The 60,948-nt window shown below is 37.9% G+C and overlaps 1 protein-coding gene across 2 annotated transcripts; it reads left to right on the top strand.

Moving 5' to 3' along the window:
- The first annotated feature begins 17,294 nt into the window (after window positions 1–17,294).
- UBXN2B (UBX domain protein 2B) lies at window positions 17,295–51,253 on the top strand. Of its 2 annotated transcripts, XM_037803024.1 has the most exons (8): window positions 17,295–17,399; window positions 24,267–24,370; window positions 25,606–25,756; window positions 28,015–28,098; window positions 28,910–29,019; window positions 35,625–35,762; window positions 45,413–45,574; window positions 46,713–51,253. In XM_037803024.1, exons 1-8 carry the CDS (start codon window positions 17,316–17,318, stop codon window positions 46,873–46,875), a joined length of 996 nt encoding a protein of 331 aa, XP_037658952.1. In that variant the 5' UTR covers window positions 17,295–17,315; the 3' UTR covers window positions 46,876–51,253. The 2 variants fall into 2 exon arrangements, with proteins under 2 accessions (XP_037658952.1, XP_037658953.1); XM_037803025.1 differs by lacking the exons at window positions 35,625–35,762; window positions 45,413–45,574; window positions 46,713–51,253 and adding an exon at window positions 30,214–30,271.
- Window positions 51,254–60,948: the final 9,695 nt, after the last annotated feature.

Consider the following 60,948-nt stretch of genomic DNA (forward strand, 5'->3'; position numbering starts at 1 on the left):
ACAGTTTCTGCATTATATTTATGCTAGATTGCACTTGAGTAAATGATAGAGTTTATAAATATATATAAATGACATAAAATATATTTTTACATGATTTTATATACAATATAATTTTATAAATACACATGATAAATAGTATGTATGTGATAAATCTATATACATATATAAATACATGCATTTGTTTTTGCCTAGAAATGTCTCTGAGGCAACATGTTATACTTTTTTTCAGGCTGTGACTCACACAGTAAAAAAAAATTGTCCAGCACTCAGGTAAACTGGAGGGGATTTGGGAACATTTATATGGAGCTTGGTTAAAAAGTTCATGATGTTTTCTTTATAATACACACTTATGATTAAATCATATAGAATTAAGGATGATGTTAAATACTAAATTTAAAATTCCAAAATTTATTTTGAAATATTCAATATATTTCTAAGTTTGCTGTCACTAATACAAATTTTTAATATGTGATTTTATGCTGGAAATGTCTATGCAATTCCTGATCAAGATTTTTAAAATAATGATTTAATCTAATTCTTGATAACCACCACTGAAGACAAATTTTATTTTCACTAGGATATAACAAAAAATGTAAATTACTTTACCACCATTCCAAAAAACAAACATAGCTGAACATCTGATTTTTCCTTTTAAGCATTGACAAATGCCATCTTAAAATTTCTTTGATGATGTGAATGGATTTCCAATTTCATCAAACTTTTCCCTGCCAAGTGTTGCACAATGCTCACCAGTCTCTAATTTGCAAAAGGCATATACATTGTTAGTGCATCCACCCTCAAAAGAGTTCAAATTCCTCTCAAAGTGACAAAAGCAGGCAGAGATACATGATATACATGAGGACAAAAATTGGAGGCTGCTGCACAGAACTGCCCAAGTCAAACCTTTGCCCACTTCTCTACTCTCTTAAGCTGCTCCATGTGCCATGCAACAGGCTCTTTGGACACCTGGAGAGCCTACTTCACTGCAGCTCCATGGCCAGCATCCCTACAGATTGAGTGGCCAGCCTGCAGAAGTAGGTACCCAAATGGAAGAGCCACTTGGTCAACCTCACCCCGATCATGCTGCCTCTCAAAAAGCTCCAGCCCAGAGGCCACAACCAGGGAAGTCCAGGTGCCCTGAAGGCTGCAGGGAGCAGGATTTTGTGGCACAACTGTAACTCAACTGCTCTAAGGATGCAAAGGAAATTGTTCCCAGCAGTCATCTCTAGGGTGTGGGTCTGATGTGTTCAGCAGAGGAGGAGGAGTTTTAAGTTCTACTTTATACACCCCCATTCCTATTGAATCATTTCCACCATCAGTATGTAGTACTTTTGTAGTTTAAAATGAAAATTAAACACAGGGTAAAAAAAAAAAGATAAAACAAATAGGAGAATATTTCACAGGTGGGGAGAACGTCTCCCTTTCCTCTTTATTCACGTGTCCCCAGTAGTTGGACTTCCCTGGATTTTCTGAGACCCTTCCCTGCACCCTCACCATTTCCTGCTCCTGGTCTCCTCTCATATGCACTCAGGATCACTGCCACTCCTGGAGAAGGGCAAGCTAATCTAGGGGACAGGTTGTATTAATGTAATAGCTTTATGGATTAGAGAAAATAAGTGTGTGCTTTAGCATCCAATAGACTTCTGGTCAACCTTGCCTCTTGCACCTAGCTAGCTGGACAAGTTTGGCCAAGTTAACTACTCTGAGCATTTCTCCTAATGTGTACATTTATACACGGGGATAGTGATGCCTGCTTTATAAAGTGGTTGTGAAAATTAAACAGCATGATAAATGCCAATGTGCCTGATGCAACAACAGAAATGTTTTATGTAGTTAACAGGACAGGAACTCGAAACTCAACTGTGCTAGTTTGAATCTGTTATGTACCCCAGAAAAGACCATGATTTTTAATCCATTCTTGAGGGATCAGACCTATTGTGGGTGGGACATTTTGGTTAGGCTATTTCAATTGAGATGTGATCCAGCTCATTCAAGGTGGGTCTTAATCACCTTGCTGGAGTCCTTTATGAGAGGATAAAAGAGAGAAGAAACTCAGAGAGCTCAAAGAAGCTAGGAGATGAAATCTGAAATTTGCCTTGGAGAAGCTAAAAGAGGAAAAGCCCCTGGGGAGAGCTGAGAGAGAAAGCCATTGAAACCAGAGCCCAGGAGAGAAGGACCAGCAGACACTATCATGGGCCTTCCCATGTGACAGAGGAACCCCAGATGCCAGCAGCCTTTCCTCCAAGAGGGTATCTTCCTGTTGATGTCTTAATCTGGACACTTTCATGGCCTTAGAACTGTAAAGTTGTAACCTAATAATCTTCATTGAAAAAGCCAACCCGTTTCTGGTATGTTGCATTCCAGCAGCTTTAGCAAACCAAAACACCAACAGATGTCAGAAACACTGAAGTGCTCTCACTTCACATCTGCTTTTCTTAGGAGGTTTTCTTCCTTTGTTTATTTATCTCTACACAGCAGTTCTTTGTGATTTTCTGTCTCCATGGCAGAAAAAGGCCGCCCCCATGTCTCAATTCCACAGATTCTGGCATGTCGAGATCCTAACTGCATGTGCCCAGAGAGAGAACCAGATTGTCCATTGACTATCACCAGTGCAGTTATCTGTGTTCAAGGGGCAGGGCCATACATGAGGCCACAATGAAACCTCTCTATGGATGGGTTCAATTGTCAACAAAGACAGGTTCATTGACTAGGAGACACTGAAAAACTTCAGTCTGTCACTAACTACTCTCTGGGGCTGTTGTAAACTTTCTCTTTTTCTCCACCTGTGAAATGAAAGAATTGAATTGCTAATGGTTCTTCCAATTCCAGAGTTCTATGATCCAATGATTCAAATAAAAGGAATTTTAGAAAACAGCTGATCAGTGCAGGCTGAGTGTCAGAAGAATTGAGATAGTCAAGACCCAGTATTGCTTGACTTACACACTAGCCACTCTATTCTATCAATGAATAAAGTTAGTTCTCTCTCTCTAAGAAAAACAAAACAAAGCCCATTTTTTTTAAGGACCCAAATAGTCTTAGGATGTAGGTAGTTTCAGATTCTCAAGGTCTTCAAGAGCTTCAGTGGCTGGGACTCAAGTATCAACCAATCTCATATCATGATGTGCTGATGTGTGCTTAGAACTGAGCTAGATACTAGTGGTTCAAAAGGAATGTACTGCTTATAATATAAAAATATTTACACGGTATTACATCTTTAACAACACTTATATTCCTAAAAACATACACAAATCAAGTTTTACAAATGCAATTCTTTATAAACTTTCTTTTTTGCATATTTGGATTTTGGTACTTAAGTATTGTTTAAAAAGAAGACACCTGAAAATTTGTTTTCTGGCATGAATTATTTACCCCTTATCTCTTTTGGTGATGTCTCATCATTGGCCAGTGATGCTATGTGAAAATCACTGACTTGTGTTTGAGCCAACAGCAATGTGTACTACCCATTACTGCCACTTAATTTAGCCCATAATACCTCCACTTACCTTTGGCCATATTTACTTAATTAAAATATGCATTCCCTAAACTTCTCAGTCTAAGGCTGTTACTCCCAGTGGGCAGATACTGTGTTGATATAATCGTGGTTTGCATTAAGGTACTCCTGGATGCTTTTGTTGATGGCAAACGAAGAATAATTGGACCTTGCAACCAAGTCTTTTCATCAAATTAATTCACATTCTCTGAAAAGGAGTGGAGACGAGAACTTAAAAGAGGAAATCAGCAAGAGCTTCCCCATGGGTTTCTTCACTATAAAATGCAAAGAAATATAGAATATTATTGAGGCATTTGACCTTGGACCTTGTCTTTTCTTGGCTGAAATGAGAGCCAAGTGGCAGCAGAACCAAATCAGTCTCTCCTAATTTCAAACAAAGGGCGGATATTTCTTTATATTCAAGAATACTATTGGAGCAATTATCTCATAACTCACTCCAAGTTGGCTTTTTTCTTTTTTTGAAATTAGTGCCTCATTGTGACAATGGAGAATATACTGCAGGGCTCTGTGAAATGTACAGTGCAGCTGTAAAACTCACTTCTCTAGGCAGGGAGTATCCCCTGATATTCATATTCGTTCTGAGGATGATGACAGCTTTGTATTTGATGCTGAGGAGGAGGGGTGAAAGGGTGGAAGTTGGGGAGAGTCTGGGGGAGTAGAGAAGGGAAAATGTCAGATGTTTATTAAATCTCCAGAGAGAGAGTGCTTCCCACAAGCACTCTTCTATTGCAGAATAGCATGGTGACATTTTCAATTAAATCAATTAACAAAATAAAAATTCTGTTATGCTAGATGCTTTAGAGTATGTTTTTAAATATTCTCAGGTGTTATGAAACGAATGAAAACAAAGGCTGCAAATCTCACATCAGCAGTTCATCTCTCTCCCTCTTTTTTTTGTTTACCAAATTCATCTTTATCTTTCTACATACAATAACAGCCATAGCAAGATAACTTAATCCTCTTAATGTGTTTGTATATTAATTATGTATTTTATGTAAATATTTAATGCATAAATACATAATATATATTTATGTAAATACAAAGTACATAGATGTTATATTTTTATATTATATAAATACAGAGTTAATTATATATTTTTATAATTATATAAAAAACTGCATTCCTGAGGGCTTCAACTTCTCATGTCTCATAAAGATTAGGAGAAATCTGGGACTGGAGTCTCGAGTAGTTTGAGAATACAACTGAAGTCGGTGTGCCTGCTGCTCCCTCTGGTGGACAGTTGCCACATTGCACACACATCTTTTTATTTCCTTATTTTTTGTTAATATGGGAGCGCTTCATTAACAGGCCCAGACACATCCCATTAGACCAAGAACAATCAGGAAGTAAATGCACAAGATCCCTGTATGATCAAAAAGACATGTATGTGATGCAGAAAAGCTGCTTTTGTTCACCAGAATTCCTCTCAGGGAATTTGTCAGAAAGAAATGGCTTAAATTATACAGAGTTTCTATTTAGAGTGATGGGAAAGTTTTGGTAATGGATGGTGGTGATGGTAGCACAACATTGTTAATTAACAACACTGAATTATTTACTTGAATGTGGTCAAAAGGGGATATTTTAGGTCATTGTATATGTTATATATGTTACTAGAATAAAAATTTTTAAAAAAGCAGCACAAACAGCAAACCCTAATTTAAATCATAGACTATAGTTACCAGTACAATTACAATAATATTCTTTCAACAATTGTAACAAATGAACCACACTAACACAAGGTGTTAATAGGATTCTCTGCATTATTTTTCTGTAAACCTTTGACTGCTCTAAAAAAACAAAAAGAAAAGAAGAGATGTAAAAGAAAAGAAAGGAGAAGCAAAGAAAAGAAATGACTTGATATCACCTTAGAGTAGAGAACAAAACCCCAAAGGACTTCTCACTAACAATTTTTTAAATGTTTGTCCTGATCGATAAAGGATGGTGTTTTGGTTTGCTAAAGCTGCCATTATGCAAAATACCAGAAATGGATTGGCTTTTATAAAGGGAGTTTATTTGGTTACAAAATTACCGTCTGAAGGCCATGAAAATGTCCAAATGCAGGCATCAACACAAGTTTACCTTCACCGAAGGAAGGCCAATGGCATCTGGAAAACCTCTGTTAGCTGGGAAGGCACATGGCTGCCGTCCGCTGATCCCAGGTTGTGTTTCAAAATGGTTTTCTCCAAGATGTCAGCATCAGCTTTCAATGGCCATCTTCAAAATGTGTCTCTCAGCCACAGCACTGAGTTCCTTCTGTCTGTGAGCTCTTTAATATGGCTCCAGTGATTTAATTAATTAATGAATGGGTGGGGTAACATCTCCATGGAAATTATCCAATTAAAGGTCTTGCCCATAGTTGATTGAGTCACTTCTCCAAGGAAACAGTTAATCCAAAGTTTCCAACCTAATCAATACTAATACATCTGCCTCCATAAGCTTTCCTTAAAGAACATGACTTTTTCTGGGGGGCATAGTACATCCAAACTGGCACAGATGGGGACGTTGAATTTGGGAATTGGAGAAGAAGAAATCCAACCCTCACCCTGAGGACAGTGTAGCATGGTAGAGCAGGGACCACAGAGAAAATACATGTTAAAAAAGAAGTGTTTGAGCAAAATCCTTTGTGCAATATGAGATGCTGGACCACTCCTGGGCCCCTTTGAATCTTTGGCAATGGGGATTTGTGAGTCTATTGTGGGAAGTGGTGAAGGGGCTGAGTTCTACATCCTGGATGTTTGGAGAGCTGAGGGGATCAGCTGACACTCAGATCCTGAGTCTTAAGGGACAGGTGAATGTCGAAGCCGAAGGTCACCATGGGTCCTTCCTTTGAGGGATATGTAAATCTGGGTTGACACTTCTGGAAGTGGCTGAGAAGAAGCAAAAGCAATGCTCTATCAATCTTCACAATAAGGAAATGCAGGAAATGATCACACGTGTAGAGCTGGCATTAGAGGTAACTGTTCAAGGACCTTGGGTTGCCTTGAACAGTATTTCTTGGGTTGCCTTGGGAAATCAATATTTTAGCACAACTACAGCCAAATCAAGGCACGCCAGTGGGAGATTCCTCTATAAGCAGATGTTTTAGTTTCCTGGGCTGCTTAAAGCAAGTATCATAAAATGAATTGGGTTTAAACAATGGTAATTAATGTGCTCACAGTTTTGAGGCTGAGTAACATGTCCAAATCAGGGCACCATCAAGCAATGCTTTCTTCCCCAAGACTGGCTGCAGCGATCCTTGGCTCTTCCAACACATGGCAAGGCACATGGTGGCATCTTTTGGTCTCTCCCTTCTCTTCCAGGTTTCGATGCTTTCAGCTTCTTGCTTTTGTGGCTTTCTCCCTCTCTCTCCATATTGATTCTGTTTACAAAGGCCTCCAGTAATAGGATTAAGACCCATCCTGATTGGGCTGGGCCACACTTTAACTGAAGAAGCCTTATCAAAAGGCCATACTTAACAAGATTCACACCCACAGGAATGGATTAGGTGTAAGAACTTGTTTTTCTGGGGTACACACAGCTCGAAACCACCACAGTAGACTGTATGTCGGTTGATGGCATGGCTGAAATTGGTCAATGGGAACAAAAGACCTTAAGACAGGGACAAGATCTCAGACCTGTACTTGGCTGTCACGTTTTCTAAAATTGATCTCTCTGTGTCATCACATCACATACTGGAATCTAGCTCTTGATTGAACTTTACCTGGTTGACTTCAGAAGGACTTCTAAATTCTCTGTGCATGTACTCAATGTCTATTTGGGGAAGAGGTGAATAGAAAGGAGCTGCTGCCATATGGGGGGCTGTTACTCTTTCTTTATTTTTATCCCTGCTGTGTCTGGTCGTTTTTCTCTATCTAAGCACTTTGCTGAAAGACACAGACAGTACACATTGCACAACTGAGAAATAGGAAGTAAGCAAAAAAAAAACAACAAAAAAAAACACGACTCTGAACCTCCTAATCAGACATTGCAAAGTTGACAAGTAAGATGGAAGTTATGTTTGCATAATGCTGAAATTGCAAACTAAGAATACTTCTAACTTATCTCACTACTGTGACAGAAGGAATTTCTCAGTAGTTTTAGAGGTAAAAAGGAGTTTTCTGGGACTCTTACAGTGCTTATTTCCCCAATGTCCTAAGTTCCTTTTTCTTAATTACATTTTCTAGTCCACTACATGGTATATTTGTCACAACACTAGAGTAAGATCAAGGGGATTGTTTACTCCTAGGACCAGTGTTTCAAGATCAAGTGCAGGGAAAACTTTTAATACTTCTCTGCTCTTTATTTGTGAATTACATCAAATTAGTCTTTAGAGCTACTCACTAAGAATACCAATTCTCCTCATTCAGAGCACATGGTAGGATTTCACTTCTCTGATTCCCTGATAGTTGGGCATGGCCAAAAGACTTGTTTTGTCCAGGAAACATGAATGGAAGTAACATATGCCACTTCTGGTAAAATGCTGTAAGTCCCACACATGATTTGCCAAATTTCCTTTTCCCTGCTGTGACAACAGAGGGGTGGTTCCAGAGGGTGAAGATGGTATCAACCTGTGTCTCTGATGAGGTTAACAGGGAGCAGAGGCTCCTCCCCCTGTGAACTCAAAATAATCTCTGTGGTTTATAAACCACAGAGATTTGTGTATTATTTGTTACCAATAGCATGGCCTTTCCTGACTGATACATACACAAACACAAAATTGCAATTATGTATCAATCTGGGTTTATCAAAAGTTAAATGCACCTATTTACCTTAGTCTTCTCTGAGGCTATCAATGATTGTTCTAAATCTTTAAAACCCCAAATTTCCCATAGGCAAAATTTCAATACAGATTATTTTACTTCTGTGTTCCTTTATGTCAATCCCCCCCAACACACACACACACACACAAATTTAGATTCCAGAATGTATAAACATCTAGTCATTCCTTTTGAAGACACTTTTTTGAAAACAATGCTAGACATTGGGAATAGGAAAGGGAAGTAAATCACATGACAGGAAAATAAAGGTTCTTACAATAAACCTAATGACATGTAAGAGATGTAATCCCAGAGCTTAGTTGTGGATACTTCTGACATTTTTGAGGCGTAAAAAGAGGGAAGTATAAGTAAAAATGAATGACAGCATTGGCTTTGACATAACATCATTGCATTATAGTGTGTAGAGAAAATGTTTGTGTGTTTTTGAAGAGTCAGAGCTTTCTGACTAAATTTTTCCCAACACTTTGGATCCTGGTCTAAGAACAAGCCTTGGGATACCTGCTTTACCATTTCTCCTCACCACTAAATACATGAGAATTCCAGTTTCTCCTTAGTCTCACCAACACTTGGTGTTGTCAGTTTTTTTAATTTTATCCATTCTAGTGGGTGTATAATAGTATTCATTGTTGTTTAACTTTGCATTTTCCTGTTGACTAATAACTTTAAACATATTTTCATGTGCTTATTGACAATTCATATATTTTCCTTTATGAATTGTCTTTCAAATCTTTTGCCTTTGTGAGACTTTTTCTTTTTATTACTGAGCTGGCAGTATACTGTGTTTTACATATATTTAATTATCACAACAATCCTTTCAGATAACAGTCATTTTCTCCATCTTGCATGAAAAACTCAAGCTTTGCAGATAAATCTGAAGCTTTAAAAGTTCAAAAAATTTGCTGAAGAACAAATAGTTACTAAGTTGCAGACTAGGATTTCAGATCTTCCTGAAATCTCTGCTCTTACTCCTGCTGCTACCTAAATGGATACAACAATTAAATGAATTGCTCAATTTATGAATTAGACAATGGGACACCCACTTCACTCTCAAGTTAAGGTGGGAGGGGTCACCACTTGGACTTGGGCCATAACCTAGCACTGGGTCATCAGCAGACTCAACCTGATAGGGGTGGGAGAAGAAGAGGGATTTGCAGCAAGACATTAATTCCAGGCAATAAAATTTGAATCAGGTGAGATATACCAGTGACCCCCCCCCCTCAAGGTGTTAGAGGAACCAGGCCTTCTTAAAAAAGAGCAAGCACTAAGTGGGATTTGACCAGGAGTCCTAATCTGAGGACACAGAATTAACTGGAAAGGACAAATGGATCACATGCACTGAGCCAGCACAACATATTGCACCAGCACAGGGATTCCCACCAGTACCCAGGATCTAGATCTTGAAGGCAGTGAAGGAGACTCGTGCTCTGTCTGCTCTTCCGTACGACCCGCTTCCAGGGAGTGTGTCCTCATTCTAAGCCTCTCAGAATGATTGGGGCTGAGGTTGGTACAAAGTCTACCTGCCTCATTCCATATTTATTCAGGAACTGGAGCAGAACTGAGCCTGACAGAGATGGGATTAGTGAAGACAGCCGTGAAGAGCTGGAAAAACAGAGCTGGAAGAGCTAGAAAATTAACTTCTGGGTATAACGCTGCACTGTGCCCCTGCCACCATTCTTTTTGTGGCCTCTTACTGTCCACCCAGATGATGCCTTGAAAAATTTAATGGGTGTCCCTCTGACTTCTAGTCTCATACTCCTCAATCCATCTACACATAGCAAGTGCTACTGCTAAAATACAGTTCAGGTAGTATCATCCTCTCATCAAAAAAATCTGATTCTTCCCAATAATTTCTAGAAATAAAAGGCAAAGTTTTTGGCACAGCATTTGTGATCCTTCCTGATCATTTCCAGTCCTCTTTGCCACCACACAGTCCCACCACTCAAGCTAGAGCTACTCACCATTGCCCAAACTGACCTCATGCTTTCCCCCTCTGAACCGTCACTCTTGTCCCTTCCATCTGGAATGCCCTTCATCTCCCAACTTGTTCATGGTCAGTTCAGATGCCACCCTCTCCCACTCCCCAAATCCTCGAGGTCAAAATTAATTTGGTCCTCTTTATTTCTGTAGCACTTTGTTTATGATAATAACTTTAAATTTATATGATTATTGGCATTATTTGCAGGCAATGAGATTCAAAACATAAGAACCAAAGCTAGATTATCTTTGAATCTCTATAGTACCTAAAACATTTCTTTAAGTTGATTGATAAAAAATTGTTAAAGGTATCAGACTTGACAAAATTTCACATCACTAAATGTGGACTCAAGCAGTGAGGCCCTAGCCTTTCTGATCCAAGTGTAAATCCTCTCTGGCTCCTTCTGTCCAGTAATTTGGGCAGAGAATAAAAATATATATGCAGGCCTCCCTGAGGAGCTGGGGGGAAATGCAGAAATGTTGGGATGTCCCCACCTAGGTCATTACTGATATTCTCACAAATGCTGAGGACTACCAATTTGGTATGCCAAGCCCTCAGTCTTGGGGCTTGTCCTCATGAAGCTTGTTACTTCAAAGGACAAGCTAAGCTTACTTATAATTGTGCCTAAGAAGCCTACTTATAATTGTACCTAAGAGTCTCCCCCTGAGTACCTCTTTGTTGCTCAGACGTGGCCCTCTCTCTCTAGCTAAGCCACCTCAGCAGATGAACTCATTGCCCTCCCCCCTACGTGGGACATGACTCCCAGGGGTATAAATCTTCCTGGCAACACAGGATATGACTCCCAGGGATGAGCCTGGACCCAGCTTCATGGGATTGAGAAAATCTTCTTGACCAAAAGGGGGATGTGAAATGAAACAAAATAAAGTCTCAGTGGCTGAGAGATTTCAAATGGAGTTGAGAGGTCACTCTGGAGGGCTTCTTATTGCACTATATAGATATCCATTTTTAGGTTTTAGTGTATTGGAATAGCTAGAAGTAAATACTTGAATCTATCAAAATGCAACCCAGTAGCCTTGATTCTTGAAGATGATTGTATAACTATGTAACTTACATGGGATGGCAGTGTGATTGTGAAAGCCTTGTAGATCACACTCCCTTTATCCAGTGTATGGGCAGATGAGTAGAAAAATGGGAACAAAAACTAAATTAAAAATAGAGTGGGATGGGGGGGATGATTTGGGTATTCTTTTTTACTTTTATTTTTTATTCTTATTTTTATCTTTCTGGTGTAAGGAAAATGTTCAAAAATTGATTGGGATGATGGATGCACAACTATATGATGGTACTGTGAACAGTTAATTCTACACCATGATGATTGCATGGTATGTGAATATATCTCAGTAAAACTGAATTGAAAAAAAAAAGTACTTATCATGCTCCAGGTTCTGTGTTAAGGAACTGGAGATAAAGACAAGATCTGTGGTGTCCATGATCTTATAGTCTAAAGGAAAGAAAAAACAAGTACAGCAAGACGTGAAAATTAAGTTCCCAGTTTAAGCACCCCAGGATGCAACACAAACTTATACACAGTGAGGGTGAGACAAACCATCCCGGAGGAGTCTTCATGGCAGAATAAATTCCATGATTCTTGAACTCTCTCATCTTATAAAGTAGAGAATGATGGGAAGTGAGGTATTTGTGCTCAGATTTCTTTGGAGAAGAATGAGTAGCAATACCATCTTTTTTATCACAAGCCGAAAGAGAGGAGATGTCCAAGGGACCACGTGAATGTTGGTTGATATTTTCGTTTCTGTTAGCAAGATGCAAGTGAAACAACAAAAACATGCATGAGACCTCAATGACTTAACAACTTTCCTGAATTGGCTAATAGTTTTCAAATATTGGAAGAATATTTCCTCTTTTTTTTTTTGCAATCTACATTATAACAATTACAAACACAGCACACTTTTTTTTATCTACTCTCTTCCATATTTTTTTATTTTATTTTATTTTGAAATAAATTCAGTTATAGGAACAGTTGCAAAAACAATACAAACCCCATACACAGAACTCCAGCATACCCTGACCCCCCTCCCATGATACCCCACTCCACCAACTTTAACATGCTGTCACACCACTATTTCTTTCCCTCCCTGCCTCCCTCCCTATCTATCATCCATCATCTATTGCTCTGTCTTCTGAACATGAGAGCTAGCTGCACACATCCTTGAACAAACACTATAATTCACATATACAATTCCCATGAACAAGAACTTTCTTTTATGCAATCCCATTAAATGTAGCTAAGAAGTACAAGAGATTCAACATTGATACAAAGCTTACATTCTATATATTTCCTTTTTTTTTTTTATGTCTCAACTGTGTCCCTTTGAGCCTCTTCTCCTCCATCCTCAGATCCCATCCAGGATCATCCTTGGCATTCAATTGTCATCTATTTAGACTGCCTTTTATCAATTGTGGAAACATATATACAGCCTATATCTTCCCATTCCACCCCCTCCCTAGCATTCCATTAGTGGGATTAATCACATTTAGAATGTTGTAATGCTCTTTCCCACCCTTCATTACTAGAAATTTCCCTTCACCTCAAACAGCAACCCTACACTCATTTCTTAACTCCCCATTGCCCCTTCCCCCATTTCTCTTAACCCATGCTCTACTTTTCATCTCTATGGTCCTATTCTCTGATAATTTCTTTGTGTTTACTGTGGGGCTTAAAATTAACCTCTTAAATCCATAACACTTGTTTTTCTTTGATACCAACTTAACTTCAATAGGACACATAAACTATGTTCCTATACTCCTCCATTCTCCCACCTTTATATAGTTCTTGTCAAAAATTACATATTTTACATTGAGTTCAAAACCACTGATTTCCTTAGAGTTTGTGTATTTTATATCATGTAGGAAGTAAATAGTGGGGTTACAATTAAAAAATTATTGACTTCTATTTGTATTCCATTGTGGTCAGGGAATGTGCTTTGAATATATTCAATTTTTTTTTTTTTTTTTTTACATTTATTGAGGCTTGTTTTATGTGTCAGCATATAGTCCATTCTGGGGAAAGATCCATGATCGCTAGAGAAAGATGAGTGTCCTGGTGATGTGGGATGTAAGGTTCTAGATATGTCTGTTAAAATTCTCTATATCTCTTTCTCCTTTCTTTGTTTCTCTGTTGGTAGGGCTCCCTTCAGAATCTGAAGTAGGGCAGGTCTTTTATTGGCAAAGTCTCTGAGCATTTGTTTGTCTGTGAAAAATTTAAGGTCTCCCTCAAATTTGAAGGAGAGTTTTGCTGGATAAAGTATTCTTGGTTGGAAATTTTTCTCTCTCAGAATTTTAAATATGTCATGCCACTGCCTTCTCGCCTCCATGGTTGCTGCTGAGTAGTCACTACTTAATCTTATGTGTTTCCTTTGTATGTGGTGAATTGCTTTTCTCTTGCTGCTTTCAGAACTTGCTCCTTCTCTTCAGCATTTGACAGTCTGATCAGAATATGTCTTGGAGTGGGTTTATTTGGATTTATTCTATCTGGAGTTCGCTGGGCATTTATGCTTTGTGTATTTATATTGTGTAGAAGGTTGGGGAAGTTTTCCCCAACAATTTCTTTGAATACTCTTTCTAGACCTTTACCCTTCTCTTCCCCTTCTGGGACACCAACGGGTCTTAAGTTTGGACGTTTTATTTTATCTATCATATCCCTGAGATCCATTTTTATTTGTTTTATTTTTTTCTCCATTCTTTCTTTTGTTCTTTCGTTTTCTGTTCTGTGGACTTCTAGGACACTGCGTCATTGTTCAACTTCCTCTAATCTTGTATTATGAGTATCCAGAGTCTTTTTAATTTGGTCAACAGTTTATTTCCATAAGATCTTCTATTTTTTTATTTACTCTTGCAATTTCTTCTTTATGCTCTTCTAGGGTCTTCTTTATGTCCCTTATATCCTGTGCCATGCTCTTCTTCATGTCCTTTATATCCTTTGCCATGTTTTCGTTCCTCGATTGTAGTTCTTTGATTAATTGTGCCAAGTACTATGTCTCTTCTGATCTTTTGAGTTGGGTGTTTGAAATTGGGTTCTCCATATCGTCTGGTTTTATCATATGCATTAAGATTTTCTGTTGTTTTTGGCCTCTTGGCATTTGCTATGCTTGATAGGGTTCTTTCAAGTTGTAAAAAAAATACCAATCTAATTTTTCAGAAATACAAGTTGGTGGCGAACACTTTCTCTAACTAACCAGCAGATGGTGTCTGAGAGTCACCTATACCCCTCAAGTCAGTTCTCCTCAACTTCATCCTTGTGGTGTGTGGGGAAATGATGCTTGTGGGGTTCAGTTGGTGAACTCAGTTTGGGTGTGTTGTTGGAGCTGTCTGCGCTGAATTCGGGTTGTGTGTCCAGGTGGCTAGGGAGGCAGGGCAGCTTTAATATTCAAAACCCCCAGGTGTTCCCGGAGATTCAAGGCCACTGCAAGAGTCTAAGCCTTCATTTCAGTTCTGCCCCAGACTCTCTCTGCTGCTGACCCACAAACCACCAGCATTGACTTGGCATCCCTGGGTTTTCCGAGCAGACCCCCCTTCTCAGCTGTGATCTTCCAGGACCTCTGCTGAGGGAATGCTGTGCTACGTCACAAGTGTGCGCCGTCCCTCAAGGGAAGCCCTGGGCCGCTGGGCCATGCAGGGACGCTCTCAGCCTGATGCAAAGATGGCTGAATGGGGCGTCTCAACCCCTCCCCCTTCCTCACACAGTTCCTCCTTCCCAGCTCCGGGACAACTGGCGTGGCTCTGGGCTGTGGGCATGGCCCCGGGCAGGATTGTCTCCTGTCCTCCAGGGAGCCAGCTGCAAGCAGCAGGGTTTCTTTCTCCGTCCGGCTCTGCCCTCCGCTCCCCTGGCCCTGAGGGAATCTGCAGCGGGCTATCCTCCATGCCAGACACCGAGAGGCCAGCTCAGCCCGCTCCTGCCATGTTCCCACCATTGCAACTGCAGCCGCTCCTGGGTTTTTCCCTTTTGTTTTTTTTTTAAAAAGAATCAGTCTGTCTCCAAACACCAACCCCTGGCTTCCCCACACCACAGCGCGACCACGGGTCTTGGGTCTTTCAGCCGGCTTACTCACTCGTTTCAGAATGCAGACTCCCGGTTTCACCAAGTGTACGGCCCCTGTGGTTCTAGCAGACCTTGTCCAGCCGGTGTATCGCTGAAACTGGTATTCTGGATCACCTTCTGGTTTTTATCTAGCATTTTTCACGGAGGTGTTTTTTTGCCCTGTCTCACCTAGCTGCCATCTTAGGTTCCCTCCTGTGCATTACGAGCATTTTCTCCACCATGTTCTTAAATCTAGACAATCAACAAAACAATAAATTAAGCCCTTATTTGTGGTGTTTTTCAACATCTGTGATGTAAAGACTTCCACCATGGTCAATTTCGAGCTACCAGTGTATTGTCACTGAATGCAGAGCTGGAAAGAGGTGAGTATAGGTGTACCACTATAGGATAAGCAAAATGTGGTATATACAGATGACGAAATATTATTCAACAGTAAAAAGGAATGGGGTTCTGATTCACGTAACAACATGGATGAACCTTGAAGACATCGTGAGTGAAATAAGCCAGATACAAAAGGACAAATATGATGTGTTCTCACTGATCTGAAATAATTATAATAAGCAAATTAATAGGGTCAGAAACTAGAATACACGTTGCCAGGGCTAGTTGGGGCAGGCATTGGGGAGTTAATCCTTAAGTGGACCAGAATTTCTGTTGGGGGTGATGGAAAAGTTTTGGTAATGGATGGTGGTGATGGTAGCACAACATTGTGAACATAATAAATAACAATAAATTATGTATTTGAAGGTAGTAAAAGGAAATTTTAGGTTGAATATATGTTACTAGAATCAAAATTGTTTAAAAAGGAGGACTGTACAGCACAGTGAACCCGAATGTAACCTATGGATGTTAAATAATAGTACAATTATAATAATATTCTTTCATCAATTGTAACAAAGTTACCACACTAATGCAAGTTGTCAGTAATGGTAGGGGGTGGTGTATATGAGAACTTTGGGTTCTCTGCATGTTTTTTCTGTAAACCTACAACTTCTGTAATTAAAAAAATTATATTAATTTTCTTTAAAAACAGTGCATCATTATACAGTATCTCAAGAGCATAGATGATAGTAAAATGTATTAAAATAATTAGGAAGGGATGAGTTGGGGGCATTTATTACTTTTGTTTTAAAAATAAATTTTATTAAGTTTATATAATTTAATTTTTAATAATGGCTGTGTTGAACAACTGGCTTGCAAAATTCCTGAAAATTTAATAGGCTCTCAGGAGCCCGTATAAAATACCTCCTGCATAAAACACCGGCACACTGACTTCAAATACACTGAAAAGGAAGCCTTGGCTGGTCTGTCGTTCCTCAACCTACTACCACCTGAAATTTCCATTCTACCTGTGAGAACTTAGGAGTGACCTTTGGGACAGCGATCTCCTGTTCCCTTACGTGTGTCTTCACCTCTCGGGTCTCCACTAGATTGAGAGTTGTATAATGACCGGTACTTTGTCTTTTTACCGTGGCATCCTCGGGGCATAACAGTACTGGGATAAGAGAGGAGTTCAGATAAACCTAAGCCGAATGAAGGGCCTGATCGTCTGTAGCTCTGAATGCAAAACGTTAGGGGTTCTGCATCCTCAGGACCAGCTCCCGCGATGCAGGCGATGCAGGCGATGCAGCACGCCACTCTCGGCAGGGAAGACGAGAGGAGCAGCCGAGGCTGCAAAGGTGAAATTGCAATCTGGATGTTTCCCCTTTGAGTTATTAAATAAGCCCGCGAGCGTAGGCTGCGCGCAGGAATCAGTAGCTGACCCACCAGAGAGGTAGGTACGCCGCGACTCAGCGTGCAATAGAGGGAAAAACTCTGGGCCCACTCACTGCCTTGAAGGAAAAAGAGGACAAAACTGGTGGCCGGACCCCGGCTGGGGCAGGTGAGGCGTGCCCGGGCTTCGCGTGGCCCCGCCCCCTACCCGCCGTTGCCCGGCAACCGGCCCGGAAGTCGCGAGGAAGCGCGTCGGCGGAAGCGTGGGGGACCGGACTGAAGATGGCGGAGGGCGGCGGCACTGAACCGGGCCAAGAAGAGCGGAGGTCGTCGGGGCCGCGGCCTCCGAGCGCCCGAGATCTGCAGGTGCGGCGGCGGGCGGGAGTGGGGAGCGCGGCACGGGTCAGAAGCCGCCCTTGGCCTTGGCTGAGCGCCGGGGTGGCTCCGGCGCCGCGGGTTTCCCAGTTTCCCAGGGCGGCGTGCAGAGCGCGCCGGGTTCATGGAAACAGGTGCCCGGGTTTCGTTTTCCCCATACGGTTCTTACTATTCGTTTAAACTCGGATGCCACTTAATTTAGAATGCCCCACAGAGGAAAGCTTTACCGTGGCCGTAGGAAGTCAGCAGGCACTTTACAGAGTAAAAACGTCTGTGCTGGTTTCTCCTTTCTTGTCTCGGATGCTGTTTCTGACTTGATTACTTATACATTTCTTTTTTAAAAAAGGTTTCTTTTTCATCAGGTAACTTTTCTGTTTCAGAGAGGTGAACTAAAGCGTTTCGTCCTTGCTGTAAAACCTAGTTTTAAAAGCTACGATCTAGAAAACATTGCATGTAAGCAACGGAGAAATAAAACTTTATAACGTTATAGGACACTGGCATTTAGTTAGCTCAATACAAGTGCACCAAATGTTGTTTTACTAGACACTGACGCTGTTTTGCTTATTTTAAGCTTTTTTCCCCCGTCTCCTTATAAGATCATTGATAAAATTCAAATAAAAATAAAGGAAATTGAATCCACAGGCCTTGGTAAAGGAGTTCTCTTGCTTTATAGTCATACCTTCCACTTCTCTAAACAAACACATACTGATCGCCTGCCATGTAACAAACTTGATCTTTGGAGAATGCAAAGATAAGTCCACAGTTGGTGCATAAATTTATCCATGAAGGGTAGGTAAAAAGTGTAAAAGGTTTTTCTCCATTTAGGAAGCCAGATTTTTTGGAGAAATAGGATATGAGTACATTTAACATAAATTTTAAGATGGAGTTTGCATGCCAAAATAAGTGTTCTCTAAAATGAGGAATTTCAGAAATGGAGAGATCAGTAAGATCAATAAGAGAATATTGTTGAGGAGAGGAACCAAGTATAGAATAATCCCAAATACAATTACTCAGTGGCCGTAAGTTAATTCCATAGTAGTAAGCAGAATCAAGGAACAGGAAGCTATCATGTACCTCATCTTTTATGTTATACATCACCATCACTCAAAAGGCACTGTGAGGTATTGGGAAAAAATGGGGAGTTTGTGGTCATACTGACTCTGGTTTGAATCTTGGTCCTGACACTTCATAGTTGTGTGAAGTTAGGAGGATCAAAGTTAACTCCTTTGATCCTTGGTGTCTTTATTTGGAGAGGGGGTGATGTTGGTGTTGTAAATAATTAAGTAATGTCTGTAAAGTGCCTGAACACAATCCCCATATTATCCTGGCACAGTACTTGCTTGATAAATAATTGGTTCCTTTTCACTCAAAGGAAGAAAGTACTGGTAGCTTTCACTGACTGGTCCATTCTAAAGCCATTAAAGTTAGAGCTATGTATCTTAATATCCTTTCCCTCTCATTTAAATGTTTCTTCTTTTTATGTGAAAAATGAGAGTAGTGTGCTTAATGACCACCCGATACCTGTCAGATTGTTTACAGATTTAATATAGTGTATCAATATGTGACTAATGTTTTGAGATATTCTAGTAGATGGTAATTGTAAGAATGCTTTCGTTTCCACCATAAATTAGAAGATAGGCATTTTTTTTTTCATCTCCTAGCTAAATTGTGCTTTAGTAAGTAAGTAACTGATAATTTTATGAAATATGATCTGGTGTGCAGTATTTAAGTATTGATAATCTTTCCTTTAGAATTTAATAGAAATGTGAAGAAACTTGAAAAGAAACCTGAAAACAACCAAACTGATGACGTATCAAGAAATAAAGTATGTATCAAAGGTTTAAAAGAATTGCATAATATTCTTCTTCCCGGTTGGTTTCTTGGATATTGATTATTTTTAGATTATTGTGTTAACGTTTAACCTAGCCATGCTGATTTTAAGTGCCATTTTCCTTGGACACTTCTTATTTCCATGATTGCTCACACTAAGTCTTTCATGACATTTTGGGGGAAGAGAATGGTATGTTACTAATTGGAATAGGCAAAGGTACCCCTAAGAAAATACATTTTAGCTGCCATGCAGTGTGGGGTTTGTTGGCATCTAAGTCAGGAGGAATGTTCTTGTAATCATCATCAGGTACCACCAGAAGAAAGATGGATATTTGTCTGTCAGAAGGCCTCCCAACACTATGAGCCTCAGGCTCACAAACCGCAGGCTTTGAAATTTCATTTGGATATCAAACCAAGAATAGATCTTCTTGACCTCCAGTTTCTCCCAAATTGGAAAATGTTGGGTGGGAAAGTTTGGGGTGGGACTTTTTGACAAGGCTAAGACCCCAAACTTCCTCAATGGTCATTATTAATTCTGAATGTTTTCAGAGACCTTAGTCTCTCCTGATGCCCCTTGGTCCATCCCTGCACATGGGCTTAACAATTGCTAACTTAATTGTATGCTTCTGTCCAAGTTTTCCAACAGAATAATGGCAGAAGGAAAAGGTTTTTGTTCTTAATTCTGTTTTCAGTATAGTTTGGAGTTGCAGGGTGTGAGGGATAACTTCAGTACTTTATTAGGGTTGGAATTGGACTTGGTGATAATGGGGCAAAAAAAGAGAGTACTGTAAGTGAGAAAAGAATAAGAATGTCTGATAATTGTTATAAGTGCGACAAGTACCCTTATCCTTTTGGATGTCATTATTCCATATATTGTTAGTTCTCAGCTTTATAGTCTGTATCATAATCTCCTGGGAGGTTTGTTAAAACAGATTGCTGGGCCCCACACCAGAGGTTCTAATTCAGAAGATCTAGGATGGAACTTCAGCATCTGCATTTCTCACAGATTCCCAGGTAATGCAGATGCCACTGTTCTATATAATAAACCTTCATTATACTTTCTGGCATTTGCCATTCTAAGGCTCAGAATCCTAATACTTTTTGTTCTGTATACTTGTTTTATCCTCTCTTCAGTTACTTTGCTTTCAGGTTTCTTTTCGGGTTTAGAATTTCAAATTCTAGAGGAAAGATTATCAATACCTACTACTTTATTCCCTCTGAACTATTAAGACCATGTTTATAATTAAATTTTGAAAAATGTTTACATTGTAGGACACTCTGCCCTGTTAATTCATAATGCATTGTTAAATCAGAATTTTTATCTCTTTGAGATTTTGTGTGTTACTGGTTTTGACTTGTACTCCAATTTAGTTTGATCCATTTAAATGATCATTTCCTCTTTGAGTGTGGAATATTGACTGCTCTGTCAATAAGTGTAATTTAAACTTCTTTGTAATATTTATTAATACACCTATTAAATCGTGAGTCCTGGCATCAACTCCCTCTAAATATCATTCATTTTCCTTTAAGTTAATGATGTGCTATTATTAACTAGGACTTTTCAGCCAGATGAACCCCCTTAATAACATTTTCTGCATAATCCTATTTTGTTAAGATATATTATACCATTTGCTTTATTCGTTTATTTCACAGAAGAAATTATTTGATTAGCAGGATTTATTTTTAAAGTCATACTCTTACTTTGGAGGATTTATAGGCTACTTTAGTGACTCCTACCATTTTTTTCTCTCCTCTTCACTAATTTCTAAACTCTGGGAGAATGATTAGTGTTGGTGGATTGCTTCATTTATTTTCTCTTTTTTACAAATTGATTTTTGGTACTTCTTTATTTTCCAGCCACAAAGATCACTAAAATTAATACCTTTTGTCATGTTTCATATTATAAAGCATGGTTGATCCATATAATGTTTTCCCTGAGTCTCTTTCAGAATGAAACAACAAATAACCATGTACATCACTTAGAGTTCAGGGATATCCCTAACCTAGTTATAAGGAATGGTAGCCAGGTATAGAAATAGTCCTACATAAACCTTAAAGCTACCTTATTAGAATAGAATCGAGCTCTAGGCTGTGGACCCTTACTTGAGAGGGGAAAACTTTTTTACCATGTCCCTTGACCCCCAGCAGGATTAGTCACCCTCAATAATTAGTTCATTGAGCACATAGTTTGTGTTGAATGAAATGGATTTGGTTCATCTCTCATTAAAGAAAAATTAACTCTACATTTAACAAAAGAGTTGTAAATAACACAGTCAAAATATCAGGTATTTTTTATCTTGGGCTCAAGGCATCATAAAAATAGAATCATACACAGTAAATTCTTAGCAGCTATCTAGTATGTATGTAGTAGCTGTCTGGCTGAAAACTTGTTTGGAAACAGAACCTTTGCAAATCTAATAATGTAAAATGCAATGGAGAATTTGTATTGAAAGATTATTGGTGATGGCTTGTTTTAATAGAGCAAAGTTATTTTGCAGTATGGATGATCAGATCCTACTTATATTAGTCAGGATAGCTAGATCATATTGCAGGAATAAACTGACCCCTAATCTGAGGGTTTAACATAATAAAGGTTTATGTCTCTCCGAGCAATGTGTGTGTTATGGTGGGGGAGGTGGGAGGAGTCTTTTCCATGTAGTCACTCAGGGATCCAAACCGAGAAGTGCTTCACCTCCTTGTGTCTCCACTATGGACACAAGGCTTGAGAGTCCCTGCAGCCAGGGAAGAGAGGGTTTGCTGTGGAGGGGTGTCTCCTCACTTCACTCAGTCCTTCCCTTGCAGCCATTTGGAAGCCATGCCTAGTGCAAGGCAGCTGGGAAACGTAGGGGAGCATTTGAGGTATTTGCTCAGCATGCCTCTCTCTGCCACACTTGCTGACCTATTTTCTCCATTAAAGCAGGTTATGCTTTAATAGTCTTTCATAAAAATCCCCTAAACTTTTGCGGTCTACCAAGCCCCCCAATAGCGTATTTTATGTTTCGAGACCAGCAAAACCAATATCTTTTTAAAAAATCTTTGTTTTGTGAAAATTAGCACATCAGTGCTTTGACAATTTTATTCATTTCATATGAGAGAAGCATCATGGAAAGAGCACTAACTCAAGAAAAAGTTAGAGGATGTTTGTTCCAAGCCCAGCTCAGATATTTGCAAGTGGTGTCATTTTTGATAAAATCTTGGATCTCAGTTACCTCATCTATTAGGAACTGACCTAAATTATCTCTAATTTCTGTCCAAGTCTAACATTCTATAAGTTTATGAGGTAAGTTGAAACAATTATAGTAACACTGATATGTGTCTCGTCTTTCAGAATGGTCCCACCATTATCTCTTATTCAAGAATCTTTATTGTTCAGGCCTCATTTTATTTCTAGATGATTATTTCAATCATATACTCAAATTCAAAAGGCAACATAAAATATGCAAACAAAAATATTATTATCAGTTTGATTGGAATATGATAATTGGCTTTTAAAATTTAGAAATTTTTCAAACTGTAAAAGTTGAGAGAATTAGTGATTTTCATATTCTGTTAATGAACATATTTCTCTGTTTATTCAAATTTTCTTAAAGCAAAAAATGTACAAAACTGTATAGGAAATATCTTCATTTAAAATCTGTAACTATGTTAATCTGTTTCTGTTTCTGAGTCATGTTGTAGTCTACATCATTCAATGTGTATTTGTTGAGTGCCTGATAACTACTACAGTATATTAAAAACAAAAGGGGAAATCTAGCAGGGGGAATAAAATAGTAAGAAAAGAACATAAGGAATGACATTGTACTGGTTAATGTAAATGTCATTAAGGAGATAGCATGTGCTATGAGGATTTAGAGAAGAAAAGTGTAATTTAGTTAAGAAAATTTAAAAAGGCTTCATGAAGAATGGTTAAAATGGGCCAAAGTTAGAATTTGAATCCAGTTCTTTTAGATTACAATGCACATCTATAATTTGGATTTCTAGAAAAATTGCCATGTGAGATATGAAAGTTGATTTATGGGTGTGGGAGCTGGGTGTGAGGGGGGAAGTGGATAAAAAAATTAGGGAGGAAAATAAAGCTTTTCATTTTTGTTTTCTTGTGTATTTAAACTTTGACTGATAGAATTTTCAGAGAAGTTACTTTGCCCCAGTTGCCTTATCCTTCTTTCCCAACTGAGGAAAGAAGCAGCAGAGGTAGTGTTCATATCTCTTGTGCTTCTAAATGATCTCTAGGTTCTGTCTCTGATCGCTAAGTTCTAGAAGGAACACTTTAGGGTTTTTGAAAAAAATATATGGCCATGCCTGTTATAATTCAGTAGCCGCAAAGGACATTAGGAAAGCTTTGAGTTGTTGTCCAGAGGTATCAAAAGTAAGGAAAAAAAATAACTTAAATGATACTGAAATATTTGGATTATTTTTTAAAATCCCCATTCCAAGAACAAATACAGTTCTGTTTATTTTGAAGATATCCAACTATATATATCTGTAATTTATTATTTGATAATATTGCACTTTAATAGGTATGTAAGCTATGTGTATTGTATATACATATATAAGATTTCATTCTATCATTTTTCAGAAGCACATTTTCCTAAACTTAATGAACGTTATGTGCCTGGTAAACTATTAAACAGAATAATTTTGGAATTGTTTTAGTGTTTAGTGCTCAGGTTTTGAAAACTTGTACAGCTAAGTGAAATTATTTCATGAGCTCTGATGAGCACAAGCTGACATTAGTTGAAATGTCTTCAAGTATTTTAAAAAGAATTGCAAGCAAATTATGTAGGGCCAAATTTGAAATTATAACTTCAATTTATTCTCCTCTGTGGCATTTCGGTTAGTTCTACTATAAAATGAAAGATACACTGACTTTCCCTTGGGAGAGAGTTCTCTTCCGAGGCAGCAGCCTTTATTTTTTTATGAGAAATCTTTACCACTCCATTACAAGTCAACCTTTTGTTCATGACTTTTATTAGTGTAGAAGACTTTGTTTCTAGTGATATTATTTATAACAAGCCTCTTCTTATGTAGTTGGCCTTGGCAGGATTATATGAAGATGAAGCAAAATGCAAATCTTCCAAGTCTGATAGACCTAAAGCTACAGCCTTTAAAAGCCCAAGAACACCACCTCAGAGGTAAATTGTGTTTTGTTTTGTCTGTGTGGTTTGTTTTAAAAATGGTGACCCTTTATAACTCAGTAATCCCTTAACTCCCTGAAATCACCTGCGGTCCATCTCCTTCTGTTTAACACAAACCCTTGTCTCAAGAGCCCCTTGTGGCAGGGGCCCTCCACAGGCTGCTACTCTGGAAACTCGGGCCCCAGTGTACTTCTCCAGGGTGCTAGCACTTAACAGGTAGCCTTGTGTTAGTGGGGTTCTGTTGCAGGTCGATTTTTCCTTCACTTACAGTTAATTGAGAACTGATCTGCCCTTCCCTCTATCCTGTTCAGTTTTGCGTATCCTAATTTTAGAGAAAGTCTCTAAGGACCTCTGTTCTAGTCTCTAGTGCCGACGTAATTCCACCCCCACTCAACCTTGTTTTGTTTCTTGAGTCAGTTCAGTGGGCATTTGGGAAAGGATTGGGGGTGTGGGTAGTTAAACATCTGAGCTTTGATCGTCATCTTAAGCCAGAAGTCTCCAGACTGACATTTGATGTTTTCTTGGCTGTATTTTCTCATATTCTTGACCAAAAAAAATTCTTGAAAAATAACAATAGGATACTAATATTATGTAAAGTATATTTTTCTGTTCCCCAGGACCATTTATGAAGTTGGAGTCAAAGTAGAAATTAGTTACTACATACCCAGTACACTAAAAAGTTGTTTTAGGGGGTCTAAGGTACTTACCTTTAAAATAGGGTTTACAGTGAAGGAGCTTTCTTTCAGTCCAAATACCCCTGAGGAGTAAATCCTTCTCTGTAGCACTGTGGTCTAGAGTTAGATGTCTACCGTCTAAATCTTGAGGCCTGTTCATTAAATACGTCTTCACTGATTATGGAGTTCTTGGAGCAAGAGACTAGCTCCTGGCTGTAAACACTGCCTTTTGCTGCTATATCAAGATGTGAATGAAATGTGTTTGCTATGGAATTACGGGGCGGGGAGCAGGAGAGAGGGAAGAGCAAGCCAGTTCTGGTGCTGGGTGCTGAACTTTCTAACCAGAATCTCTGCACACTTGGAGTAAGACAGCATATAAACTGTGTACCATTTAATTTTTCCTTAATTTCCATGTTTAAAATTAAATGTTTCCACAGAAGTTATAGAAATAGCTTTTTTTAAAAAGAAAAAAGTTTCATAGCGTTATGTAGTTTTTTACTGTAAAATAGTTGGTGTCTGTTATTCTCAGTTCTTATTCATGAACTATAATGTTTAAAGGTTCTGTTCAAGTGAACACGAATACAGTAGATTGCATATAGTTCGACCTTCAACTGGGAAAATTGTGAATGAACTTTTCAAAGAGGCCAGGGAACATGGGGCCGTCCCTCTGAACGAAGCCACGAGAGCTTCAGGTGATGACAAACCTAAGGTGAGTATAACTCTTATAAGGAAATATACTGTCTTCATGTTTTATTTCCTTCTGTAGTTTTTAGATTCCTTACAAATATTGTTTCTCTAAATTCTTCATTTTTATAAGACCATCTTTTCTCTAATCTTTCTAGTAATGTTTAAAAACTGAGACCGTTTCTTACATTTCTGTACAACAGTTTTTTTTTCACTTTTTATTTTGAAATAATTATAGAGTCACAGGAAGTTGCAAAGATAGTGCAGAGAGGTCCCTTGGGCCCTCCACCCGGTCCCCACAGTGGCTGCATCTTACACAGTACAGTACAATACCAAAGCCAGGAATTTGACCTTGGCACGGTGTGTGTATGTGTAATGTCTGTGTCACTTTATCACATGTGTAATAGATTTGTGTAACACAACCTCAGTCAGGATACTGCATCACCACAGACATCTCCCTCCTGGCGTACCCCTTTATAGCCACACCAGTGTCCTTGCCCCCACCATCCCTGACCCCTGGCTCTTCTGAATCTTGTTTTCCATCTCTATATATAATTTTGTGATTCAGGGAATGTTACTGTCAATGGAATCATACAGTGTGTGCCTTTTTGACACTGGCTTACCTCACTCAGCATGACAGTGCCCTAGAGATCCCATCCAGCTTATTGTGCCTCCAAGTTTGTTCCTTCTTGCTAGCAACCTTCCAGGGTATGGTTGCACCAGCCTCAGTTTAACCCTTCATCCACTGAGGGACATTTTGGTTGATTCCAGTTTTTGGCTGTACAAATAAAGCTGCTGTAAAGTCAGAGTTCGTAGGTTTTAGAGTAGAACTAAGTCTTCATTTCTCTGGGAGAAATGTCTGGGAGTACAATTGCTAGGTCTTATGGTAAGCGTGTGTTTTTTATTTTTTAAAGAAACTTCTAAACTGTTTTGCAGAGTAGTTGTGCCATTTTACATTCCCACCAGCAGTGGAGGAGAGATCCAGTTTCTCTGCTTCCTCACCAGCATTTGGTGGTGTCGCTATTTTTGAGTCGTCCAGATGCCTGTGTAATGATATCTCATTGTGGTTTTTATTTGCATTTCCCTAATGATTACTGATGTTACTTTGCAGTTCTCTTATGGCTAGTGATGTTTAACATCTTTTCGTGTGCTTATTTGCCATTATCCTTATTCTCCTCTTCAGTGAAATGTCTCTTCATGATTTTTGCTTATTTTCTAATTGGATTGTTTGTTTTGTTCGTGTTGAGCTTTGAGAGTTCTTTATGTATCTTAATAGACATTGATCCTTTGTTAGATATATGGGTTTGAAAGTATTTTCTCTTAGTCTGTGGCTTATCTTTTCATCCTCTTTTATGAATTGTGCTGAATCCCTAGGTCCCAAAGATTTTCTCCTATCTTATCTTCTAAGCATTGTATAGGTTTAGGTTTTTTATTTAAACCTGTGCTCCGTAGGTTTGAGGTATGCCTAGACATGTGCCTTTTGAAAAAGCCTCTCTTGATAGTTTTGACAAACATCCACTGTTGAGAACCACTGTTGTAAGTAAAACATAAATTTTAATTTACATTTCGTTCTTTAACGCAAAACCAAATCCAAGGTAATTTCAGTTCTTGCAAGTTCTGCACCTAAGAAAATAAGGAATTAATATAATTTAGTCTACTGAAAAGAAAGCAAAGTAATAATTACAAGCTTATTCATGATCTGAATGATGATTAGAAGAAATAGTATTTTTACCTCATAAGCTCTACTACCTGAAAGAACAGAATGTGTTGTGATTAGTATAGCAAAACAAAAAGAACAATTTTAGTCAACTTGTTACAGTTGAATAGAATCAGCTTATAAAACAGTATAGAGCTTCTTTTTCAGAATAATTTATACCCCTTCATAAAATTCTTCCCTTGTTGACTTTGTGAAATGTGATTTAAATATTACAATTTTCATAAGACTTTGTCATAGCATATTAATGGCAGCTTTATTTTGAGTCTGTGTATGCTATAAATATATGTATGTATGTATTTCAGTGCATAAATGTATTTCTTAAGATAGACCTAAATTGTTTCAGCTTCTGAGTCACTATGTTTTCATGGGAAGAAACTTAATTTCTTACTTGAATGCACATCTCTGTAATACAAGACTTCCATTCTAATATAAAATTCTCCTAGGTAAGTATGATCCAGTTTGGCTCATTTTGAATGATCTAGTTTTAAAATATATATCTCATATTATAATAACATTTTGCTTAACAAAGCTTATTGAATTTTTAGCTTATTTACTATGTATTTTAGTCATTCACAGGTGGAGGATACAGATTGGGTAATTCCTTTTGTAAGCAGTCTGAATACATCTATGGAGAAAATCACCTGCAAGATGTAAGTACATTAGTCAAGGTGAGAAAGTATAGATATTTGCCTCTTGTTACTACTGTTTTTTTAAAAGTAAAACTTTTTGTTTTGAAACATGGGTTAAAAGGATGAATATTTCAGTTTTTCAGGCGTGAATTTTATATTGTGTATCTCAGTAGTGCCTTGTACTTAGAGGTACAGTAACTTGTGAATGAATGAATGATTCACTCTGTGAGCATAAGCTTGCATCTATGTTATGGTTATTACCAAGTAGAATACTGTCGTCATATAGAATGGACTGAGTTGTAAACAGAAACACCTAAAGTCATTCTTTGTTTCTGTTACCTTTTGAAATTTTGGACCTATCATTTCATTTTAAACATTTACACTTTAGCCTTGCAGAGTCACTGGAAAATCTGTCCTGACCCCTGGCATGAATATTTAAGCTCTGTAGCAGGAGAGAAGACAGTCTGGGACCCGGTGAGGGAGAAGGTAGATGTGGATGGGTGCTGTGGGTACCCTCTCCTGATTGCTTTTTTTTTTTCCTTAGTGAACCAAGAATAATTGTACTGCAGAGCCAGGGTCAGGCTGCATACTTTGATATTTTTGGCCATTGTCCACTTGTTATGCTAAACACAAACCTGCTAAGCAAACACACATGGTTTCACTTATGTCTTTATTTTAACTATAAATAAAGGATGGTACAAATAACTCCATGTTTTAAATTGAGAAAATGGTTAAATATGTTGTGAGATACCACATTTGAAACTTAAAATGGTTTGGTTGAAATGAAATGGATTCTTGAATTTCTTTCTCCTTTTTTTCCTATGCTCAAAAGGTTCAGATTTTGCTTAAACTGTGGAGCAATGGTTTCAGTTTAGATGATGGAGAATTGAGACCTTACAGCGACCCAACAAATGCTCAATTTCTGGAGTCTGTTAAAAGAGGGTAAGATGTATTACTTGTATTTGATTTGTAGTTTAGGGTGGGACTTTTTTTTTTTTTAACAGACTGCTATTCAGTAGTATTCCACTGTTTTTTATTTTAAGAACTCAATATTGCGGTCGCTGTTGACTCGTCTGGGGGGGGGGTGGCGGCCGGTTGCTAAATCCTATGCTCTCGGGATTGCTCGGAGGGTACCGGCGGCGGGGACTCTTTCCCGGAGGCGAGGGCGAGGCGGGGGACTGGGCCCGGTCCCCGGCGGTGGCGTGCAAGGTGTGGAGGGCGGCGAGAAGGAACAGGCGGGACACGTTTCTTTGAGGGTGAAGAAGCCAAGAGAGTTTATTAGGGGAGAGTACAAGCTTATATCGGGCGGTTTAGAGGGCGGGGTAGCTGTAGGGGTTAAAGGCTTGGATTGGTTCTGAGAGGGCGCGGAGGTTGATTGAAAAGGGGCGGGAGTAGCTCCAGTAACGAAGAGGGTGGAGGGTGCGGGTAAGGCACGGGGGGGGGTGGGGGGGTTTCTCCGGCAAGCCCTCCCCAACGGTTGTACTTTGGGGTGAGGAAATGGGGCCTGCATTCGGCTCCACTTTCTCAGGCCCGGGGGGCCGTGGAGGGCGCTACCACCCGTGCCCCACTACCTTTCCTAGGGGCTGATCAGTTCCCCTGGCCCAGGCCCGCCAAGTCGGAACTCGATAACAGTGTCCCGCAAATATGAAGTAGTTGCTGGGGAGAAAGGGTCTTCCTGTACATAAAGGCTATATTGGTGTCTGTAGGTCACTGGTTCATAACTTTGGGGGAGGAAAGGCAGTGGTCATTGGCCCCTTTTAAATCTGATGAGGCTTTAAAATTACATTTCCTTGTAGAAACACATACACACAAGAATTTCAGGAAGTCCATGAAGCACACATTAGGAACCTCTCCTCTAGGGGAGCTATTCTGTATTCCATCCTCGATAAATTCTAATTGATACAGACCCCCAGGCATTTTGATTTATATGGAAGTTTTGTTATTGGAAATAGCTTTGGGAGATAGTGGGGAGAATTTTTGCTATTTTGGGACAAATTCATAACTTTTTTGAAAAAGCAGTAATCAGGATAAGCTTTGCTTATGGCAGATTTATTTAATCTTACTGTAATAAATCGGTGGATGGATTAGCATGTAGCCCCCCCATCCACTAGGCCACTGCCTGCTGCCTGTTAACAGGATGACTCTCATTGCATGTATGCCTGAAATTCAGCTACTTATATTCGAAGTCTTTTAAAGTGGCATTTACTGCTGGCAGAAGATTTCAAAAGGTTAGTGCAAGAAGTGAATAAACTCTAGGTATTCTCAGCTTTTTTAATTATATAAGCAATCAAATTATATTTTGGTTATTTCCATATAGCAATCAAATATATTTTGGGGGGAAACATCTAAAAGTCTTACTTGATTTGTCCAGACATGTATGGCAATTAACCTATCCATCACCTTGCACATTTAAGTCAATTTTTTTCTCCACCCTGTGCAGAAATATAAAAGTATTAAATTGTATTTGTTGGAATCCAAACTAGACATACTCATAAAGTCATTCTGAACTATGGAGTACAGTCTATTTTGCAGAATATTTTTACCTGTTAAACTCAGTTGAATGTTAGTCCCTGGTAAAAAGAAGCGTACAGAAAGCCATTTGGGTCCAGGTTTGATACACATCAGTCCATTGTCATCCTAGCCTTTTTTTTTTTTTCCAATGTCTTATTATCCTATTTAAAAATAAAACTATAGAATTTTGACAGGTATGTCTGAAGTTATAATCTGTGAAAGTAAACCATACATTCTCTGACCTGTCCTAAGAACATGCTAACTCACCACCTCTTCTGCCTCTTAGAGTCCGTCAATTATGTTCTTTTTATGAATTCGTAATACTTAGATTTAATTAAGACAAACAAAACAAAGTAGGGTAAAATTGAAAGAAATTCTGTTTAAATGAAGTAATGGAATGAAGAATTAATTTGATTCTCTTTTCATGAATATTATCACTTGGACATAATAAATGGAGCTCTGTTTTTCACTAGGATTTTTCAGTGACCATATGAATAAATGAAGCAGAAAGTCCATCTTTTTTGTTTTTCCAATGCTTCTGAAGTCAAATGAATGCTTGCTTTGATTTTCCCACACCTTTCCATGCTTGATTTTTTCTTAAATCTGAGCAGCTCTTCCCTCTGCTCTGGTACTGTGTAGTGTTCAGGAGCACAGTCGTGGGAGTCAGACTGCCTGGTTTTGAATCCCTGCTCTGCAATTTACTACTTATGGCCTTAGACAAGTTAACGTCTCAGATGCGTCAACTTCTTTATCTGTAAACCAGGGCTAATAGCACCTGCCTTATGGGGCTGTGGGGCGATAAATAAGTTCATATGTAAATTGGTCAGAATGGGACCTGGTTCACAGTTGACCCATATTATTATCATTCCATCTTATCCTATTTAGCCATTTATGTACTTTTTCATTTCTCATTCTTCTTTTTCTTTAACTTTTCATATTCCTTCTTAATATTTTAAAACCCTTGTATTTCATTTATTGGGTTATTTAATGTGTTTGTCTGAAATTTAGTTATAATAGTACCATCTTACTTCTATGATATCCTTACAGTGTACAATACACTTTCATATCCATTATGTTATTTGGACCTCATCATAGTCCCTGTAAAGGAAGTTGTTGTATCCCCTTCTTTACATAGAGTGATCTAAAGCCCAAGGAATTCAGTGGCATACCTCACTTGAATAAACGTTCAAAGGGATTTAGAACCCAGGTCTTCTGGATCTTGGGCTAGGATTTCTTTTTTTAAATGTCATACTATGCCTGCACCTATTTGAGTTGATTTTGTGGCTTTCCTAGTAGATTTTAAAGTTAAAATTTCAGGAATTATTCTAGAAGGTATGTTTTCTTCTATTTTCCCCTTTAGTGCTCCTCCTGTTCTCATTCAGGTAAAAGGATCTAGCTGCCAGAGATCTTTCTCATGCCAGAACATTTGAGAATTCCTATTTGACATGTTTGCTGCATGCTATGAAAATTATTTTCTATGCCCACAGATCTTTGCTCTTTACTGTATTCTAGTGGTTCCCCTGACCCACACATCAGTTATTAACCTCGGAATATGATAGTCTCTCCTTTCCTATTTTCTTCAGTCTCTAGGTAGAGTCTGTTTTAAATGATCATACTAAAAGCTAACATACATTGAGCATCTACTGTGAATCAGACACTTAATCTAAGTGCTTTAGTTCTATTTGGTCTCATTTAATTTTCACAACAACCCTATGAAATAGCTACTATTATTATCACCTTAGTGCACATGAGGAAACGGAAAGGTTTTCTAACTTCCCAAAGCCACACAACTGGTTTAAGTGGCAAAATTGGGATTCAAAGCTAAGCAGAATGTCCCAAAGGCTATGATGTTTCCCACTGCTCAGGCCAGCCACTCTACACATGGCTATCACCTTTCCCACCTATAGCCTCTGGCCTCTGACAGCCAGGCCTCCTGCTTCTAGAGCTTTCCCTTCTTTAATGTTATATATCAAAGAACCTTGCTTCTAGTAAGCTCACGGCTTCTGTTTCCACTTTTCCATCCTATTTCCATCCTCTACTGGATATGCAAGCACACAGGGATGATCAGATGTGGTTTTCACACTCGACAACTTGACTGTTTATTGGCACAAAATGCAGACGTCTGTCATCACCCTGCATCCATAAAGAATGGGCTGAGTGAAGTCATCATTTAGTGAGAGAATTTCCTGGAGGAATTCTGAAATAGGGATTCCAACATAAGATGTTAATAGCTGCTCAGTGCTTTTTATGCATATTTCTTTGTTCTGTCTTCTTGCTAAAGGGAAGGGAGCTGTCTCTGCCTGGAAAGAGAACTGTTAATATTAACTGAACTTTTAATATAGTATCAAGTTGAAATGAACCAAATCATAGGCAGTGTCCTTACTAACATGCTTAAGTTTATATCCTCCCATGTCAATCTGTTTCGTAATAGGTTTTATTAAAAAAGAAAATTCTTTTGTAGGAGAAAAAAGAAATGAATGATGTTTGAAGACTAATAGAATTAAATAAAAACTGTGACTCAGATCCGTTTTGCAAGAGTAAAATGTTTGATAGTAAGAAGTTAATTCTTGTTTGCCCCTTCTCTCCCTTTTATTATGTGATAAAATAACTCAGTCATCTCATTTTCACTCTGAAAACCAGACATGAGAGAGTAAAGGCAAAAAAGGGAACAGAAGAGATGGAATATGTTAAAATTATTTTAAAGGTTTTCTTCATTTCCTTTCAGTTTTATTTTATTTTAAGCAGTTAATCATGTGTTTTGGGATTTAACCCACTCATTCTGATTATAAAAGAGCATTAGTTGAATCTACAAACCTGAAAGAATTTGTGTACATGTGATTGGAAAGTTTGTTTATAGGTGAATGGTAAAGTTTGAGGAACAGTGGTTTAGAAAAGAAGCAGAGGCTCCACAGTTGTTATACCATATGTGAAATGTCCTTCCAATCTGAAGTCATAGTAGAACATAAGGGAGCAATGTATTTTGTTTTGTACTGTTCAAAATTTAGTAATTACGCCTGTACTAAGCAGTGGCAAAATTTGGATGATTCATGTGAACAGACATTTAGCATACCTATAGGTTCTTCCCTTCCCTGGAAAGTTCGTTTTCTTGGATATGTATCAGGAACAGAACTGCTACTTTATAGAGATGGTATTTGTCAGGGTAGGTATTACTACCAGATGAAGAATCAAGTTATTTTTGCTGTAATAATAAAAGCTTCTCTGTGTTACGGTTTTACTAGCTGACAACAGGATCTACCCCAAGTAGGACTATCACTGAAAGTATGAGATCAGTGATAAACTGGGAGATTAATTAACAGTTAAGGGACCAGAGTAGGGGATTTTTCTTCATAGAGGAGCTGAAAGTGGACCTTTCCCAAATGATGAGCTGTGTCCAAGGAAAGTGGCTGAAGGAACTCAGAAGCAAAAGTATTTTAGAAGACTAATTAGCATGAGTGTTGAATTTGAAATCTGCAAGGATGTGGTCAGGGTACAAAAAGAAAAAGACAAGAAGTGCTGTAAATGGTATGCTGAAGTCAGTGAGAAAGATGGAAGCTGTCCTAGGAGGCTGTGTGGTAGGGGTATGTACAGGGATTTAATAGTGTAAGTGCCTGTTAGTTCTTGAAAACCTGCAGAATCACTGGGAAGAGCTGGAAACAGCTGGGTAGGGGGAGCCTTCCTGTGCTCAGTGAAGGTCAGGAGTACTGCTGAGATAGACGCTAACTTCGAGAGGGTGGAAGAAAAGGACAGGCTAGTGAAGAATGTACTATGATATAAATCAGAATGAATACATTCCCACATGAAAGTAATCTGTAAACTTTGTAGGCTAATGTTGAAACAATTATAGTAAACTACAAGACAATTGCTTTTTTATTTGAGCCTCACCCTATCCTCAAGTACATATGATCAAAAAGAGTTTTAGAAAAGACTCCTTCTTGAAAGAAAGAAATGATGTCAGAAAGTGGTTCTTAACCATGTAAGACCCACTGTCCCCTTTTATAACAAATATTTTGTATTTGCCACCTTTACTAACCTCCAAATGGAACTCATAGAAAATATAATTTACTTCACATTATTTCTGAAAAAGGGATATAATATTCTACCTTAAATGTAGGGGAGAAATGAAAGGAAAATAATTTATTATGAAGTTATGCATATTTCAATTTGTAAATGCTTGGGTGTGACCGCACCAGAAGACATAACAAAATAGTTGGATGGTTTGCACCTCTATGCAGTTCTATACTCCTCATGTACATGTGACAGGCATAAAAACAGAATGATGACGTGTTAAATGGGCAACTTAATTATGCAAGTGGCATTGTGGTCAGGGACTTGATAAAGTTCCAAACAAAACAAAGTGCAGACTTCCCTCCATATATATGGTGGTTGCGTTCCTGGAAAAGCCAAAATATAGTAACAGAAGAGCCAAAAAAATATTTTTCTGCTTATATGTAAGACAGCTTTTAGACTCTGACAGTCATAAACAGTGTTTTCATCTGCATGAGTCTTTAGCAGGGCTGTCAGGGTGATTCTTTGGAGGCCAAGACAAGTCTTCACTATGCAGGATGATCCCATTTTGTAGGTCATTGCACGTCCTGGTCCCTGGCACTGAGTGACACAGCAGTCACAAATCAAAACAACCAAAAGCACCCCTAGAAATTTTCAAAACTTCTCCCAAGGAATTTGCAAATAAATATCTACCACATTAATTATTATATCCTCATAGAAAATTTCTAATGCTAACTTAGGTATATAAATTGCTGTCTTACAATTTAGCTTTCTAAATGCCAGACACTTCCCCAAATCACTGTGACACCCCAAAGCATCCCTGTGTTGGGAACCACTAAGGATTAATGTGATGTGACTTTAAGAAAGATGTACGCTGACTAATCAGTCATGGAAATTTTTGTATGTCAATTTAAGCATAAATTACTGTCTTCCAGTGTAGTTCACATCTTGATTACACTAATCTTAACAGTGTACTTTATTATACTTTTGTTTTTAATTAACCAAAGCCTTTTCTCCCTGCTTCTTAAAAGAGAGATTCCCCTGGAGCTTCAGCGACTGGTTCATGGTGGCCAAGTGAACTTGGATATGGAGGATCATCAGGATCAAGAATACATAAAACCTAGATTGAGGTTCAAGGCTTTTAGTGGAGAAGGACAAAAACTTGGAAGGTAAAATCCTAAAATGAGAAAAATAATAGTCTTTGTTCAACATGGATTTGCTTTGAGAATTTAAAAAAAAAAAAAAGGCATAAACAAAATTTGTGATATCAAGATACAGATCAAATCCATCTACCCAGAGTTTCTTCGGGCCCTTTTGCATTCGTTCTCCTTTCTCTACCGCAGCCCCTGGCAATCACTGATCTACTTCTCTTTAGTATAGTTTTTCCTTTTCTGGAAATTCATATAAATGGAATGGTAAAATATGTATGCTTTTGCTTCTGTCTTCTTTCATTTAGCGTGATGCTTTTGAGATGCATCCATGTTAAGTATATAGTATATCAGTACTTTTTTCCTTGGGTAATATTCCTTTGTGTGACTGTATCGTAATTTGTTTATCCATTCACCTGTTGATGGACAATTGGGTTGTTTTCTGTTGGGGGTATTTTAAATAAAGAGGCTTGAACATTTGAAATAAATAAATACCTACCACTGAGTGACTAACGTGAGGTGGAAAATGAAATACCAGGAACCATAAAGAACCTTTCTGAAGGAATTCGATATGCAAATCTGGTTGTATCAGTAGCTACCACTTATGTGATGATCACTGTGTGTCTGGCACTTTAACCACTTTACATACATTAACACATTATTTCAGCAGCTCTTTGAGGTAGACACTGTTATGACTCCCTTTTACTAAAGCAGTAATTTGCCAAGATCATTGAGCTAGTAGAGTGACTAGTGTGCAAAACCCAAACCCAGTCAGAGTCTGTGCTTTTAACCACTCTGCCACACTGTCTCTCTCTGATCACGGAGTTTTTAAAGGGAGAATTGGACAGTGTTGTTGATTAGACAAAGCCATAGATATTTCACAGCTTTAATTTTGCATGTGTGTCGTAAGTCATTACTAAGCTCTTGGCAGCAGGATCAGTGTGCCTAGCTTGGTAGTTTTCAGTATTTTTGTATGCAACTAAACCCTTTATTCAAGTGAGGGAAGCCCACTGTGTAAGCTCCTAGAAAACCTGAACTTCTCTGATTGCAAGTGACGGAGGGAATTGTCTCTGAGATACTTCCAAAGAAACCCTAGGATTTTGTAGAGCACAATTGTTGAAACAATGTGTTTGGTATAATGTGTGAGTAGACTTTTTTTTTTTTAATTTAATTTTATTGAGATTGTTTACATATCATAAAATTATCCAAAGATCCAAAGTGTACAATTAGTTGCCACCGCTGCCATCATACAGCTGTGCATCCATCACCACAATTAGTTTTTTTTTCAATTTTTAGAATATTTTCATTACTCCAGAAAAGAAATAAGAACAAAAAAAGGAAACTCAAATCCTCCCATACCCCTTACTACCGCCCCTCCATTATTGACTTATGTATTGGTATAGTACATTTGTTACTGTTGATGAAATACTACTAACTGTAGTATATAGTTTGCAATAGGTATATATTTTTTTCCCTATATGCCTCTCTATTATTGACTTCTGGTTATAGTGTCATACATCTGTTCTAGTTCATGAAAAAGACTTCTAATATTTGTACAGTTAATCACGGAAATTGCCCACCAGAAGATTTACTGTTTTATACATTCCCATCTTTTAACCTCCAACTTTCTTTCTGGTGGCATATGTGACTCTGAGCTTCCCCTTTCCACCACATTCACAGAGCATTCAGCACTGTTAGTTATTCTCACAACATACTACCATCACCTCTGTCCATTTCCAAACATTTAAGTTCAACCTAGTTGAACATTCTCATAATAAGCAACTGCTCCCCATTCTTTAGCCTCATTTTATAACCTGTTAACTTAAATTTCATGTCTATGAGTTTACATATTATAATTCATTCATATCATTGAGACCCTGCAATATTTATCCTTATTTGTCTGACTTATTTCACTCAATACAGCACCCTCAAGTTTTCTTCATCAACCCTTTTTTTTTTTAAGATGGTTTTGTTCACACACCATACAGTCTGATCTAAGTAAATGATTGACGGTTCCCTGTATAGTCACATATTTATGTATTCAGCACCATCACCACTATCTATATAAGGACATCTCCATTTCTTCCACAAAGGAGGAGAGTCAAGAAAGGTAGAGAGACAAAAGAAAAAAAAAATAGAGAAAAGAAAGAAAGAAAGAAACATGACAGCTAGGAACAACAAAAGGAAAGATAGCATTAAACTAAGGTAGAATAAAGAGTCAGACGACATCACCAATACCAAGAGTCCCATACCCCTCCCTTATGTCCCCCTCTTATATGCATTAGCTTTGGTATGTTGCCTTTGTTACATTAAAGGAAGCATAATACAATGTTTCTGTTAACTGTAGTCTCTAGTTTGCAATGGTTGTATTTTTCCCCCCATACCACCCTATTTTTGACACCTTGCAGGGGTGACATCATTTGTTCTCCCTCATGTAAAAACATATTTGTACATTTTATCACAATTGTTGAGCACTCTAGGTTTCACTGAGTTATACAGTCCCAGTCTCTATCTTTCCTCTTTTCTTCTGGTGTCCCACATACTCCTAACCTTCCTCTTTCAACCAAACTCATAGTCATCTTTGTTCAGTGTACTTACATTGCTGTGCTACCATCACCCAAAATTGTGTTCCAAACCTCTCACTCCTGTCTTTTCCTGTCTGTCTGTAGTGCTCCATTTAGTATTTCCTGTTGAGCAGGTATCTTGTTCACAAAATCTGTCATTGTCTGTTTGTCAGAGAATATTTTAAACTCTCCCTCGTATTTGAAGGACAGTTTTGCCAGATATAGGATTCTTGGTTGGCAGTTTTTCTCTTTCAGTATCTTAAATATATCACACCACTTCCTTCTTGCCTCCATGGTTTCTACTGAGAAATCCGCACAGAACCTTATCAAGCTTCCTTTGTATGTGATGGATCACTTTTCTCTTGGTGCTTTCAGGATTCTCTCTTAGTCTTTGATGTTTGATAATCTGGTTATATTCTGTTTGGGATACGCGGCGCTTCTTCGATCTGTAATTTTATGTCTTTCATAAGAGATGGGAAATTTTTATCGATTATTTCCTCTATTATTGCTTCTGCCTCTTCTCCTTTCTCTTGTCCTTCTGGGACACCCATGACACATATACATTCATGCGTTTCATGTTGTCACTCAGTTCCCTGAGACGTTGCTCATATTTTTCCATTCTTTTCTCTATATGTTCTTTTGTGTGTAGGATTTCAGGTGTCTTGTTCTCCAGTTCCTGAGTGTTTTCTTCTGCCTCTTGAGATCTGCTGTTGTATGTCTCCACTGTGTCTTTCATCTCTTGTGTTGTGCCTTTCATTTCCATAGATTCTGCCAGTTCTTTTTTCAAATGTTAGATTTCTGCCTTATGTTCGCCCAGTGTTCTCATTATAACCTTCTTCTCTTTTGCCATGTCTTCCCTAAATTTGTTGAATTGATTTAGCATCAGTTGTTTCAATTCCTGTATCTCAGTTGAAGTGTAAGTTTGTTCCTTTGACTGGGCCATAGCTTTGTTTTTCTTAGTGTAGGTTGTAGTTTCCTGTTGTCTAGGCATCTAGTTTCTTTGGTTATGCCAATCAAGTTTTCCCAGACCAGAATGGGCTCAGGTCTCCGAAGGGGGCAATATTCAGTATCAGGTTTCCCTGGGGGGTTGTCTTAGAACATTGACATATCCTGTGAGGCCTCTAGCCGCTGTGCTTTTCCTAACCTGCCCAGCAGATGGCACCTGTCAGCCTGTGGCTCCTAACTGGTATAAGGAGGTATGGCCCCCTTAGTTTCTCTTTTGGCTGTTTTCCCCCAGGCTCTGGGATCTGGTTCTGATTGGAAGGTCAGTCGTAGAGCTGGGCACCACCTTCTTCCCCTTAGGGAAGATACTCCCCCTATGGAATTATCATCAGCATTTAAATAGGTTCTTTGTGTCTCTGACTCTGCTATCTCCACCCTTGTCTGGGTCAGAGCACTGCGAACTGAAAATGGCTGAGGTTTAAAAAGGGACGGAAAGCCTCCCTTTCAGAGCCAGTCCAACGGACCCCCAATTTCACTCATCAGCCAGATGTAATACCTGGTCTTCTGGGCTCCCCTTCCTGGGACAGCAGAATCTTCTGGTTTTTAAAGGTCAGTTGCCACTAGAAGCCTCTGTCTGCTTGTTGGGGATTTGTACCTTGCATTGCGCCATCCACATTTGTTAATTAAGACCCCATTTGGAGCTGGACTGAGGTATATTCATATTCGCTTGTTCAGAGAGTGCTGGTCTCTACCACAGCGAGGTTTTGCAGCTCAGCCTGCCATCAGGGGAGGGGGCTCCCAACGCGTTTCTGCATCTTTTACTTACAGATTTTATGCTGCAGTCTCAGGCATTCCTCCCAATCCAGGTTGTTGTATGATGTGTGGACAGTCACGGTTGTCCTCCAGCAGTTATTCCAGATTATTTACTAGTTGCTCCTGGTTGTTTATTAGTTGTTCCAGGGGACGGACTAACTTCCACTCCTCTCTATGCCGCCATCTTGCTGTCTACTTTGTGAGTAGAGTCTTTTGTAACATGGCTTAATTTTTTTTTTCATAAATTTTATGAAATATGTTCAGAAAAATTAACCCTGTGTCCACTTATTGCAGGTGACCCTGTGGAATTATAGCATTGGCAGTGTTTCCCTTGTGCTCCTTTATTCCTTTTTATGTGACTCCTTCCCTTCCAAGTTCTTTTCAGTCACCTGTGCACACTGGGGCTCTTCTCCCTCTCATTTATAACAGTAGGAAAGAATTCAATACAGTTCTGGTATCTTTCTGATACCAATATCAGACCTTGCTTTTGATATGTCTGATCTCCCTTTCTGTATCCTGTTCTGAGACTGACTGATTCCTAGGTGTGAAGGGAATACAGCAATATGTGTTGGCCCCAAACTCTTCAGTGGCCGATCACAAGTCTGTGTGGAAATTGTCTCTTTCATCTCTCTTTCCTGCCAACACAGGTTGGACTTCTCCTCAACTGTACTTTTTCTTCCCTCCTTCTGTTTCTGTTACCATGAGCTCCAGAAATATTTTTTTAAAATGGTTTCTAGTACTTCCTCAGTTTTTTACTTACTACTTATTGATGTTATGATTTTTAATTAGAACACATGCACCCAACATATATTCTTTATTATTTAAATTTATTACTAAGAAGTGTAACATTAGAATAAACAAACATCTTTTTTGGTAGCAGTACAAGTAAATCCAGCTCTGGAATTGAAGTAGCTACCTCCTGAGCACCCGGCATTAAGGGAAGAAAGCTGAGAAGAGCCAATGATTATAATCTGCAATTTCACCCAATGGAAAAACAGGTTATTATCTGATGATGGTCTCTCAGAAATACCAGTCTTTTTCCTTATAAGGCAGATAACTAGAGGAAATGTCAAAAAAGAAGGCAGAAAATGATGCAAGGGAGTGGCAAAAATCATTGATGATAATGCTGTACTAATCACCAGCCAAACTGATCAAGGTTTCTAATTGAAGAAAACAGTCTACTCCCTAGTTTAAGTATTAAGGAATTTCTTGAGTGCTTTGAGTCCTGGGTAGTTTATAGAATTTCTGGGGATAGAAAAACAGGCTTTCCTCAGTCAGAGGAGACACATGTAACACACGACAGAGGACTGTTTCAAAAACATTTCCTGAGCCCCATCAGCTGCTTTGTGCCCAGGAAGTTTGGGATCAGACACCAGAACATGCCGTCATGTCAGCTCTGAAGAGCTGCCTAGGTCCTGCTGCACAGGCTTGCTTTTACCATGCTGGGGGTGTTTCCTTGGAGGAAGGACAAAGTCATAAAATCCTAGCTTCTAGCGTATAGAAAGTTTACAGTAGGATATTAGTGTGGTGGTATGAGCCTCTCTGTTACATTAATTAATGATGAATAATTAAATATCATTAATTATATATAGTCTAAGAAAGCATAAAACATTTGGAAGGCTTTGCATTAAACAAATATATTAAAATAAAAAGGACTAACAGATAACCTTCGTCTTTTTAGAAAGTAGCTTTCTATAATGGCTCATTTCCCAAGGGTTCCAGACAGCCATGTTACTGAATAAAGAAATAATTATACCAAAACAAAGCAGAAATGGAAGTAATTTCATTGTCCTCCATAGATTGCAGTCAAATTGCAAACTGAATACTACATAGATGGAAACTAACTTAATTTTTTATTTTAATTTACCAATAATAGGGTAAAACTGAATGTTTAAAAATACTATCCAGTATCCTCACTATATAACAGGACCAAGCATGTCGTAGGGGTATGACTCCAAATTTGCCGTGATAGAACAAGCTGTATTAATGAACAAAAATTAACTTGGTGAACCAAAGTACAGCCCAATAATGAAAGATTTAGGGAGAACATCACAGAATCATCTTGGATGATTAGGACTAGCAGGTAGGCATTCACATTAGGCTTTTGAGCTGGCATGTCTGATGAAAAAAGTCATGATTTGAAGCACATCTTTTCTCGTGCTCCAGAAGGTTACTGCCTGTCTGCCATATATTGTCAAAGCTAAATGCTTCTGTTCGGCACTCACTCACGCTTGCTACACTTGAGGTCTGATCTCATCTTGGTCCCTCGATGACTCTCTTTTCTGAAGTCTCACAGGTCCTTCCTTCCCCACTTTTCTTCATTTTTCTATCCCAGCTCTTCTGCAACCTCCTAGCTTTCACGTACAGCCGCTGGATTTGCCTGCACCTATGCTGCCCAGTCCTGCTGGGGAACTTCAGACACCTGGGCCGCCCAGCAGCCCACCCCCTCTCCTGTTCTCAGGACTGGTCCCTCAGCCCCCGTGCTGCCATTCTCAGATGGCTCTGCCTCCAGCTCACTGAGAAAAGGTAGAACCTGACAGGAATGAAGTTTCTTAACTTTTCCCCTCAACCTCCAAGATTTTGAATGTCTTTATCCATCCTTACTTCCTTCTTTAAATTTGAAGAAGAGGGTTTCCACCTTGGTGAGTCAGTGGCTCTATTTCTAACCCACAGCCTTTCCCAGTTTCATTAGAGACCTTGTTTTTCAATTAGCTTCTCTTTCTTCTCCTTTTGTAAAATTTTCTCTTTAATACTTGAAACATGCAAATAATATATGGCAACCATCACTGTGGTGTGATCAGTTAAGTGATAAAGACAAAGTTTAAAATTGTGAACAAGTCTGACTTTGAAAGCTAAATGTTGAAGTTACTGTAACTTTTAAAAATGATTTGCTTATACCTGTTACCTATCTCTATGGTTCTGAACATGTCTTTAGTCCCTCTGACTCAGTTTCCTTTCCTAGAAAATGATGTGGTTGGCCTTAATGATTTTGTAAGTCCATTCCAGTTCTCAAATGTTATTATTCCATATAATTTCATTTTGACATACCCACATTTTACAAAGAAAAGTATGACAGACCTTTCCTACCTAGTTTCCCTTCTCATTCTTTATTTTGTGTTTTGAGAAGAACCTTACCTGGTCAGCTTTGTCTGGTAGAAAGAGCCCAAGATAAACCTCAGCTTCTCATCTGTCAACAGGAATAGTAATACCTCTCTTGCAGGGTTGTTGTTAGCATAATAATAATAATAATGCTAATAGCAAACTTTTAGATAGTGCCATCTATATGAAAACACTGTTTGAAGTATGCTTTAGTTTCCTAAGCTGATTAAAGCAAATACCATGAAATGACTCATCTCAAACAATAGGAATTTATTCAGTCATGATTTTGAGGCTGGGAAAATGTTAAATCAAGGTATCATCAAGGTGATGCTTTCTTCCTGAAGACTGGCTGCCAGCGATCTTCACTCCTCAGTCACCTGACAAAGCACATGGTGGCATCTACTGTTCTCCCTTTTTGGGGGTTACAGTAATTTCAGTTTCTTGCTTCCATGGCTTTCTCTCTGAATTTCATTTTCTTATGAAAGACTTCCATAGTAAGATTAAGACCCATCCTGATTGAGGTGAGTGACAACTTAACTGAAGTAGCCTCATCAAAAGGTCCTACTTACAATGGGTTCACTCCCAGAGGAGTGGATTAGATTTAAGAACATGTTAGTCTGGGATACATACAGCTTCAAACCACCACAGAGTGATTCATGTGTCTTAGTTAATTTAATCTTTACAACACCTGCTGTGGCTCTCTTGTTACAAATGAGGATACTCAGACAAAACGTTTGGTGATTTGCCCACAGTCAAATGCCCACAATAAGTGGCAGAGTCAGAACTAAAACCATGTAATCTGCCTCCAGGGTCAGTGCTGTTAGCCAATGTACAGCAGTACCTCACAGGTAACTTAAAAGAAATAAGCAATGTAATGGGGCAGTAGTGGTGGTAGTGATGATGATGATGATCATGAAGAAGATGACAGTGATATCAGGTTGGGGGAAGGGAGCAGGAGAGAAGAGGTGTTCTGCATTCAGTTTACAGGGGCCTTTCTCTTTGGTTTGTGTCCCTCTCTTGTGTAAGGGACCCGGGACTGTTGGCACAGTAAACCAGCTTGGCATGCCACTATTAATGCCCTCGATTTCAAACTTGAAAATTCCTGAAGTCAGTAATATCTGGTCAGTTATTGCTAATTGTCATTCTCTCCCTTTTTTAATGTGTCACACATATTCTGATACCAGTTCAGAAACCTGTGTCAGAAAATGGCTAAAGAAAGAGGGAAGTGTTGGTTATAAATACCAGTTAATTTTATCACTTTACTGTATATTCTGTGAGAGAAACTCTTTGGATGGAAATAAGAATGATGAGTTAGGTTTACACTGGGCTGAAGCCAAATGCTCTAATACTAGTATTGCTAGTATTTATCATCTACTAGTAAATATGATGGACACATTTTTTATTTCTTGTCAAAAGAAAATAATTTATAGGAAGCCATCTAAATCTTAGTATTTGAGAGAATAAACATCAAAACTATTTAAGAATTACTTACAGTGATTGAGAAAGGATTAAAATTTTGTGTCTATAAAGAATTTGGCTAAAATTTGTTTTAATCTCTTAACCAAAAGAGCACTCTCTAGTTTTGGACCATTTGCATTTGGCTTATAATGACTGACCACCCTGCTTAGCATTAAAAGAAGAGAGCAATGCTAAAGGCCACTGGTAATCATGGTCAGATGTTCTATCACATAAGCTTCATTATAAATTTATCACCATGTATAAAATTTTCATTCCTCACTAATATCCAAGAGTGAATTAACTGAGCAGTTTAACACCTTCATTAGATATTATTATTTCTTCTCATTTTAGTGAGATTCAAGAATTTGATTAACTTGCTCAAGTTTGCACAATTGGCATAGCTGGGATTTCAAATCAAGTCTGTATTCTTAGTTTTTCTTGAGTTCTAACTCAAATTTGCTCAGATTTCATGTTAAAGAAATTGGTATGCTAAATAGAGTCATGAAATTTCAAAGGGATAAAAGAGGAAAGAATGCAAAATTAGGCTTTATGAGAAAGATTGGCTGAACAAACTAAATTAGAATCATAAGACTCCAAAATAATTTAAATGTAATGAAAGAGACTGGAAGTAATATAGGAGAGTCACAGGAAGTCATGTTCTTGCTAGTTCAGAAGTCATTCTGGGGATCAATTGGAAGTCATATAGATCCAAGGTCTTTATTTTACTGTATTCCATTTGTCATATGTTTTATGTATTTGGATTTGTCTTTTAATTCTTTAATTCTTCTTTCTTAGCCTTACACCTGAAATAGTCAGCACACCATCCTCTCCAGAAGAGGAGGAGAAGTCAATACTTAATGCAGTTGTCCTTATTGATGAATCAGTGCCAACAACAAAACTTCAGATCAGGTTAGCAGATGGGAGTCGTTTGATACAAAGATTCAATAGTACACACAGGTAAGCTTCATTACCAGCAAAGAATGTAGTTGCTGAATTATACACATAATTACTTATCTACTTAAAACTGTGTGTGACTTGAGTAATGAAGATTATGAAATTCTTTAGATTTAACTCTGAAGTAAGTTTTTGACAGAAGAAAGATTTTTTAAGGATATAGCTGCATGTTAGAAATTAACATATTTGGTGTTTAAACAACTTCTGTATGCCATCCAAACACTAATGCAAATTGAGATATCGTATAAAAATAAAGCAGATCAGCAAGAGCTGCAGTTTTGCATTGTTGCTAAAACCATATGATGTGGAATCTTGAATAGTTTTGTTCAGTAAAGAAGAATTACAAATACCATTGTTTTGTTGCTTTTAATTCTAAATTTAATTTAATATAGTAAACCTTTATTCAGACTTTACTCACTTAAAAGTTTATGATAATTGTGATTGGGATGAATTTATCTATATATTATAGCAAATTCTTCATAATATAAATTTGTGGTGTAAATAAACTTTAATTCTGCTGTTAAGTATTTTAAACGCTGTTAAATGTGTTTAGCTGATATTTGTATGCTAGTAAGATATTACTTTTAATACCTTATTAATCAGCTGATATTTATATGTTAATAAGGTATTACTTTTTATTTGTTCATTGAATCCAGACTCCTGAGGGATACGATTTGTGATCTTAGTTGAGTTACTACATATATGTGAACCCAATTGTTTTTATTTACTCTTATGACCAACACTTCTATAGTTTTAAACTCACCTTGTTGTAGTCACAGGCGAAGCACAGTTACCAAAGTTTTACTGGATCATGTGATGGTAACATATTTAGTAGTCTGAAAAAAGTAGGGCCTGTGCTTTCAGGGTAATAACATTGTTACCACTTATCATTCAAACTGTATCTGAAGATTTTCTCTGTTTTACTGTAAAAGTTAAATTCCAAAGTTTATACTTCCCGCACGTTTTACTGTAAGACCTTAGCCTTCCATCTTTTGAAATAATGTAAATGAAAGAAAGTTACAGCAACTTTAAATAAGTATTGGAATTGTGGAATTTTTATCATTGTTATCTAATTTTAGCTAATAGCTTAAATCACAGTATGGCTTTAGTATCACAAATTATTTTTATCTTATTTCTTTAGGATCTTGGATGTTCGGGACTTTATTGTACAGTCCCGTCCTGAATTTGCAACTCTTGATTTTATTCTTGTGACTTCATTTCCAAACAAAGAGCTAACAGATGAAAGCCTGACACTACAAGAAGCAGATATTCTCAACACTGTGTTACTCCAGCAACTGAAGTAATAACACTCCTGTCCATGCAGTCACATGTAGGAATAGATAATGTGCCAAATTAGGATACATCCAGCATAAAAATGATCAATTATTTTTATTGCTTTTACAAGTGATTTTTTTATTATTCTGTCTTCTAGCTGTATGGATGAATCCAGACTAGGGATAAATCTTGAACTAAGTATGTTTGAATTTTTAGTTACAGGGTTAGTTTATGTCAGTAGATTTTAAATATCCAGGCAGACTAATTTGTTACATGCTGAGTGTTAATGTAACAACATTTGTTTGCAGTGAAAACAAAAACCCCTTTTTGATAAATGCATTTGATAAAATTTGCACTGAAGTTTCTTGATGTTGCATTGTCTAGCAGCCATTAAGAAATCTTTTGATCAAATATTTGAGAGTTTTTCTGTGATTTATATTGAAAACTATTCTGATTTTGAAATAGTTTGATCATATAATAATTATTTCTCCTATTAAGATTTTATGCATCTTTTTTACTTATTGATTTAGCTATATTACTAGAATCAAAAAATACAATTTGACCTTGTATTTTATAGAACTATGGCCATCATGAGCTAGAAACAAAGGAAGTAGAGGTCAGCAATTCTTGAGATGTGGTAACAGTACTTTAAAATAGAGTGAATACAATTGCCTAGAGCTGGCCTTGATCACATTCATTTATTCATTCAACACATTTTATAAGGAACCTACTTTATATACCAAACACTTCTAAGGGCTAAACCCACAATATATTCACCTGAAGAGCAAAACTGTAGAAATGTAGGAATGCAAATTCTGCCAGACTGACTGGATCTAAGGAATTACCAACATAAATATTTGCATTGCTGTTGAAGCCAGACATTTCCCGAATAAGGTAGACTACATCAGGAATGACAAAAAAGATTTTTCTTTCTCCCAGATACCATTTCATCCCTGGTCACCACTCCTGGTTAGTTTCCTATCAGTGCCATAACAAAAACTACAATTTAGTAGTTTAAATTAATGTAAATTTATTATTTTCCAGCTCTAGAGATTGCATGTCCTACGTGGGTCTCATTGGGATAAAATCAGGGTGTCAGGAGGACTGTTTTCTTTTCTGGAGGGCTCTGGGGAAACTGTCTCCTTGCCTTTTCCAGCTTCTGCAGACCACCAGCATTCTATGGCTTGTGGCCCCCTTCGTCTGTTGTCAAGGCCAGCAACATTGCTTCTCTCTGACCCTCCTGTCATCATATCTTTCTGTTAACAGCCAGGAAAGATTCTTTGCTTTTAAGGACTCATAATGACTACATTGGGCCCACCCAGTTTAAAACCCCGATTTAAGATTTGTGGTGACCTGAATCCCATCTGCTAAGTCCCCTTTGCCATATAAGGTAACAAATTACAGGTCTGAAGACCAGGTATGAACATCAGGGAGGAGGAAGGTGAATTTTTCTGTCTTATACAGTCTGCCCCCCTGGCCCCAGAGATTCACATCTGTCCCATCCAAAAATACCGAAAAGTCTCCATCCATGACAGCATCAACTCAAAGTCCTAAAACCTCATCAGCCCCCAAATCCAAAAGCACACCATCTAAATCAAGTGTAGGTGCAACTTTGGGTCTGATCAATCCTGGAGCACAATTCCTCTCTGTCTGTGAAACTAGAAAACAAGTTATCTGTTCTCTGATGCAGTGGCAGGACAAGCACAGACATTCCCATTCAAAGAGAAAATGGAATGAAGAAAGCCACCCAGCCCAAACAGTTCTGAAATCTACTGGGCAAATGGCAGTAGGTTTGAGGCCTGGAAGTAATCCTTTAGGGCTCACTACTCTGCTCTCGGCTATGACTACCCTCGGGGTCGTCCTTTTTCATGAAAGGAAGTACACGTTTGAAGCGGAGTAGCTTTATCGGTTTGTTCTCTTGCCTGTACAATTTTGGGCATCCACAGCCTTCCTTCATCTTGTACTCTCTGTCCCCCTCAGTTTTAGATGGCAGTGTTTTGCTGGTTTAAAATCCTCAAGAACCTTGTGATTCTCATTCCATCATATAAAAAGTCTCCTCTACAGATCTTTGTTAGATAATCCCATCTCTATTTTGTACTTCTAAGATTGCTGAGGGGATCTATGAGTCACTTGTTAATTTCTTCAAAAAACCTTTTTTTTCCCAATTAATTTTATGTAAAAATTTCAAAGAACGTTTTGTGACCGAATACTACCTTTTGCTCTTTCTAAGGTATTAGCAAAAGGTTGTATATCCACATCCTTGGTTTTTTTACTAAAGTATATTTTCCTGACAATGAATCTTTTAATTTTAGCATCTTTTGCCATTTGAGTAGGCTGAAAATTTCCTAACTCATCAAGTCCTGATTCCACAGTCCTTCCTTCACTGTCATCAGCAAGAAGAAACCAGGCCACATCTTCAACACTTGACTTGGAAACCTCGGTAAATATCCAGGTTCATCACTTACAAGTTCTGCTTTCCCCAGAACTGCAGGACACAATTCAGCCAAGTTTTCTGCCACTTTGTCACAAGGATCCTCTTTCCCCATGTTCCCAGCAACATTTTCCTCATTTCCTTCCAAGCCCTACTTGGTATTGTCTTCAGTGTCACATTTCCAATAACAGCCTTTTCTTGACGCTTTAGATACTCTTTATGGCATTTAGGTTTTCCCTGCCATGCCCCTCACTTCTTTCTGAGCAGTTGTTAACACATATTTTTACTGACAGTCTGTTCAAGGCAATCTCAGCTTTTTCTGTCAAGCTCCAAAGAAATTTTCCAGCCTCTGTCCACTGCCCAACTCCCAAGCCACTTCTCCATTTTTAGGTATTTGTTACTGCAACAGCCCACTTCCAACTATGTAGAAAAGTCTGTTGTGCCTATTTAGGGGCAGTTGGCTAAAATGTGCCAGTAGGAAATTTGGAATTAATCTTTCTCTGGAGGCACTGGTTATTTCTAGGAGGTGAGTTTTCCTGTGCTCCGGCTTTAGTGCTGGAATTGCTACCAGAAGTAGCATAGAAGTGTTGATCCCACCAGTGCTGAGGGAACTTCTCAGTGTCATAACTGAGTGAGAAGGTCATCCCTAGTCGTCCATCCCTTTGGGCCTGCAGGAAGCCCTGCTCCTTTCCATTTAAGGGAAACAACTTGGATAATATGTAAAGAACAATCAGCCCCAGTCCAAAAAGAGTATCAGAGATCAACTCCATTTTTTAGGAGTAAAATCATCTTCCTGAGAAGATGCTTTGTTGAAGAAACAAACATTTTAAATAAAAGGGTTAGGGTTTTGGATTAACCAAATGGGGGAAAAAATAAGCAAACATTACGATATTACTTGAAATTGTATGATAGCTTCTCTTCATCAGTTAGATGGAGTACCTATAGGTGTACATACAAAAACCACTGCCATTTTTGTAGATAATAGTCTTCTGAAATAGAGATTTGCATTAGAATAGAGAATTAAATATGCAGAAAAAGTGAACCAAACTTTGATATGTGCTACATAATATTTCGGTTTGTTGCGAGTCATTTCCCTGAATTCTTTTTACTACTGTGGTCAGTATAATTGTTTAAATGTATAATCTCGGAAAAGATTATGTTACAGTGAACAGTTAGACAACCACTTGTCAGTCATCTTGCATGGTATATATAATCAAAAGATTTGAAATGTGCATGGAGCAATAAAGAATGTTTCCATTGAAGAAATTTTTCAAAATTTTCTTTGATTGGTAGTTTTATTTGACTGAATAGATCATTTTAAACATGAGTAACATTTCCTGTGATTTAATTTCCTGTGATGCTTCCTTCTGAGTGACAGAAAAGGAACTGAGTTGTAACAGTGCTATCTCAACTCCTCATTGCTGTTTCTGTGCAGGTATTTCTCTTTGCCACAATGGATTCCTGAAAACCTTGTCACAGTGTGTATTGTAGATAGAGTGAATATTGTTTTCCCCGTAAGAGTTTGTGTCCTTGACCAGTGATGTAATTTAATGTATCATAGTATATGAGGCCAGTATTGTCATAAAGGCTATGAAATGGTTTCTATAGTTCTCTGTAAAAGTTTTTCTCATCTTTTTTTTTTAATTGTAGTAACATGTAATATAAAATTTTCCATTTTAACCATTTTTAAGTGTTCAATTCAGTGACATCAATTTCATTTACAATGTTGTGCTACCATCAACATCATTCATTACCAAAACTTTCTCATCACCCCAAAACAGGAACTCTGTACTCCTTAAGCAGTAACTTCCCATTTCCTCTCTCCTCAGCTCCTGGTACCTTATCTACTATCTATCTCTCTGAATTTGCTAATTCTAGATAATTTCATATAAGTGAAACTGTACAATATTTGTCCTTTAGTGTCTGGTTTTTTTTTCACACAGCATAATGTTTTCAAGGTTTATCCATTTATAGGATATATCAGCACTTCATTTATTTTTATGGCTGAATATTCCATTGCATGGATATACCACATCTAGAAAAATGTTAATTAATTTAAAGTATGTTCTAAGTAAATGGTTTATAAAAAGATTCCAATGTAAAGTATAAAAATGTGTATGTGCTTATGTATAACACAAACAAATGACACGTGACCTAGAACTAATATTCACTTAGCCTACAATTTTCCCTGTTCAGAATTTATCCCTAAGGCATAAGGTTACCCTCTTTTCTTTTTTTAATATTATTTAAAAAAGCTCTCTTAGAAAGTTTGAACTTTGCCTCTTTTCTTTTAAATAAACGTTTCTGTAGGAAGCAGAGACATTCAGACCTGTTCCAGGTGTCTGTCACCTTAACCCCTCCTCCGAGGAGAGGACCCAGGTGAGTTCATGTGGCTTCGTTGGCGGCACAATTCCACAGCAGCTACTCAGGTGAACACTGCAGGGGGAGACAGCTGTTAAGTCATTCTGTGTAGCTGATTGTACAACAAACACTTCTTGCTTTTTTGGAGGACCTGATAAATAATTACCAATTCATTAGTGTGGACCAAAACCATCACACACAATTACCACTACTTTTTCTGTTGGCGTATTGAATTGAGGTATCTGTGTTAATAGGCAACATCAAAAGAGGGCTAAGATTAAAGTCGTGGTGATGCTGCTTTTTTGCCTCACAGAATTATCTTTTCTGTCTGTACTCTACCTTGTTCTATTTACATTGGCTTGGTAGCTCTACTTACAATGGTGTCCAGTTAGTGTAGATGTCAATGCACTCGTATTTAAGACAGTGACTTTTCTCACTTGAACTTTGGCGATAGAAGAGTTCTTTAAATGAGTATATGGCCTTTTTATTTTATGTTTTGCTTTCACCACCTTTTTTTGTTTTGTGTTTTCCTTATCTATATAGTGGACTTTCCAGTGTACTTTGTAAAACATCGCTAACTCTATTGAGGTCCTACACTTGTAATGTATTCACATCTTTCTCATTTTATTTTTCATTTTTGTCTTTGTGGGACAGGCTTGTTTCTTCTAATGTTAATAGATTCTTTTGTTTTTATCTTAGAATCAAGAGTGATAAGAAGTGCAAGTTTTTTGTTCCACATCAGAATCTATGTTGATTTAAAAAGTAACACCTAGAAACATTACAGATATTCAGAACATCAGTAAATCTAAAAGTGAAAGCACCAACAAGAGTTGAATGCAAGCAGAGGTCTGCTCCCAGTAGCCTGGAATTTTTAACTGGGTTTGGGTTCTTTTGAGCATAGAAGCTAGTTGAAGAAAGTCACACCTTACATTTGAAAGATGTTTGTCCTTTTCTACAATTCCATGTCCATTCCATTACCTCTTCTTTGATGGGGCATGGCAGTCATTTTTATTAATATATTAAGATGCAAATACCATGTGTTATGTATGCATATTATAAAACACATGATAGTAACATCAAGGCTAGGGTTTTATTCCTTGAAAACGTATTATAAATGTTGATCCTGTGCATACTAGTGTTTGAAATATTGTGTACATAGGTGTTCTATGGCAACTCAAACTAATCTGGTTTTATATTCTTAAATATTAAGCAGGTATGAGGCTCATTTGCAAGAAGGAGTACATACCTCAGAGATACCTTCTTGGGTTTAACATCTACTGAACATCTCCCAAGAGCAGAATCCTGTAGTTGGCAGATAGCTTGTTACTAGGTTGAAGGTCTCTCTGGTTGTGGTTTGCCATTCTGACCTCTGCCTAAGTGTTATTTCTTCAGAGAGTACTTCCTGACCCCTCAATGTAAAGTCATCTTATCTCTCTCAGTCCCATTACCTGATTTGCCATAGTATTAGCAACACCTACTCTTTTATTGTTAGATGGTTTGCATTTGGCTCCCATCTGCTAACTGTGTCCCTTTCCATTCCCCCAGACACTCAGGAGGCAAGTTCCATGGGGGCAGGGACTTTTATTACCCAGCTAGAACCTAGACCAGTATCTCACGCAGAGGAGTCACTCTGTAAATGTTGTCTAAGTAATAAAATGGTGCATGAAGCCTGGAACCTTCTGGACATTGGAATATGTGCATTAATGTTTTTTAAATGAGAGATGCAGACAGAGTTGATAGTGGTTACGGAGAACATTTGCACATTTTGGATTGGATTTTGAAGGAGGGGGAGGAAAAGTGTACTGGAAGAAGTGACAGCCTGTTTCATTTCTAGAACTTGTAGCACCTGTAGGTTCCACCATGGTAGAAGTGGGGTGAAGATGGCAAAGGAATGCCCCTTGAGGAACTGATATTTTATGAAATGCCTGGAATTTTCTGAATCCCACTAGTAGATACTGTGATTCCAGAAGTTTAGAGATGAGAAATGTGACTGTTCTGTGAAGTCAAGGTGGAAACCACTCCTCCACCTATTAAGTAACTAATTATTGAGAAAGAAGCAAAAGTAAGCTGGCACTTGTCTTGTAATCTGATTGCTTACAGGATAATTTTTCTTACAGATTTTGTCTTCATGTCAGAGTTTAAAAACTGCTAACCAGTCCAGAAGTTATTTACTTAATTAAATTAATTTATTTCACATAATTTAATATTTTAGCTATAAAGTTTTTTCAAAATGTAATGCCTCCTCTCTAAGCCAACTCTGCAAGTAAATTTATTGCCCTTCCCCCTGTGTGGGACATGACTCCCAGGGCTCTAAATCTCCCTGGAAAAGTGGGACATGACTCCCGGGGATAAACCTGGACCTGGCATCATGGAATTAAGAAAGACTTCTTGACCAAAAGCGGAAAGAGAAATGAAACAAAATAAAGTTTCAGTGGCTGAGAGGTTTCAAATAGAGTCAAGAGGTCATTCTGGAGGTTATTCTTAGGCACTATATAGATACCCCTTTTTAGTTTTTAGTGTATTGGAAGAGCTAGAAGGAAATACCTGAAACAGTTGAACAGCAACCCAGTAGCCTTGATTTTTTAAGATGATTGTATAACTGTAACTTACACAGTGTGACTGTGTGATGGTGAAAACCTTGTGGCTCAAACTCCCCTTATCCAGTGTATGGACAGATGAGTAGAAAAATGGGAACAAAAAGTAAATGAATAATAGAGGGATGGGGGATGGGATGTTTTGGGTGTTCTTTACTTGTATTTTTGTTCTTTTTTAATTTTTTTATTTTACTTTTTTGGAGTAATGAAAATATTCAAAAATTGATTTTGGTGATGAATGCACAACCATATGATGGGACTGTGAACAGTTGATTGTACCCCATTGATGATTGTAGAGTATGTGAATATATCTCAGTAAAACTGAATTTTTTTAAAAAAAGGCATGTTCAGGCCCCAATCCCTGGTCCTGTGGGTGTGACTTTTGCAGATGTTATTAGTTAAGGTATCCCCAAATGGAATGAGGGTCGGCCATAATCCAAGATGTTTCCTTATAAGCAAAGGAAATTGGATGCATACAGAAAGAGAAAAGCCACGGGGAAAAGCTAAAAGCCAGAAGTCAATGGATCCTGGAAGAGAAAGGAAAGAGCATCACCATGTGACAGAAAAGCCAAGGAACCCCAAAGATTGCTGGCAGACAGCCCCAGAAGGCCATAACCTTTGGGGAGAAAGCATCACCTTCCTGGTGCCTCAGTTGTGGGCTTCTTCTAGCCAGATAGGTAGGTAGGTAGGTAGGTAGGTAGATAGGTAGATAGTAATCCCTCATCATTTGTTACTTCACTATGTCAAATGTGTGAAAGTAGAGTTAGTGAAATTTAATCAGAGTAAATCAGTAAATTAGAAGTCTACTAAAATACATATGATAACTTTTTTTAACTGAAGAGTTGCAGAAAATCATGATAGTAGAAGCTTTAATCACACTCTGTCAGGCTTCTGAAATCAAACCAGTTTGAGAAGCTGTTGACTTTGGCTACCCTCTGAATTTGAATTTATGAAAAAAATTCGACTTGTCATTTTATATTGTTCTTGTTCTCCAAATTAACTCTGTTACCCAATCTTCCATGCAAGCAAAGAAGGCAGAAATGACCTGGAATTACAGGTTTCCAAATAACCTTTATAAATAGACAAGGCTATCTGCAAACACGTGTGAGTTTCAGTGTGCTTCTGGGAATTATTTTTCAGAAAAGAAAGGATACTCAAACCAGTACTTACTTAATTTTCATGGGTTCCTTTTGTTTGTTTGACCAGTCTTAAAAACAGATGTATTATTTGGCATTAAAAATGGCTACCAGGAGTCCTCTATGTGTGGTCCTTGAAATAAATTGCTTTTAGCCCAGGACTGTATCCACAGGCATCTTCTTCCTTTTGTTTCAGATGCACCAAAAATAGCAAAAAAGGCTAGATTTGACCCATGTGCCTCAGTGAATGCATGGCATATGTCAGTTTGATTCACCTTTCTCAAATGCAAAAGACCATTGGATTTATTTTCTTTCTCTAAATTTTTAAAACAAGAGGATCTACCTTAATTTAATCCATTGGTAAAAATAATAAATTGTAAAAAGATGTTTGCATGACTAGAAGTTTGTTGTTGTTTTTAATTTATGACATTAAGTTTTTAATTTGATACCTGGAAATAGGTCCCCTGATTCCACTATTATGGGTGGTTCTTTAATCAAGGCTTAAAGTTTTACTTAAATAATTGCATCTAAGTATATTAAAAAATATGTTTGCTTATTTAGTCATTAGTTTCTGAGATATACATACCAAAATTTCTAAAAATCTTTGTACTATATGAATGCAGACTGGGTTGGGGTGGGGGTGGGGAGGGGTGTGCCAGAGCCGTAGCCATGATGGTGGTGATGGTGCTGGTGATGGTGGAGGTGATGGGGGGTGGTGGAGGTGGTAGTAGTTTGTTTTGTTTATATACCTTTAAATTTCCAAACCACAAACTTTCACTTTCATTCTTTCTTCTACTGCCTTTCTCCTGTCTTCTTTATTCTCCATATATTTCCCCCCAAATTACTTCCAAAACTTTCTGACTCCCCAACAGTAAGTTCTCCATCCTTTCATGTTTGAGTGAAGAGCCAAGTGTGGACAGAACTTTGAAAACAATGACGGTGGGACGAAGTCAGGTCAGATGACTGTTTCTCACTCTTGAGGGTTAGAAAAAAGCAAAGCTGCATAACACATATCCTTTTTCAAAAACATCTTTCTATAAAAAGTTTCATTATCAATTGTTGCCAGTTCAACTGCTGAATAAAATATTTGGTTATCGAATAATTCGCTACAGATTCTTTTAAACATATTCTGATTACAAAAATTAGTTTATCTTCCACATCTCAGGACATCTAATTTATAAATGGAGGTACGTATATAAGTATCAACAACTTAAATCCTACAGACATAAGTGCTGAAATATCTCTATTATGATATCACTTTGAATTTGTATAGCTTTTTCCTCCATAATATTTCATATGGCCTTCCCAAGGACGTCAGGAGATAAACAGAATAAATATGAACCGGATTATCTTCCTAGGGAAAAAAATTTTAAAGGATTTGGAAAGAATCACACCGTAAAGTGTGATGAAGTCAACATCTCTTTACATCTGGTATGATTCTGTTTCCAGTTTCGTACAGTGTTGGCTAACAAACGTCCTTGTGTCTTAATATTCATCTGCAGTGTGCATATGGAAATTCTGGTTTACTTAACTTGTTAGATCATAGATAAAAAGTTGAGAAATTTTCCAAAGAATATTCAGCAACTATGGTAACTTTTAGGCTCACTATCAAAAATATCCTCAGGTTAAATGTTGCTTTTTTAATGAAGATTCAGTAACTTTTCCTATTTGGTTCTATTTAACTGTCTTGTATGGAGTGTTCTTAATGCACTTCAGTGTTTTGTTAGCTTTTCTCAGTGTTTGCTGTTTTTGTTTTGTTTCTCAAACTTATCCTAGCAACATTATTGATCAAGAATGATGTGGCAGAAAAAAAACAAACAAACATTATTTGAAAGGCTCTGGCACTCAGTTCTGTAGGAATATTACGTCTTTAAAAACAAAATGAAGACATAAGAATCAAATCCTTGTCAAAATTTCTAGTGCAAGATTCTGGTATTCTTATTCAACTATAAGCCAGACTACCTCAAAAGCCAAAAAATTAAGCCTTGAAATCAGAAGATTTCTTAATCATTCTTTTAAAATCTTATTTATTAAAACATCTGAGGGTGGGGGGAAGTGATTGTCCTCAACATAAGAGAGATTACTATATCAGATATCATTGTGTGACAACAATTAGCAGTATCAAATATACTATCATTGACTATATTTTCACTTCTTTCACAAAGTGATGTGGATCTTATAAAACAACCCAGGAGATAAGGGCACAACTGCATTTCCACCTAGCAGTACTTACAGAGGAGGAACACATGAGGGAAAGCAGTGAGTGAAGAAATGGGGTTTTTCTGTGTCATCCTCTGGCAATTATTAAGGCTGTTGGCTCTGTTAGTGTCCACAAAGATCAAAGTGCTCCTGACAACAAAGTCTTGTAGTTATCTTTGACAGGGTCGTTTTGGGACATGCAGGTGTGGGAATTTGTTTACTTCTTGACTCCACCAGGGGGTGTGCGAGCCCTGGGAAAGGATTTAAGTCAGTCTCCCCTTAGCTGCTTTAACAACACAAAGGCAGGGGATCCAAGTCACTTGTTAAAATAAGAACTAGAAATTACCCAGACACCAATATCATTTAACCATGCTATTTCTGACTTCCAGCAGTACAGTTAAGAAATACTCAGCTAAATATAATTTGCATCTTCAGAAAAAATGATGTTAAATTGCAGAAATATTGACAATGTCAGTGTAAAAGAGCTTGGGTTCTTTTCAGTGTAATATTGTCCATTAAGTAATCCCAAGATGTTCATACTTGAGTGTAATGCTCAGTCACCATTCTCCCTGGAAAGCATTTTTAAATGCCTCATTGAGCCTCAACTCCCTCAGTTATGCACCCTCCATTTAAATGCTCTGCCAGAAAAATTAGTCCTTTCTTGTGCTCCCTTTTCTCTCCTGGCCATATCCCCTCCTCCTGTTTTTTTTTTTTTTTTTTTTTTTTTTGGCTAAATTCTGGTTTCTCAGATTTCAGTTCTGCTGCTTTTCTATCTTTGCAGTCACCAGTTCTCACCTCAGTGAATTCTGCTTTGATCTTTACCCTTCCTCTCCCAAAATTATGGATGCAACTTTACAAACACCAATTCAGTGAACGACATAGGTTGCCCAATTGTAAAATGAAAATGAAGAGCATTAGCGTAAGAGTTGAATATCCTAAATTCTTCATCACGCCTCTGCCACTGACTCTACAAATCCCAATTTACTCATCTCCCAAGTAAGAGAATTAGAAAAGGCTCCTTCAGTTCTTAATTCTGATTCTGTTTCACAAAGTTAAACACGGACCTACATAACATGTGCCTAAAGATGTCATGATGGACTAAAGAGATCTAGAGAAAATATAACGTGTTGTTTGCTCTTTTCCTTTATGTTGGTTTTCTGGGAATATCTACTGCTAAGGGAATTTGAATATTCTTATTGAAAACATTTTAATCTAATTATTGGAAACTGAATAGCTGATAAAGGATAGCACTAACACATAGATTAAAGTCAAATATCATGCAGAGCCAATACAGTTTTTCTAGATCTAATGCTTAATAGCTTTAAAAATATCTATGTTAGGTAATACCAGACTTAGGCAATAAAAAAATATGTTGTCCTCAGTCATTTAAAAAACACCCACTAGAATATTTAATGTTGTAAGGGAAACAATAAAAGAAAAGTCAAGTTAGAAAACAGACTTACCATAGAATTACAATTTAGTTAGGGAAAAAAAAAATGTGCTTGCCATTTCAAGCCCAAATTTTGGCCTGTAATACCATTACTCAATAAAAGCAATCAGCACTCCTTGAAGAAATAGCTGATTCCAAGAATATCAGGGACATACCAGGAGCCCAGGTTATCTTGTGATGAAAAGTACAGAAGTTTTCAAAGGCCAATGGAGTATCATCAAAAGGGCATGAAAGCCAGTCTGATGGAGTCCCCAGTGGCCTAATTCAGCACAATTTGAGCATCAGTTTTATAGTTGATTGAAACACCTTGGATCTATGAAAATCCAGAAGTGCATTATGACTCAAATGAGTCATAAATTGAAAACTGGTAAATATAAGGGAAGAAATAACATTTGTCCTGCCTTTCCAATAAGACCTGTATTTCTGGGTAACCATGCCAGCTAATAAATGTAAATGATGATGTATAGAAATATAAAGTCAGCATTTGCAGCCCCTAACAAAATTACTGATTTAGGCAACGTTTATCAATTTGTATTAAGATTATGAGGTGATTGATCGGGAACTGAACCTTCGTTATGGTTTGCCCAGGTAGCACCAAAAATATTACATTCTCAGCACAAGAGAAAAATCACAGCTGTGCAGTGGAGGAGGAGGGATGAGGCTAAATTTGTGCAATGGTGGAATAAAGCTGTCCTCACCCTAATTCATTGATCAACCATCACTAATGGTGGAACAATCATATTATGCATCTCCCAGTGGATTGCAGTGTGATGTATACATATCATCAATGAGGTACTCTCAACTAAAACATTTAACTTGAATCTATCAAGCCTTTAGATATAACTTCCAGTTTACAAGAAATACAAGAGAAGAACAAGTTAAAAGCCACAAAGAAGCAACCAAATCCAGAAGATGAACCACTTACAGAACAGAGCGTGTTAAAATGAAGGGACTCTTCTAGACTAAAGGACAGGTAAAGAATATAGCCAGAAGTAGTGTCATCTTGTAGGGCATCCTGATTTGGATAGACCAGCTGTAAATTTGACATTTGGGGGAATTTTAATTTGGATAGGGTATATTGAGAATTATAGTTAATTTTGTGAAGTGTGATGTTTTTGGCCATGTAGAAAAATGTTCCTTTTTAAAATGCATACTGAAGTAAAAAATTATTTAAGGAACTTGTTCATTTAACAACAACAACAAAAAATGTTAAAGGTGGTGAAATAAGGGCTTTGCAACCACCTGCCTTCACTATTTGCTAGCTGGTGACCTCAGGTCAAATTATTTAATCCCACTGTGCATTAGTTACCTTATCTTACTGTACCCATCTTTGGTAGGGATGAGAATTATATGAGATAACGTATAGTTTTAACAGCTAGCTACTACACTTTTCCCATTAACATTCTGATGGTTGACAGTTCTATTTTTTTTTTTTCTATTCTTAGTTCTCTTTTCTCTTCTTTGTTTCTCATTGTTTTAAGCTTTCACTTGATTTTACACTTATTTCCACTTTTGATATGAGGACTCCCTGTGAAAGTATCCTTTGTTCTCTGTGTTTATGCCACTGAGTAGCCCTGTTGCATAATTACTCACTTCTCTTAGGTCCTTTTGTCACTAAAAATTTCAGTAGACCCTGCCACTTTGTCACATTGTGACTCTTCCTTTAGGACAATGCCTTTTTCCTTACTGACACTTCATAATCTCCTTCAGCCCTTCATTTCCTAAAATCCTGTCTGCTCTCTTTGTTTCTCCCTGCACCCCCCACCTTTGCACGCTTTCTCTGTCTCAACTACTAAGGAAGAAACAGCTTTTCTGCTTGAATGTTCCAACACATGGGACATCTTCACCTTTCCTTTATCCTGCTCCTCAGTAGAGCCAGAACCATTTTTTTCCTCTGCAGTGCTTTGAAATGCTTAAATTAGCTCCACTGT

Source organism: Choloepus didactylus, chromosome 14 (genome assembly GCF_015220235.1).
Source record: "Choloepus didactylus isolate mChoDid1 chromosome 14, mChoDid1.pri, whole genome shotgun sequence".
Classification (NCBI taxonomy): Eukaryota; Metazoa; Chordata; class Mammalia; order Pilosa; family Megalonychidae; genus Choloepus; species Choloepus didactylus.

Coding starts and splice junctions, on each gene's coding strand:
- UBXN2B (XM_037803024.1), top strand. CDS start 17,316: ATGGCGGAGGGCGGCGGCACTGAACCGGGCCAAGAAGAGCGGAGGTCG. Junction 24,371..25,605: donor CCAAGAACACCACCTCAGAG/GTAAATTGTGTT, acceptor TAATGTTTAAAG/GTTCTGTTCAAGTGAACACG. Junction 35,763..45,412: donor GAAGGACAAAAACTTGGAAG/GTAAAATCCTAA, acceptor CTTCTTTCTTAG/CCTTACACCTGAAATAGTCA.